Here is a 72,089-nt window from a genome sequence, read left to right as displayed (position 1 = left end):
TTGATCAAGACTTAATTTAGAATTAATTAAGTGATCAAATGAACTAATTAAATATGGACTCTTATATATATGGAATGGGCCAAGTTCATTTAGGTTGGGCTAAGCTTTCTTGGATAGTCCATGGAGTGTTTAACCCATGGATCATATGAAATGAAAGGTCATGGGTTGAACCCTAGTCTCCATACTATATAAAGATGTCCTTGGTTGGTGAAATTGGCACCAGTGTGGGTACACTAAGAGGGCTAGCCGATTTCACTAGAGAGAACCAAGTATCCATATTCTCTAAAGTCTTCCAAGGTGTTTTTGGTGATTTGTGATTCCACTTGAGGCTTCCACACTATTGGGGCTAAGCTCTTAAAGCTTGAAGAAATCAAGTTACATCAAAAGGTATGTGATCTAACTAGTACTTTGTAGTATAAGAGCTTCCTAATATGCTAGTTAGGATTAAAGCCTTGGGATGTTCTTATTTGCATGTATAATATAGAAAACATAGATCCAAGGTTTATAGGGTTGCATGTACACCATAGGAGTGTTAGAATGCTCAAAAGCCAACAACAACATGCTAGCGAGTTGTCCAATACCTAATCAAATGGTGCAACTATGCATCAAGTTACTCATTTCCAATCCCACGTGCTCCAAATCTCTTCCACGTGCTCCATACCCCCTGTTAGATGATTTGTTCCTTTGGCACTTGATCTGTTCCTTTTTCAGATGATTTGTTCCCTTCTAGATGATTTCTTCCTTTGTTACATGCTCCATGAACCCCAAGTGCTCTATTAAGTTCTAAGTGCTCCACTAAATACAAATGCTCCATGAGAATGCGATAAATGCTCAAGTCACATTTAAACATTTCCACCTTGACTTGAGAATCCTATGAACTCCAACTTAAACAAGAACTTCCTCTCCCTTTCTGCCATCAAGCCTCGAAGGGGCTTACCTCCTACGAATATCAGACAACTCCAAATAAAGCTTGAGCTTCTCTCTAGCAAGATTTCTATCACCATGTCTTCCAGATTCTCCATGGCACCAGACTTTTGAATACATAACCTATCGTAGAACATAACATGATATGTTTCTCCACATTTAAAATAAGACTTTGAACGAGACCAACCGTCAATGATCTTCTTATCTCCAGATCACTTTCAAGGTCCTAGTCTATCAATCCAACCAAGTCTGTATGTCGTGCATTGGCACCATACATCATAAAAACATCAAGCATTACCTTCAAGTGTCACAAGATCCCTTTAAGTGAAATGTCATGAAGAAACCTTTTAACTTCAGGTCTTTTTTTATTACATGTAAAGGTTGAGAAGAAATCTGTACATCCAAACCATTTACATAACTACATGGCATCCAATGTGACAACCGTCAATTTCCGGTCAAGTCAAAGTCAACTGAAGTCAACAAGTCAAACCATTCGACTCAATTTGCCTGTGAGTACTAGAGTTTACGTTATGTAATTTCTAAACAACTCGCTATTCTAATGAGAGATCATGAATCAAAAAGTGCGTACATCTAGATCTCCTTAACCTAAAAACTGTGGTAAGTGACGAGCCAAACCGATAAAACAATGTTGCATACTCATCGGGAGTGTGTAAGATCCTTAAACAAGACTTAACGGGGTTTACGGATGTGACAACCGTCAATTTTCGGTCAAGTCAAAGTCAACTAAAGTCAACAAGTCGAACCGGTCAACTCAACTAACCCTTGTGTAGGAGGGCTTACGTTATGTATTTACTAGACAACTCGCTATTCTAACGAGAGATCATAAATCGAAAAGTGCGTAAATCTAGATCTCCTTAACTTAAAACTGTGGTACGTGGCGAGCCAAACCGATAAAACAATGTTGCATACTCATTGGGAGTATGCAAGATCCTTAAACAAGGCTTAACGAGGTTTACAGACCTTGCATTGCGAAGCCAGACACTCAAAAAGGTCACAAATGAAACCTCTCTCAATCATTTTCACTCTATCCCTCTCTATGTGAAATCTCTCCCAAATCTCTCCAAGAATGCGAAATCTCTCCCAAATCTTTCTATGTATGTGAAATCTCTCCAAGAATGTCAAATCTCTCCCAAATCTCTCCAAGAATGTGAAATCTCTCCCAAATCTCTCTAAGTATGTGAAATCTCTCCCGAATATCTCTTTGTATGAGAAATCTCTCCAAGCATGTCAAATCTCTCCCAAATCTCCCTAAGTATGTGAAATCTCTCCCAAATATCTCTTTGTATGAGGAATCTCTCCAAGCATGTCAAATATCTCCCAAATCTCCCTAAGTATGTGAAATCTCTCCCAAATCTCTCTCAAAAGTTTCCGTAACTTTTTGAAGTCATTCGGGTCATTCCGACCCTTAACCGGGTCAAAAACGGCTTAAAACGGAAGTCTACGCGAAAAACGGACTTAAGGAGCCCAAACTCCTCTTAGGACCCGAAACCCCTCTTAGGACCCGAAACCCCTCTTAAGGAACTGAACCCTTCTGAGTCGAAGGCTGATGAACCGAACCCGAAAAGTCCTCTCGGGCCCGAACCTCGCCTACACACCCGAACCCGAACCTTCGGTCCATTTCGGATCCCGATGCCTTGACCGAACCCTCGCGTCTGAGCCTTTGATCGAGCCTTCGCCTTCGCTTCACACTTCTGGTTTGCCCATCTCGCCTCCGGCTCGACATCATTAGGGACCGAACCTCGGCCTAGAGACCGAACCTCGGCCTAGGACCGAGAGGTCTCGCTGGAAGTCCTTTTTTTCTCCCGGTTTTCGACTACGACTTCATTTTAGCTTCGTTGTTAATTGTTTTATTGTGGGATTTTCACCCAAAACTTTATTTTAATATATAAGGACCCATAATTATTAAATTTTCACGTTTTTTAAGGATAAAACATTATCCAAAAGAGTGGGTGAAGTACAAAGGTAGAGTATTGACTTTCCTTTATTTTATGACACAAGCAACCTCCCATACCCACTCCATGTCACTTTTCCCCATCAACCCTTACCTAGTCACTTCATTGTACTTTTCCCACCTTTTTCCAACCACACAATTGGTCAAAGGCTAGAAAAGTCTCCTCTCTCCTCAGTTCTCTCATTTTCTCTCCTTTCACCAAAGATCAAACATATTTACTCTCTCACTTCCTCTCTCTTAAAATTCGAGATTCAAGGCTATACTCCAAGCTTTTCTTCTACTTTTGATAAGTATTAACATCCTCCTTGTGATTATTACACTTCATTCTACTCAAATCATTGATTGCTTACACAAATATCGTCATATTTGTTGTTAGCTCCTCAAATCTTCAAGCACCTCCCAAGTGTTCTTGAGTTGAACACTTCTTTTCTCCATCATCCATCTTCTGAAATCACTCAAGGTGAGTTCATACCCCTACATTTTCATGATTTTTCATGTTTTTAGGGGGGGAATACAAGTTAAAACACCAAGGACATAACTAAAATTTTCTAACAGCTTTCATCAGAAAAGTTGGACTCCATTCACGGACTGTTTTGGACAACTTAAACATTTTTGTTTGAAAAACTGTTTTAGGTGTAAGTAGTTCAAGTTCTTATTTTTAAAATGACTACTTGCAAATCTCCATACGATTTTTCTACAATTTATGGTGATTTTTACAAAACTGCCTATCATTTCAAACACCAATCCGGACCGGTTTGTGATTATGGACTATTTCACCCAAGTTGGAGATCATTAAAAATCATGATAAAAATTATGAGTAAACTAGACACATTTTGGGAACTCTCAAAATTTACGGATTTAGTTTTCGACTTCGTATGATTTTTCTATGACTTTTCTAAAACAGCGTAGGAAGGTTAAATTTAGTTAACAGCATATAAATTTCATAATACTTTGTATTATGTTGAGCAAAGTGTATAACAATAAGTTCTAAATATTGAAAATGTTTCCTTGTTACTTTATCATCATAAACTGAAACTTAGTCATTCATGATAAGATTATTCATTCATTTAGAACACGTATATTAAGCTATAACAAGCATAGTTTATGGATTCATAACACTAATGCGTTTTCATAAAAGAGTTCTTATACATTAGAAACGTTTGGGATAAACTATAATAGGTATGGTTTATGTTTCCATTAACACAACAAACACATTTCGGAAGGTTTTATTCCCACATAAAAAGGTTTTACACTCATGCACACCACACGTAAACTTGTTAACCTAAATTGTGAGACAATCTCTTTCGTACGTCCGAGTGCGGAATCTAATTCCTGGTAGTTATAATTAGAGTCTCCTAGAGGGAGAACGTGATAGTTGTGTATAGATCTATATTGGGTTTGACACCCCACACCTTGCTGCTAGCTACAGTGGGACCTGCAGGTCTACGGGTGACAAATGTCATATCAGTTTTGCGGCGCCTGAGAAACGTCGAGGCAGGTTCATTAGTCATAGTATGATTATAGTGCTCACATAGGGATTTAACAACATAATTTACAGGGATTTGCATAAATAAAAAATGGGTTTTATGTCAAATTTAAAATCACTTTTTATATCAATAATTATAGATATCATGGTATATTTTCAGTCTTGGTATTTAAGACCACACATCATCCATTACGGGATTTTTCTCAAATCAGAAAGGGTTTTACGCCAATTTAAAACCACAAATATATCTTTAAGTATGACAAAATACTTGTTCATTTCAGTCCTGGCATTTAGGACTACAGAACTTTTATAAGGAAAATATTGGATTTTTCTTGGTAACATACATCTTCTTACAAAGATCAATTTTCAAACTCTTACTGTCAAAATCATTTATGAACTCACCAACCTTTGTGTTGACACTTTTTCAAAACTACTTGTATTCTCAGGAATTCAGTGAAACAGGAAATCAACCACGTTTTGAGGATGGGACGATAAATCGTCAAACAGTTCATTTTGTATCATAATGTAATTGATTCGAATCTTGTAAACATATAATTTGTTTAACATTTTCAATTATATTTATGATGGTTGTATTTACTTTGAGCACTATTATACTCGTTGTTGTGATACTCTACATGAAGTCCTCCACCCCCCAGACGTTTCTGCCATCCTTGGTTTGGGGGTGTGACAACGGACCTTGCATTGCGAAGCCGGACACTCAAAAAGGTCACAAATGAAACCTCTCTCAATCGTTTTCACTCTATCTCTCTATTTTGAAATCTCTCCCAAATCTCTCCAAGTATGTGAAATCTCTCCCAAAACTCTCTTTGTATGAGAAATCTCTCCAAGAATGTGAAATCTCTCCCAAAACTCTCTTTGTATGAGAAATCTCTCCAAAAATGTGAAATCTCTCCTAAAACTCTCTTTGTATGAGAAATCTCTCCAAGTATGTGAAATCTCTCCCAAAACTCTCTTTGTATGAGAAATCTCTCCAAGTATGTGAAATCTCTCCCAAAACTCTCTTTGTATGAGAAATCTCTCCAAGTATGTGAAATCTCTCCCAAAACTCTCTTTGTATGAGAAATCTCTCCAAGAATGTGAAATCTCTCCCAAATCTCTCTCAAAAGTTCCCGTAACTTTTGAAGTCATTCGGGTCATTCCGACCCTTAACCGGATCAAAAACGGCTTGAATCGGGGTAAAAACGAATAAAATAGGCTTAAGGACCCGAAGCCCTCTTAGGACCCGAAAGTCCTCTTAGGGACCAAGACCAAGAAGACCCGAACCCGAAGGCTCCAGGAAGAACCGAACCCGAAGGTCCTCTCAGGGCCGAACCTCACATACACCCACCCGAACCCGAGACTACTGTTCATTCGGTTCATTTCGGGTCTGACCACCTTCGCTTCTAAGACTTCGGACCGAACCTTCGCCTTCGCCTCTCACTTCTGGTTCGCCCCATTTCGCTTCCGGCTCAGCATCTGTAGGGACCGAACCTCGGCCTAGGACCGAGAGGTCTTGCTGGAAGTTCTTTTTCTCCCGGTTTTCATCTAGTTTTGCGTTTTAGGCCCGTTTTTAATTGTTTTAACACGAGATTTTCACCCAAAACTTTATTTTACCATATAAGACCCTTTAATTAATGATTAATCGCGTTTTTAAGGATAAAACCTTATCCAAGAAGAGTAGGTGAAGTACAAAGGTGGAGTGTTGACTTTCCTTTATTCTATGACACAAGCAACCACCCATACCCACTCATGTCACTATTCCCCACCAGCCCTTACTTAGTCACTTCATTGTACTTTTCCCACATTTTTTTCCAATCTCACAATTGGTCAAAGGCTAGAAAAGTCCCCTCTCTCCTCACACTTCATTAATTCTCTCATTTTTCCACCAATAATCACACTCGAAACTCTCTCATCTTTCTCTCTCAATTTCGATGACTTCAAGGCATACTCCAAGGATTTTCTCCTTCATTTAATAAGTATCATCCTCTTTCTTATGATTATTACACATCCTCCTACTCAAAATCATAGGTTGCTTACACAAACATCATCACATTCTTGTTAGATCATCGAATCTTCAAGTGATTCTTCAAGTGTTCTTGAGTTGGACACTTCTCTTCTTCAACACTCATCTACTGAAACTAATCAAGGTGAGTTCATACCCCTCTATTATCATGTTTCTTAAGTTTTTAGGGTGAGAATACAAGTTAAAACACCAAGAACATAACTAAAATTTTCTAACAGCTTTCATCAGAAAAATTGGACTCCATTCATGGACTGTTTTGGTCAACATAAACATTTTTTTTTTAAAACTGTTTTAGGTGCATGTAGTTCAAGTTTTTAGATTTAAAATGACTACTTGCACATCTCCATACGATTGTTTTACAATTTATGGTGATTTTTACAAAACTGTCTATCATTTCGAACATCAATCCGGACCAGTCTGTGATTATGGACTTGTTCACACAAGTTAAAGGTCACTAAAAATCATGGAAAAACTTTATGAATAAACTAGACTCATTTTCCAAACTCCCGGAATTTACGGATTCTGATTTGGACCTGTTAAGAAGTTTTTATAAATGTTCTAATAACAACGATCGAAACTAGTAATAACAGAAAAGAATGCTAACAATTTCTTATCACCTTGTAACATGTTGAGCAAGGTGTATATCTTTATATGAATGTGTGTTATTGCAAATAAATAACATTTTGCCTTAGTTTATAAACATGCATCAGTTAATAATTGGATTTGATATATCGAAATACACCTGAAATATAAAGGATAACACATTTGTTTTAAATCAAAGTACATCCATTTTATTAAAACAGTTGAATAAACTACATTGAATATAGTTTGCGTACATCACCATTTCAAACGTTTCGGATAAACTATAATAGGTATGGTTTACATTTCCATTAACACAACAAGTACATTTCGGAAGGTTAATTTCCATAGGAAAAAGGCTTTACACTCACGTACACCACACGTAAACTTGCTAACTTAAATTGTGAGTTATCCTTCTCAGTACTCCTAGAGTACGGGTTAGAATTCCTGGTAGTTATAATCAGAGTATCTTGTAGGGAGAACGTGATAGTTGTGTATAGATCTATATTGGGTTTGACACCCCACACCTTGCTGCTAGCTACAGTGGGACCTGCAGGTCTACGAGTGACAAATGTAATATTAGTTTCGCGACGCCTGAGAAACGTCGTGGCAGGTTCATTAGTCATAGTATGATTATAGCGCTCACATAGGGAGTTAACAATACATAAAGTTTAAGGGATCTTTTTTTTTGTATAAATCAAAAAGGGATTTTATGTCGATTTGAAATCACTTTTTATATCAATAATTACAGATATTATGGTATATTTTCAGTTTTGGTATTTAAGACCACACATTATTCATTTCGGGATTTTTCTCAAATCAGAAAGGGTTTTACGCCAATTTAAAACCACATTTATATCCTTAAGTAATACTTGTTCATTTTCGGACCTGGCATTTAGGACCACATAACGTTTATAAGGAAAATATTGGATTTTTCTTGGTAACATACATCTCTTTATAAAGATCGATTTTCAAACTCTTACTGTCAAAAGCTTATGAACTCACCAACCTTTGTGTTGACACTTTTCAAAATTACTTGTATTCTCAGGAATTCAGTGAAATAGGAAATCAACAACGTTTTGAGGATGGGACGATAAGTCGTCAAACAGTTCATTTTGTATCATAATGTAATTGATTTGAATCATGTAAACATATACTTTGGTGTAACTTTTCAAATATATTTATGATGGTTGTATTTACTTTGAGCACTATTATACTCGTTGTTGTGATACTCTACATGAAGTCCTCCACCCCCAGACGTTTCCGCCATCCTTGGTTTGGGGGTGTGACATCCAAATAGGTTAATTTAATACTTTAATTTAATACTTTTTTTGTTCATAATCTTTTAAGTATTTAAGTAATGAATATTATCTAAACAAACACTTAAAAATAATAATTTGTTTTCATCTAGAATATTTGTTTTATCAGTGTACATTCAAAGATAATTGACATATATAACTGTTAAATAAAGAAATATACAAAAAACCTAACAAACACACCATTTATGATTATATTAATAACCTTATATAAGAAACTAATTACAACTCTAAAAGATCCACAATATTAACATTATTAGACAACTTATATTAATAATAAAAAACACTAATTAATTTTCACTTTGAATTATATACTTTCGTGCACCGTTGCATATATTTTTCCTATAATGAAACATGGTTTCATATGTTGTCTAAAACCGACTTTCTTTGATAGATTGAGAAAAAGTCACATGTTGCACAAATGTCCATATAACCCATGTCAAGTTTTATGACCACACCAAAACAATAATTTGAAATGTTGTTAGGGAAACAGACAATACTTGTCAAGACTCAAAACAAATCAAATTTCACTTTCCAAATTCAAATGGCCCCTGTTAGGAAGTAATGCGGATAACACACTAAACAAAAAGCAAACAAAGAAACAATATTTATGTGGTTCGATCAACATGACCTATGTCAACAAGCAGGATGGGAGTATTCTTTATTCAAAGAGTTCTCAAAAAGAGATTACAAGTAAAACTCAACATAGATTAGTCCTGCTCACTAATGATACAAAAGACACATCAAATGACTTATCATGCATCCCTATTTATAGTCAAGGGATGAGACCTAAAACCCTATTAGGTCAGGCCCATTGGCTCATAGGTCCATGAATGGTGTAAACCAATCACAATCCACTACGCAGTAGCTTCTGGAACATTCATCCTTTTCGATTTCATGAGCATCAATAACACACATTATGGAGCATCATGATCCATAGTGGATCATCATGATGCAAGAGTGGCACATCAAGTTCACCATGGCTCATCAACCATCATGGTGGCACATCAAGCAATAATACTTGAGCATATTCAACATCTGAGCAACCTTGAAGAATCTTGAGCATCATAAAGGACTTCATAACATATATGGCTCATCAAGGGATACCATGGATCATTAGGAATATATATGGCACACCAGGAACATGTGTGGTACATCAAGCCACTTAAGGGCGCTTCATGATGCACAAGTGGTGCATCATGATCATCAGTAGCACATCCATGCTTCAACAATACATCAATACTTAAGAGTACTCCATGATACACTAGAGTGGCACACCTTGTGCATGAATGGTGCACCTTGTGCTCAATGTGACACATCTTCCTTAATCATGAAACATCTAGCTTCAAGGTGGCACATCCTCCTTTAAAAGTGGCACATATTCATCTCATGTGGCGCACCTTGCAACCCAAAGGCACACTATAGTACATAATGGAGTAGCATATCTTCTATGTGGCGTATTTATGCATGGTGTGGTGCATCTTGATTCTTGAGCATGGAAGGCACATCCATGCACCAAGGTGCTCCATTCCTTTATCAGGTGCTCTACACCCTTCTCATATGCTTCATTCCCCATTTATGATGATTCGTTCCTTTAAAATATGATACATTCCTTTGTTACATAATCCATTCCCTTGCCACATGATCCGTTCCTTTGTCATATGCTCCATGAACCTCAAGTGCTCCATTGATTTCCAAATGCTCCATTGAACTTGAATGCTCCATGCAAATGCTCCAAATGCTCAAGTCACATTTAAAAAACGCATATATAACCTTAATCTACATGAAAACTTAAAAAGGGAGATATGGTTTCAACATCACAAGCACTACACTCCTATACATAAATAGAAACATAATTGCTCATGAATGCTGAAAATGGCATCATACATTCTTTATTTTGAATTCCATTTTAACTTTATAAAAAATTCAATATTTTATGTTCATAAATTAGGGTTAAATGCAAGCATATCATATGAAACTATGCAAGGATTGCCATACTATCGACATTATTAAGAAATAGTCCATTTCACCCTCCATCTTACCCGTAAATAGAGGATTCCCACAAAGTTTAACAAAAGAGGAAGCTCTTTGATAACCTTAATCTAGAGTGGTGAATGAAGATAGTTAAAAAAAAAAATAAGAAAACCACAAGAAGAGAACCCTAAAGAGGAAAGTTATAAAGAAAGTTTATCTAATGATGGCCACCACAAATTAATAGGTTAGGTAATCAAATATAAAGGAAGATAAACATGATCATATAATTTGGATAAACAAATAATGGTGGATTAAATTGGTCAAAAGCTATGTTTCATACAATGTCAATTTTTTTGCCAAATGATAAACAAGAATGGTCATGTCATGTGTGGACTACCCTATGTTCTACTTCTGATATAACCAACTAACAGTTGCATATATACATGAAGTTGAGAGAAATAAGGTGAGCGGTGGTTAGTTGCGAGGTGTACAGTAGTGGCGATGAGTAAAGTAGGGACTATCGATAGAGAAAACATGGTCATATAATTTGGATAAACAAATAATAGTGAATTAAATGGATCAAAATCTAAGTTTCATATAATTCTAATTTTTTGCCAAACGATAAAAATTGATGATTTTGTCATGTGTGGACTACCTTATGTTCTACTTCTGATATATCTAACTAACGGTTTCATTTGTACATAAAGTTAAGAGAGAAATAGGGTGAGTAGTGGTTGGTTGTAAGGTGTAGAGTGGTGACGTTTAGTAAAGTAGGGATGACCGATTGAGAAAACATACATGAATATTGAACAAAATCAAACATTGTTTTAACGCATATATGTTACAACCTACCAGCAAATTGAACAAAAGCACACCATACGAAAAAGAACCACAACTCACCCATAACTCAAAGCAAAACCAAGATCAAATTTTTGATGAGTCACTATTTGAGAAGCTTAGTAACAGTGAAGAAAACTCATCCGAATCCCAATAGATTCAAGATGCAATGATATCATTAGTAGCCCTTAAAAAATGCAACGGTAAAATTAGTACATAGTTTACTAGAATTTGTTATCCATAATTTTGTAAGCTATACTAAAATACAAGTATGTTGTTATTTCTTCCCCGCCACTAAGAAAATAAACCCAATGGACATTAAGAACATTGAAACCATCAAGCCAACAACAATCGAATTAAAAAAAATAGTTTTTAAATGGTCAATAATAATTTTTCCGGTACGATATACACCCCACCCCAAATGTTATACTCTACTATTATTACAACAATCTTGGGAGAACATGGCCTTGTAGGCTAATATTAATATCTGTTAACATGACACACTATATTACCCTTCCAATAGTCAATACCATCATAAGTTCATTTATCAAACCAATAACCCAAAAAATAATGGTATATGAAATAAAGAAATGACTCACTTCCTAATAAAGCCTTGATGGATCAGTTGGTGAGTTTTTTTTCCGACGCCAACACAAACGCACACACACACAACACAAATACAAACATCACACGCAAAAATAGACACTAACACACACAAATATTAATTAAAAAAAATAAGTTGACCAATTTTTAAAAGCACCAAAATTTACCATTTTTGTTTGATTTTTGTTGCAGCCAAACAAAACGAAACCTATGTCTGTAAATGTTACAAACTGCAAGAAGAAAAAGATATAGGGTTCTGAGTTGAATATATGTTTATTAATCAAGAAATAAATAGGGGTTTATAAAGATTTATTTAGAAATTTTTTTTTACCTATTGAGATGTTGAGCAGATAAATCTTGTAGAGAAAGGGCCATGGTGGTGTTATGCTGATGGTGACAGCTAGGGTAACTGGTAGTGGTGGTGATGCAGTGGTAAGATGGGTGCAATATAAATATCAATAATACCTTTCAAAACCAAGATATTACAATATAAGAAATTTGTAGCCAACAAACATAGATCGATACCGCTAGTAGTGGTTGATTGTTAGTTTTTTGGTTAAAATTGTCAATCTGCAATTAAAATATGAAACCAGAAAAGGCAATTCTCAAGTATACTGAAGAGAGTCGAGTGATTACAATAAAAACATTAAGGGAAATAAATTAAATATATATATATATATATATATATATATATATATATATATATATATATGGTAAAGTGAATATACCTAACAACCTTATATAAGCTTAGGTACCTAACCACATCCTACTACGTAATTTTGTATCATATTTGCATTGTAATCACCCAAAGTTCTTAAAATTCAACCTCATAACTTGATTGCTTCCAAAATCTTTGGACTTTCACCATTATCTTCCTTCAAATGACGTCTTTCTATCGGAGACCCCGTGGTGGGCTTCATAAACTACCGTTACAAATCAAATGGTGTAGGAGAAATATAATGGTGAATGTCTGAAAATCTTGGAAGTAAATCAAGTTAAGGGTTTGAAGTTTAAGAACCGTAGACGATTGCAATGGAAATATAATGCAACACAATGTAGTATAATATGGTTAGGTACCTAAGCTTATATAAGGTTGTTAGGTATATTCACTTTACCCATATATATATATATATATATATATATATATATATATATATATAGAGAGAGAGAGAGAGAGAGAGAGAGAGAGCATCTGGAAAGTGGTTGAAGGTTGCACTATGTGATTCTGAATCCCTAATAACACATCAAACCTAATATGCCAAAAAAAAGAATCTGAAAATCCGAGATCCTATTATAAAAGCTATGAACTAAGAAGTACAAAAAACTACCATCGTTTGCATAACATTTCCTGGTGACCCTAAGACCTAAAAGCAAACATTAAGAATAAAGACCTATCAAATATGGTTGTGTTATAAGGCAGTTTTAAAGAGAGAGATACCATCGACAATGGTTTAGTGGTTATGGTGCAGTGGTTTCTAGAGATAGAAAAGGAGGAAGGATGATGGTCATGCAAAATTCAGTATTAGGCCTAAATTGATGCTAAAGAGTGAATTCAAAATTTTTATGTAATGAATTACTAGTTTGTAGGGATTTAAAGTCAGTGTTGCATGGTATAATATATACAAAAATTTAAATAAATGAAGGGTATAAATTGGGTTTCACTTTGATAGAAAATGGTTTTTGTAAATGTCACATGACAAAAATTGATTCATTCTTTAAGGCAGGGAGATTAAAGAAATACACCAATATGGCTTTTAAAAAAATAAAATAAAATAAGAAATAAAAACTGAAAGGCGGTATTGCAATCGAAAAATGTGTTTCTTGTCTTTGTTGGTAATTACATTGTACTTTTGATATTAGTAAATACTATAGTGCAATACCAACTATATTTTTTTTTTGGAAAGGGAACTTCCCTAACGAGGGTTTCCGGGCCAGCTTTCGCGCACCGACTAATCCCCCGCTGCAAACATAAAGCTTTGCTTCATGCCCTGGAGTCACTGCAGGCGAACCTCCATGGCCACAAGGGCTTAGTGGTGCCAGGATTTGAACAAGGGCTTAATGTCAATGCAAACTTCAATCAATATCAATATCAACTATGTTACATTAGGTGGAGAAAATACATTATCTGAAATGATTTCAATTATTGGAAATAATGTCCACATTCATAATAGTTGGTAATACTACTATTAATACCAAAATTCTTTTGGATTACAAGCAATGATAAATTTAAGCAATTATGGACATGAGAGTTTATCGTTGATGTCATTTGTTAATTTATTAGTGATTAATAAATTAATAGAAGTTCGTGACACATCTCCTTAATCCTCGTGACGGAATCCTAAACATTCTAGGGTTTTAGTATTTTGTGATACAAGGTTGCTGAGATAGGAAACCCCCTCTTTAACAGCTACAAGTTCATGTTCAAAATTAGGGGTAAGTTTGAAACAAACAAACAACTTATTTGCTGAAAGATGGTCAAAATCGACATACCAATGAACTATGGAAGATACGAAACATTTTTTGATGTTATTTTTTCTTGGAAGCGCAAATTCGAGTTGGGAGAAAGCAATCATAAAGAATCTCAGTGTCTGCTATGGAGATGGATGAAACTGAAGCCAATGACATCTTATTTTTGGAGAAAACTAGGCACCAACATTATTTAACCAATACGTGAATTAGGTTAGTGATATAAGTGAGGGATAAGCCACATATGATAACACCTTATTAATGATTGTCCCACGTAGGATGTTATATGAGCAAAACCTAAAGAAAACTATTCATAAGGACTAAATGTGTTAGAAACAATGATTTATTTTGCAACACAAAAAACATTAAGAACTAAATGTGTACAAACTTAGAACTTAAGCCGGAGGAGTAGCCGGTCATAAGAACTGAATATGTACAAAACAACAAGTTAAAAACTTATTTTACACAAAAAAAATGACTAAATGTATAGATAACAAAAAATATGTTACCCTATTAAAAACATTTTCGTTGTTGCAATTCAATTTGAAGGCTGCCATGATGTGCAGGCTATGATCCGCGTTACTTAAGAAGAACATTATTTTCCATATTCCACACAAAGATATACCGATAAATAGTTGTTATTATTGTTATAGTTAGTTTAATATTTATATTTTGTGTTTAGAGAAATGTAATATGTTTTATTTTAGGTTTATTTAAGAAAATGGTAAATGATTTAATAATATTTCAAGCTGAAGTTACCTACTTAAGTACTCCTGCCATATGATTTTATCTGTTCACTTTAATATCCTATTATTTATATTTTAAGAAACATCACGATCTAAATTACAAATACAAGAGTTAAAAACGGATTTCCTCTGATAAAAATGATCTAAACTGTAACTTGAATGTTCTTTTAAAGTATACATACCAAATAGAAAATGTCAAGATGATACAAACGATGATCATTGAACGCCACGTATCGGTTATGTAGGCAAAATAAAATGCGACATATTTAAGGAATTCTAAAACAAGCATATAACAACACGAAACGTTAGTGTTAAATGGATCTATATTATTAAATGGTTTGTGTTCTTATAAATGAAAGTAATTTGTATTCAACTAATACTTCCAAATACAAGTAACCAGAATACTATTGTCCGGATTCATCATTAAAGCTTGAATTGGTGTGTTCTTGTTAAAAAAAACACATTTTTCTATGGGAATTGAGTAATCTAACAACATTTTATTAGTATTTAAAAAAATAACCACAAAAAAAGTTAATTTGAAAAATGGACATTCGGTCCGGAATGATTCTGGAACCTTATTACGTAATTGGTAAATGGATAGAGTAACACAAAAGATACTCAGTTTGGATCAAAAATTCTAATTTAACACTGTGTTTTTTTTTTTTTTTTCAAATTGGACGCTGTGGTTTCCAATTTGTTACAATTCTAACCACTTGACCGGTCAACCAGGTTACATACTGACGTGGCATGATGACGTGTCAGTTTTGATGATGTGGCATGCTGACATGATATGTTGACGTGTCAAAATAGAATTTTATTTCCACAAAAAACACTAAGTTTTCACTTTTTTCGATTTTGACACTAAGTTTAATTTTTTTTTTCAATTTTGACACTATATTTTTTTGTTCCAAATCGAACATCATTTATCAAATTTTGTTCAATTTTGATCATTTTCCATTTGAAACCGTATAAATATATTTGTTTATTACATTTTAAAGGTATTAAAAAAAAATGTTTATACGGTTTCAAATAGAAAATTGTCAACATTGAACAAAATTGGAAAATATGATGTTTGATTTGGAAGAAAAAAAACATAGTGTTAAAATTGAAAGAAAAAATTAAACTTAGTGTCAAAATCGAAAAAAAGTGAAAACTTAGTGTTTTTTGTGGAAAAAAAATTAAATTTTTACACGTCAGCATATAATGTTAGCGTGTCATGTCATCAAATCTGACACATCATCATGCCACGTCAACATGTAACCTGGTTGACCGGTTAAGTGGTCAGAATTGTAACAAACTGAAAAACACAGTGTCAAATTTGAGACAAAAAAACACAATGTCAAATTAGAATTTTGGTGTAAACTGAGTGTCTTTTTAGGTATAGGGATCCGACCCGATAATGTGGTTCCCCTATAAATAACATTTTGAACCCATTTCAGACTTTATATTGAACTCACTCATTTTGGACTTCAGTTCGGCAACATTTCGGACACTAATCCAACTGAAAGAATGTCTTCTTCTAACAATGAAGCGACTCATTTTTTTATATGTATGTTTCGATTATCTTTATAATTATATGTCTTTATTTAAGATTATATGTTAAAAAGTAGATATTTTTTTTTATTATTTTGTATAAATTATGCGATTAGAAAGGTATTATTTGTTTTCCTTTGATTTTTAGTGGTTTTTAGGCTATTATAGGATTACATGTTAGTATATGTGTGCACTAAATGAACAAATCTTAAGAGTATCCTAATTCTTAAAAGTTCAGAACAACTGCGAAATACGAAAATCATGTCCGGAAGACGTAGAACAAGTACAGAGTGCGTAGAATTTATCCAGAATTGTATACTAGAATGTTGATTCATAATGTTTACCTGGAATTCTCTTATGGAGTGTCCTCCAGGACATATATATCTTGATCTGGAATTATTTTCCGAAATGGCCACCAGAACATATACTTATGTCCAGAACATGCAACAAATGCCTAATTAAAATTCTTGTGATTGTAGCATGACAAAACATGTAAAGTGATTGTGACTAGAACCTACAGGCCTACACTCGGGTGGTAAATCATGCCCCGTTTATAACACACAACACAATGTGCGACCATGTTTAGGGCATCATGTTTTGGTGCTTATGTTAACACCTAGATGGATGTCGAATGTCACCCTTTACTATGTCTTTGTCTTTTGTGCAAGGAATATACTACTTATCTTCGGGTTGACATGGAGGAGCTTTTATTTCCGGTACATGATTACCTAGTTTGCTTTGATAGGAAAGCTTTCTGCCTTATTACTGGCTTGCGGTTTGGGGAGTGATGATTTGAAAAACTCTTTAGATCAATTAGATCTTCAACAAGTTAATGAAAAACAAATAATCAAGCAATGTATACACAAGTTAAATCAAAATAAATCTTAATGATTCCAATATAGTCACACCTCAGCATAACTCAATAAAGAACTTTTGCTGTAGAGGTGAGTTAGGGTTTTACAATGCAATTAGTGAGAGTAATAATCAAAGCGTTAATGATAAGATTTCATGCATGGAAATTATATACTAAACCCTAAATCAAAACACACGGTTGGGCAGGCCCAAGACGGTGACAAAACTGGACTAACAAGCGAGCCCAAAACGCAACACTATAAGCCCAACAATCTCCCCCTTTGCGTCAATTAGGGAGGTTGAGGAGTTCGCTTCACAACCTTGAACAACCTTGGAATAATGGCAAGTATAGTTCATCTGAAAGCCATATACCACCGAATCATGTCAGTGAACTGCTTCTTGTCCACCTCACTGTTTTGATCACATTCCTAGATAATCTCGAGAATATGATTCAAGCAGGAATCAGAGGATAGATGTTTATCAGCAAGAGCAAACATACATATTTCACCTTCGCGCCTAATAAAAATAACAGTCTAAAACTATGAGTCTATTTTACCCTTCACCATCTGCTCAATATCCCCTGCCTTCCCGATTGGCTTGATTGAAGGCTTCTTTCGAATCACTAAGGCAACCTCTTGATCCATCTTAGCTACTTCGTGAATGTCGCATACCAGCATCTGCTTGATGTGACCTATTATTGGTTTATACTCCTTTGGTTTGGCAAGTAGAATGTTGTTCAGGAGAATCCAATCATGCGGATTCAGATTCGGTAAGTCAGCAAGTATGATTATATGGGCCGAACCATCTAATCCTCGAGTCACTTTGAGCTTGATGTTGAGGAACTTCCCTGCTGGAGTAGGCTTGAGTACTTTAACAGTTGTGATCTTCTTGTTACTCCAAGTTAGGTACTGGGGTTGAGAGAACTCATGATAATACTCAAGCAAGTCTTGATCAACCTTCGGATCTGGAGAAGGAATCGCCACTAGAGACTCAAAGCAGTGAAAGATGAAGGCCTTGCGAGTGATAGACATATCAAATTGAGAATCTTTAGAATTCTGAACATCGAACGAAAGGACGGGCTCTAGCGAATGAGATCTTGGTGCTTCAATAACCTCCTTTCTAAGCCTTTCTAATGACCAAAGAGGAAACTTCAATTTCCTTTGTGTAAGCAGATTTGCTTCTCTCTCTTCATTCTCTTGACTGATCGCTTCTTGAACCTTATCTTTAATCTGTTGAATAGAGGGCTTGGATTTGTAAGGACTTGATTTATGAACCGTTTCTTCATTATCATCAACATCGTCCTCATCATCATCATCATCAATTCATTTTCCTTTATTTTGAACACCAGAACCCGAAGCTTCTTTCCCTTTCAGTTCAGTAACCACCTTCGGTTGTTGTAGTTTCAGTTGTTGAGGTTTCGGTGCTTGAGACGAAGGCTTTTTTTTCTTCTCCCCTTTGTTGCAGAGGGACCACGGACTCCAGAACACCCTCAATGCGACGAAGAATATCAAGGGTTGGCTTCAACTTCTCAGCCAAATGACGTCTAATAGAGATTGTAAGAACTAAATCATGGACCTCGAGAAGATGAAGGAGAATTTAATGAAAATCTCCCACTGAGGTTTTAACCACACACCGCTCTGAACTCAATGCTTCAAGCTCCTTGTTCACTTGATTGAGCTTTAGAGTCTGGGTTTTGAGTTGAGTGGTTTTCAGAGCAAGTTCATCCATTACTCTGCTTTCCAAAGCAAGATCTACCTAAAGTCTATCCAAATGCTCAGAGACAGATACTTGAAGCTTGACTTGATCAGAGGTTAAGTTCTTTCGAATCGCCTCAAAATGCTCTTTCTCTTGTTGAAGAGATTGAGTTAGGGACTGAATTGAGGCATTAACTTTGCTAGTGTTTTTCTCTGCAGCACCCTGTAAAGACTCAAGGAAAAGATTGGCGTTAGAGATTAGTTTATCAACTCTTTTGGTCGCCTCGGTGCAGACTTTGGTTGAAGCATCAATAGCATAGGTGGCTTTGGTGATTGAAGCTTCATGTTCTTTGACCCAGGTGGACATCATGCTTTTGACAGCAGATTAAGAACAAGAATCCAGAGTAGATGAGGAGGCCATAAGCTTGTCAAGCTTTTCATTTAGCTCCTTGAGATGACGCTTGGTGATAGGTGCATCATCATCATCATCGCTTTGCACTCTATAGGGACTATAATAGAATGTGTCAAAGTTGACAACCTCTCCTCCAAGAACTAGGGCGGTTTCGGTTGATGGCGCAGGTGAGAGAGTGTTAGACGTAACTGTTGGGTTTTGAGCATTCTAATACTCCTTGGTGTACATGCAACCCTAAATACCTTAGATCTATGTTTTCTCTATTATACATATAAATATGAATATCCAAGGTATTATCCTAACTAGCATACGAAAACATGGATACTAGGGTAATAAAATAGATAGAATACATACCTTGTTGTTGTCGCTTGACTCCATGAAGCTTGAGAGCCTAGTGCCCCAAGTGTGACACCTCAAATGTTTCACACAACATCATGAACACTTGGAATAAACATGAGAAGAAGACACTCTAAGATCAAATTGACTAGCCCTCATATGTGTATTACTTGTGTCAATTTCTTGAGCTAAAGGGGTCCTTATATAGTGTGCACATTAGGGTTACACCATGTAACCCATGACTTTACCCATTCCTTATGCTCCATGGGTTTTAACCTCCATGGAGTATCCATGGACCACCACATGGGTTAAACCCAACACAAGGAATCTTGGATCATATGCCCACATATATAAGAATTAATACTAATTAAATAACATAATTTTATATTAATATATTAGAACTTATAATATATTAATATGTCACAAATGTCCTCTTCTCACAAACGATCTATCTAAACGTCTCGATGCCATGGCACCCAAATGGACCATGCCGAGTCGGGTCAAGTCTTACCAATTATAGTTATGGACTTAGAAACTAATCCAAAAGTCTCCCACTTGGATAAGTCCAAATCTATTATTGCGTATGACTTCAAACCTAACTGGCAATCGTAGCTCTCAAAAGCTGTTGTTGAACTCTGACCTTGTCGATGAACTCTGACCTTTGTCAATGACTTGTCCATTAGATAAGGGATCATATATTCCTCCATTCTAGATATCATATGGACTGAGACATGGATTATTAATCATTCTCTCTGTCCATTTGTTGTTTCCTGATTTCCGATTTATGACGACTGACTGATTGAATAAATCAAATCAGTCCTGGCTTGGGCAAGCACTCACATGTATCATCATTAAATCATCGAGAGGCCCAAAGATATCACTTTTATCCCGAAGGTAAAAGTAATGGATAAACTTCGACTCATATGGCTTGTTCTATTACTTGTTGAATCATACACAAAGGCACGTTTTATAACATCGAGTTACCAATGCGTTTTCGTGAAATCAATGTACCGCCAACTCATAGTAACAACTCATATCTCTGGGTTTGAAGAATATAAGATATTATCGTCTCATGATCACTCATGATAAAATCCATGAAGTGATTCAAATGAGCGCGGGTTGAATCCAATACTTAGAACTTATGAGCACTCATGAGTTTTGTAGCACAACTTTGTCCACCAACTTGGACCTCTACAAGCCAATCCATGACAGTCTTGATTCATATCTACTTCCAACATATGACCGACTGTGGATGGTTTGAATAACTTAGTCATTCCGGAAGAATAACCTAGTTATTATGGAAGTCAAAACATGGAAAGTGAAACACAAGAATAAATGAATCAAATATGGTATCAAACCCTATGAATATAAATAAAACACTTTCTATTTATCACCATGCTGATTACCTATTATTCATTGTTTCGGTTTTATCAACTTTCTACTTGAATTAAAACACTAGGTGTCCCATGCTCCAAGCATGTACACTATGTTTTCTAAACAATAGTTTTGCCGTACACCAAGTATGAACTCTATGTTTGTCTATGATCCTTTCCTTTTGTGAAATAAACCAATTGACCAAACTTTCAATGATTCTAATTTCACACTCCCAAATCGAAATCTGTTAGATTATAAACTTAAATGCACTACCCTCTTGCAATGAATGTGTACAAAGTCACAAAGACTTGTCAACAACCATTACAGGGTATTCCAATGAAAGCCTTATGTTCAAAGTATGCATTGCTTTGAACATGCTTCTGGCACTAAGTTTTTTTTTTCTAATCTTACACATATTGCTTCTATGTATGGAGACAACTCTATATTCCCATTTTGACTACCACTTCTGAACAAGAGTTGCCTCTTTTCAGAATATGTCAATATGGTCTTTCCAATATTAACAGTATACTTCCAACTGTCCTTGAGCAACCAATCTTTGGTAAACCTTAGATCGTCCATGACAATTGCTTAATCACTTTAGTCATTTCCAATTCTGTACATTGTTCCCCTTAATGCACCAAGGCATTTGGAAAATTCAGAAAGGATAAATATTATAGCACATGTAGTCGATCTTATACCCAAAGTAAATGGGACACGATTCATGATGTTTCACATAAAGACATGGTTCTAGACCAATCTTTTGCCATAATAATTTTTTGTTTGCCATATTCTCAAAATTTGACTATGAAAAGGGATGTCATAATCATAATTGAATTTTGAGAACCCAATATATAGAATTTTCTTAAGTTGAACCAATCCAACATGAAATTCATATATATATATATATATATATATATATATATATATATATATATATATATATGTATATATATATATATATATATATGTATATATATATATATATATATATATATATATATATTCTTGACGAAAGGTGATTAAAATCTCAATATAAGCTCTTTAGAATGATTATAAACTCAATCTAAGCTTTTTAGAATTGAAATGAAGTATAATTTCCTCTCCCTTAATTATATCTAAACAACCTTTTCAACCTATGCAACCTCACGAATTGAAACTTTTGTTTTCTATAATTAACATTGGTAACTTGCAATACTTATCATAATTATCATGCTCCCACTAACTTGATGATTATTAGCATAACACTTATGCTCCCACTAGCTTTGACATGTATCCAGAAAACAGTTGGACCTCTAGAAGTCAATACTTTATTGACATTCTTACCAAAGTTCCAATTTCTGATACTAAATTGCTTTGATAAGACTTTATCAAAATCATACACCTTATCTTAGATAGATCACAGGTGTGTCTAAACCATTTCAGAACTATGAAAAGGGATGTTGTAATCATAGTCTCAATTGTTTAGACCTTTGCCATTTCTCATAAGTCCATGTTAGTGTGCCGGTTAACCACGCACGCTCCACTAACGATTTTGAGAACTGCAAATATCACAATTGTTATCTACTTAAAATCTATTTACTAAAAGAATTTCCTCACCATCATTTCCATGAATTGGATAGAAACCTTATGACACTTAGATTTTATGGTGTATGTGTTCTTATCCATGTGAATTTGTCAAACCATAATCACAAGACTAGGTTAGTGACAAATACTAATTCATATAAATTGAACTTGTGCAATCTTAACCTCTTGCCACTTGGCAGCACAAGGGCCTGCCATTGCTTCCAAGTAGTTATGCAAACAACTGAGAACATGTAGAACTCAAATATATATAGCCAACTTAACTAGAATGGGAACAAAAATGTCAACACGATAGGTTATAAACCTCTAGTTGTGTGCTGGTGATGAAATACATGTTTTATTCTTGATTACTTCTTGAAACCCTTTCAGGATCTTTTAGACTCCCACTGTCTCCTTGACCTATAATACTTTCTTGCCAAATATTCAAGAGATAGTGTGGATTCTAATTAAGACAAACACTTAACAAAATTGGCCTAAGTTGGTCTTTGTTTTATCCAAAACATCACAACTTACCAAATTCAAATGTACAAGAGTAGAAACCTTTTACTCTTACATTTCACTATTGTTAATAAACCTTCTTTAAGACTTTGACACCCAACTTTCCCGGCTTGTCAATGTGTGACTTCATCTCCAAGATGTGATTACACCTAGACCTTTCCATTCCAATAGGGCTTTAGTGACCTTGAACTTGTGGGTTAGGGAGAATAACTGGAGGAGGTGGAGGAAGTGTAGTTCCATGAGATTTGGGAAGATCATAGATGTCTGAACTAGACATCTTTTGGGAGATATTCAAGATAGTTGATTTAAAGTCCTTAATATAACACCCAATATGAAATATTAAGGCTAGGACCCAACAAACTAGTTTATAACTTGAAAGAGGGACGCCGTAATCCAAGCTAAAGAATATTTGAAGGTAGGTGAACGACGATTCACCAATTTCCACCATGAAAAACGAAATAAATTATTAGGTTTTTAAATGGATTTGAAACTCCTAGATCTTTTGAGATTCATTGAACTTTTCAAAGGCATGTTTCAATCTCAAGTGTTCCCTTCAGGTTTTGTGACTGGGATGCCGAGGATCACAAAACAAGGTGTGAAGTAACCATGCAAATTACTTAGTACCCTTAAATGTTTACCCCTCAATCGATGTGCCGGTTAACCACACACGCTCCATCGATACAATGATAAACATTAAGTTACCCTTTGCCACCCTTGTTAAATACGAGATAGTGTGTCGGTTAACCACACACGCTCCACTAACCGACTTAAACAAAGTTCAAAGTGTAATTTCATGGATTAGCACCTTATTCACATTTTCCTAAGTAACTAAGATTGGGTATTTATAAAAGGTTTAGTCACTTAGTATTTATCATTAATACTTTTAATGAAGGGAGAAATTAATAGTCTTTGTCCTACCCGTTCGGCTAACGACCCTCCACCAGTCAAGGAAGCGGTGGATGAGAGTGGACACCCATTAAACTGCCATTTTATAGACAGTAACCTTATACCCCTTATAGACCGGATTCGTGAATGAGGCCTACTAACGGTAAGACTGACTTGCTCTTATATATATATATATATATATATATATATATATATATATATATATATATATATATATATTAACTTATAATATTATAAGGGTTGAATTTTAACTTTTAAAATTCTAAGGGATAAACTTTGAATTAAAGTATTCATAAGAGAAAAACTTTATAAATTCCAAAACTTGAGGGCAAGTTTTGAAACTATTCAAATCTTTTCATTTCATAACTTATGAGTTTAATGGTTCATTAAAATGAAGACTCTTCATTTTTTATGTAACCTCTTATTCTTTAATAACAATTTTAAAGAAGTGACTCTTAAACATCCATAACTTGAGGACAAGTTATGGAGTCATAATACTATTTAATGAAAAAGACACTTCATTTTTTTTATGTAACCTATGGCACTTTTATGAGTTTTAAGATTTATAAATATGACCTTTTATGTAACATGAGGACAAGTTACAAAAACACATTTTATGAACTACCTCTCGATTAATTAGGATTGAAAACAACTAAAACACATTTTTTTTTCATTAATCTAAACTAACTCATAAATCAAGGAAACATAAAACTTTTGGTAATCCATAACTTATGGAGTTAAATGCTTGTTTTTGATGAAACTTTTCATGTTCCATAACTTAAGAATAAGTTATGGAATTCTTTAAAACATTAACACCAAATTTTGTAACTCCATAAAAACTTTGAATCAATTTTTTTTAAAACCTTTTCATATCCATAACTTATGGAGTTTCAAAACACTTAAGATCACAACTTTAAAAAAAGCTTTTTGAGCTCCAAAATTTTATGACAAAATTTGTAACTCCTTAAAACATTTAGATCAAACTTTTAATACTAATAAAATAATCATATCATTTTATCTTTTACTAAATTTGACCTAATTCAACTCATATAGAAAATGATTCAAATTTCACAAATAATTAGTTTTTCACAAAAACAAGTAATTATCTTAAAATTTGACAAACGTCATTTATTTTCTTTTTTTTCAACTTTGAAAATCAAACATTTGCTTGGATATAACAGAAAACAACCCATGGCTCTGATACCACTGTTGGGTTTTGAGAATTCTAACACTCCTAGGTATACATGCAACCCTAAATACCTTGGATTTATGTTTTCTCTATTATACATACAAATATGAATATCCAAGGTATTATCCTAACTAGCATACCAGAACATGGATACTAGGGTAATAAAATAGATAGAATACATACCTTGTTGTTGTCGCTTAACTCCATGAAGCTTGAGAGCCTAGTGTCCCAAGTGTGACACCTCAAATGGTTCACACAACATCATGAACACTTGGAATAACCATGAGAAAAAGACACTCAAAGCTTAAATTGACTAGCCCTCATATGTGTATTACTTGTGTCAATCTTTTAAGCTAAAGGGGTCCTTATATAGTGTGCACATTAGGGTTACACCATGTAACCCATGACTTTACCCATTCCTTATGCTCCATGGGTTTTAACCTCCATAGAGTATCCATGGACCACCACATGGGTTAAACCCAACATAAGGAATCTTGGATCATAAGCCCACATATATAAGAATGAATGATTTACACAATCAATCCCCATATATTTAATTAGTCTCTTTTGATCAATAAATTAAGTCCATATTTATTCTTGATCAATACTAATTAAATAACTTAATTTTATATTAATATATTAGAACTTATAATATATTAGTATGTCACAAATGTGCTCTTCTCACAAACGGTCTATCCAAATGTCCTGATGCCATGCAACCCAAATGGACCATGCCGAGTTGGGTCAAGTCTTACCAATTATAGTTATGGACTTAGACACTAATCCAACGGTAACAGGGGTGTCGGCCACTGAGTTACAAACTCCGATATCAGATACGTTGGCACGAACATCAGGTTCGGTAGTATGGGTAGCTGTGACAGTGGTTGTTGCAATCAATATTGGGGTACGAATGGGAATAGTTGGTGTGGGTTCGGAGGTGATAATAGGTGAGATTGGATTTATGGAAATTGGGATTGAGATAGATGGAGTTGAAGATGGATTGGAGCGAACCGGTACCTCATGTGCAGGAGAAAGTGGAGGTGTATTACCATGGGCCGAAACCTCATCGTCCAAATCGGAACTTGAGCTTCAGCTTTCGCTTGGTGGAGAGTTTGGTTGTTGATCTGAGGGACTGTAATCTGAATCACTGGATGAAACACAACATGGTTTCCTGGCAATTTCTTAACCTTTTTCTTCTGTGGTTGTGAGGGAGCTGCCTTCTCAAACTTTTGCCTCTTAGAAGTAGTCACTTTGGTCACTTGATCCTCCTTCTCCTTCTTTTTCAAATTAGGCTTTTTGCCCCTCTGTGGTGGTTTATCAGCTTCCTCTAAGGACTTGATCATCTCCAGAGTTAATTCCCTTGGCCCAGAAGATGGAAGGCTCTTGAATGCTTGGAACAATTTGCTTGCATCAGGCACACAAGCATACATAGAGGCTGGAATAGAGCCGTTGAAGGGAAACTTGGAAGGATCGGTGACTATAATCTTAGTCGTATGAAAGGTAGAGATCGAAGAAAGTAATGAGTCTGCCATAATTGGTACGTGAAACCTTTCCATAGCCAAGTGAGTAACAAGAGTCCAAAACCTTCCATAGGAGATTTATGAATGACGTGAAGTTGAGGAGAGACTTTGCACCAACTAAATCCAAAGAACAGATCCATAATCCAGGTTGATCCCAATGTAAAGACCATAGAGAAGGGTCATGAAAAGCTTGCTAGCCCCATCTGAACTAGCAACCCTCTCAGAAACACCTTTGAAGAGCAGGGTGAAGAGGCCATTCCACTGAGGAGGAAGGCAAGACTTGTTGACTTTAGTTACTGTTGTGTGGATTTATATATACCCCATATTGTAGAACATGGAGAAGTGCTGAGAAGTGGTGATGGAGTCAGGGTTGACCATGGAGACGTCGTAAGGAAGTCGTAGCAGCGAGCAAAATCAATCCTTGGAAATCGACGTTTTTTAATCAATTACTTCAAATAAAACCCTCTTTTGTCTTGTCATACGTTGCTGTGGAGTACACATGTGAGAGAAAGGACATTGGTACAGATTCGACCATCGTCAAAGCAATGACGAGTGGAGAGTAGTTGAGACATTCCACCAAATTGAGCATATAAGGATCGTAGGAAAACGGTGTGAGATCGATCAGAAGATTATGATTCGCCTTGATGGAGAGAAGAGTTGATCGAGCAGAGGTTTCATAGACTGAAGAGGATCTTGTCATTGTTGAAGCTTGATGTAGAAGAAGATGAATAGTGGGGAAAGAATTGTCGGTATTCGCTTTGAAAATATGTGAGCAGTAAAAGAGTAAAGGCAATTTTAGAGAACACTTTATAATGTCAAGCAAGAGAGAAAGAAATCGTTATCATATCGCAGGCAAAAAAATCTCAATCGACCCCTAGAAAATCGGGATTGTACACCTGTTACACCGAGATAGGCGGTGACATCAGCGGTCATTTCAAATTCACATGCCTTTCCATGCTTATCTCATCCTTATCAATTCAAATGTCGGACTCTTCATATTCATTCTGACTCATCCTTTCTCTTTTAATAGGCTGCATTCCATCATAATAAACCGAAGCTATATATATATATATATATATATATATATATATATATATATATATATATATATATATATATATATATATATATATATATATATATATAGCTTATGAGAAACTGAACCAGAGTTTGGAAAATCAAAGATCTTCGTGCAACATAGAGTCAAACATAAAGAAATAAAGCAAATATTTTGTGGGATAAATGTGAATTCTCAGAAGATATAAAATAGTGGATACCGGGCACGAATCTCTACCTTGAAAGTCAATAGAGACTTCAAAGTGCTTGTTTGGTTTCCCGTTGATTTACGATCAAATGCATGTAAAGAGACATTGAAAGGCATCTTATATATATATATATATATATATATATATATATATATATATATATATATATATATATATATAGGTATTAGGGTGGCTTTCGCTTTGGTCCATACTTTGGTACTTAATATAAGTCTGAAAGTGGACGAAGTACTTGTGAGACCAGTGTAGCCTCTTAAACAAGTAGGTTTTGACCATTTTCAGTGACTAGGTGACAAAGGAAATCTAAAAAAACAATGGATCTTATAGGAAGAAACGTCTTGGTGTTAGACAATTTCATAAAGATCACGCAAAAATTAAAAGATATTTCTTAAGATAACAAGTAATAGCTTGAACGTGTACGCGATCACCGTCATTTCATTTAAGGTGTTGGATTTTGGGTTTCACATAGCACGTGGTGAACGTATCTAAGATTATCAACACAAATGTTGTGTAACCATAAACCTCAATGGTAATTGATGAGAATCTCAAGGGTTACAATTGTGGAGTGAAACGAGATGGAGAAATAAGATAAGGTGGTTAAGAAATCATAAGTACCCCTGTTATTTGTGAGTGAAAAAGCATAAAACTCTTAACTCAAGAAAGAAGAGTAAGGTAGCTCATGACTTGAGTAAATTTAGCAGCCTAATTAGGAAGAAAAGATTGGTGTCGATCAAATCATCAAGGCTTCACTCACAATCTTGGAGGCTTCGATCTACATACAACATCTTGCTTCTAGGGACACTTAACTAGTACAAAGATAGATGTGGTATACCTGCTTTAGCTCCAATCATTACTGCTCCTGTGATCGTCAAGCTTAAGAAAAGAAACAAACAAGAATTGAAATAGAAAAGAAAAAATATTTTTGAAGTTTTGGAATTTTCTGAAAAGAATAAACAAAAAACAAAGAGAACAAAAAATAAAATATTTTTGGATTTTATGAAAAGTAAGAGAAAATCATAAAATAAATAAAGTGTACAAAAGGTACAACCGAAAATTCACCATTATATATGAGGTGAAAAGGACCGAGCGTTCGGTGCATTTCGGTTCCTGAAAAATCAGGACCCGAAATAGACCGAGCGTTCTCTTTATTTCGCTTCCAACTTTTAATGAGGCGAAAGCGATTTCGGTAGAGATTTAGTTTCCGTCATTCCTAAGCCTTGTAACATTTTATTAAAACTTGCTTCAGGCAAAGCTTTTGTAAAGATGTCAGCTAATTGATCAGTGGTTCTTACAAAATGTATTTCGACATTATCGTCTTCCACGTGATCCTTAATAAAATGATACCTCAGTGCTATGTGTTTCGTTTTGGAGTGTTGCACTGGGTTGTGACATATCCTAATTTCACTTTTAGAGTCACAATATAATGGAATTTTCTTCCTGTTCAGGCCATAGTCTCGAAGCTGACTTTGTATCCAAATGACCTGTGATGTACACGATGTTGCAGCTATATACTCTGCTTTGGTTGTAGAAAGAGACACATAAGTTTGTTTCTTCGATTGCCAGCTGACAAGTTTGCCATTAAGGAACTGGAATCCTCCAGTAGTACTCTTTGGGTCCAGTCGACATCCTCCTAGAATAGCATCAGAGAATGCCTGAACAAAGAATCCTGATTTTGCTGGGTACCATAGACCGAGAGAAGAGGCTCGATTTAAATAACAAAAGATATTATTCACAGCCAACATGTGAGGTTCGCATGGATTAGCTTGAAAACATTATGTCTGGTCGACTAGATGTTAGATACATCAAGGACCCTATCCTTTGTCGATAGAGGGTCATGTCAGCAGCTGGTTTGTCCATAGAAGGTGATAACTTCGTTCCAAACGCCATAGGAACCTTTACTTTTGAGTCTCCCATCATTCCAAACTTGGAAAGCAAGGTATTCGTGTAAGCCTCTTGATTAATAAAAATGGCTTCGGGTCCCTGTCTAATATTTAAGCCAAGGAAGAAGTTAATTGGACCCATTGATCTCATTTCAAATTTAGTCTCCATTAACTTCCTAAATTCTGCTGTTAAGCCAGGATTTGTTGAGCCGAAGATGATATCATCGATGTAAATTTGTACAATCATAAGGTGGTCACCCTCTTTCTTACGAAAGAAGGTTGGGTCAAACGAGCCTTGTTTAAACTTTGACATTTTTAGAAATTGATTTAATATTTCATACCATGCTCTTGGCACTTGCTTCAGACGATACACTGCCTTGTCTAGAATGTTGCAATGATCTAGATACTTCTCGTTCACAAAACCTGGAGGTTGCTCTACATACACCGTTTCTTCTAATTATCCATTTATAAATGCACACTTGACGTCTATTTGATATACTTCAAAGTTCTTGTGAGCCTCGTAGGCCAGAAAGATTCTCACTGATTTTAACCTGGCTAGTGGAGCGAAGGTCTCTTCTTAGTCTATTCCTTCTTCTTGACAGTATCCCTTCACAACTAGTGTAACAACATAAATTTTCAAAACAATTTTTCATTTTTAAAATCATACTTTTAATTATCAAAAACAATATCAAAATATAATGTATCCAATGTTATCATAACAAAACAATCCCCAGAATCTCAAACGTAATCTCTATGAGTGTGTACGGATGATGCTGGCGCCTTCCCGCGATCCTCGCTAGTACCTGAAACACATTGCACAACAACTGTAAGCATAAATACTTAGTGAGTTCCCCAAAATATCACATACCGCACATACGCCTTTCCAGGCCATAACATTATAGGATCTTCCGATCCATGTGTCTCAAGGACCTACGTCCTAAATACCGGTAGACCTTCCGGTCCTACCCGCATCGACCTTCCGGTCCGTAACCTCTTGACCTTCTGGTCTATAATCTCTTGACCTTCCAGTCCATAGCACACATAACATATATAGCACATACATATCACATAACAACATACAACTCATACCTCTCATAGCATATAAGACCTTCCGGTCACACATAGGTACCCTTCGAGGTATAGTATAGTGAGAAGACTCACCTCAACGAATTCGTATAAACTCTCGTGCTCAACGTCCCAACTTAGCCTCCTCCTATTATTCAAATAACATCCTGATCAGAATTCTCTCATGATCTTATCTTACAAATCGGGTAGAAGGCCATTCTACCCTTCCCTGAACCCTCCTGAATCAGCCTTGACCAGAACCCTAAGTTAATGAAAGTCAACGATCAAACTTTGACCTGACTCGTCGAGTGCACATGGGCGACTCGGCGAGTCCATGCGGTTTTATGAAACTTTCAGCCTCTCTTGACTCGTCGAGTCATCATTCCACTCGACGGGTTACACCTATCACGAATCGCGGGGCAACCCCGACTGGACTCGTCGAGTCCACTTATGAACTCGGCGAGTTACCACCATGCTCAAACTCAAATGGCCTTCTGAGGTCAGATCTGTTCCTCTAATCCCTAGACCTGACCTTCCCAAGCTCAATAAACACGTAAAGGTTCGATCTTGATACCCATGCAATTTCCAAATAACTCTACTTGAAGAAATAGACCGAAATACAACATCCTAAGTCCATTTCTTCCATAAGTCAACATAAAGCAAGATGGATAACATCCTCTGGACCACTATGGGTCCAGATCTGAAGTCTAAACATGATAAGGGTCCATATTCCCAACAAATCGACCCAATAAAGGGTATAGGAAACCCTAGATCCATGGATTCTTTAACAAAACAGAAAGAGGATCGATATGCTACCTCTTAGATGATTCCCTCTGCTTGAAATCCACAAATATGCAACCTCCTTAGCCACCTCTAAGTTGTAATCAAGTTCTTCTTGCAAAACCAACCCACAAAGGTCAAATAGTGGCTTCTTCTCTCTCACAAACGCTCAAACACTATTAGGGTCTCTCTCAAGGGTCTGGTAGCCGCAAATGGTGGCTATAAGGGTCCTTAAATAGGTCCCAAACCCATGAAATTAGGGTTCCATAAACAGCATGGACTCGTCGAGTCCCTCATTAAATTAGACCAAAAGATGCGCGATCCGACTCGACAAGTCTGAGCGCCTACTCGCCGAGTCCTTCTCAAAAATTCAATATAAATACTTAACATAGGGTACCTGGGAATCCGGATGTTACAATTTTCCCCCACTAGAATCAGACTTCGCCCTCGAAGTCCTGCTTGACAAACAACTCTGGATGCTGCTCCCGAATCTCCAACTCTGGCTCCCAGGTCAGCTCGGACCCCTTTCGGTATTGCCACTGGACCTGCACCAGTGACACCTCCTTGTTCCTCAGAACTTTGATCTTCCGATCCCGAATCGCGATTGGCCTTTTCACATAATTCAGGCTCGCATCCACCTGAATATCCTCCAGCGGTACTACCGCTGACTCGTCGGCTATACACACTACTAGAAAAACAGCCTTTTATGACGCTCATTGCGCGTCGTAAAAGGCTCAGACGACGCGCAAATGCGCGTCAAGGAAAGCCCTGTCATAAAGAGAGACGACGCGCATTTACGACGCTCATTTACAACGCGCAATTACGACGCACGTTTACAACATGCAATGCGTATCAAGGAAAGCACTGTCATAAAGAAAGACGACACACATTCGTGTGTCGTGACCTTACGACGCACGTGTTAATGACATGCAATGCGTATCAAGAAAGCCCCTGTCAAGAAAGGCCATGTCATAAATGAAGATGACACACATTTTTGCATATCGTAAATTTAAATGTTTAAAAAAAATATTTATATATTTATTAGTTTTTAAATTAAATTTTCATTTAATGTCTCATAATAAAAATAAAATACCATATACAAAAAATACAATACATTGCATAAAATTTAATGTTATACAATTCTATTTCTTACAATATATAAATTAAATTTACATTGTTATTAAGAGGTTTTCCCTAACAATATAACCTAATACTACATTGCTATAAAGGGGCACCTTCTTGTTTCAGTAACTTTTCATTAAGGTGTCTGAAGAAGCTCTAAAACCCTTCATCATGTCTCTTAGCTTCAATATCAATCCCAACTCTTTATCAAGAATAACACGGAAATCCTACACAATAATCATGTCAGTTGTACAATATCAATATCAACTAATTAATAATACACATGGTATGTATGAGAGTGGAATCAACCATATTCAAATCAATATCAACTAATCAATAATCATGTCAGTTGTAGAATATCAACTAATCAATAATCAATATCAACTACACCACAACACAACTAACACAAAGATATTAGCCACTTTTTTTGCATCAGAAAACAAAATGAACTTAACAAACCTGCAAATCAAGAGAAGTCATGAATGACCCTGTATAAACTCTAAAAAAAGAAAGCAAGTAAAGTTAACAGATTAGATAAAGTACTAGACAAAAAAATACAAGAGTGAATTATTATAAATAAGAATAGAACAAAGTAGTATGTAACAGTTAGTTGTTGAAACTAACTTATTATATACTGTTTGTAGATTTTTTGAAAATTAAGGCACAAGTTTCAGCCATAGCAGAGGAGATTGGTAGCATGTTTGTAGATTTGTATATTTTCAATAAGTAAAGGCTCCTTCTTCATAGGATATGGGAGTAAAGTTTTGATGACCTATAACATTTCATATAGCAATATCAAGTAAATCAGCTGGCAGTTATAAAAAGTTAAAAGTATACAAACTAATCGAATATTCATTTACCATTATTCATATATATATATATATATATATATATATATATATATATATATATATATATATATATATATATATATATATATGGACGAAACTCATGTCCCCAATGACTACAACAATGTGCTTCCTGAAAATTCAAAAAGATATGAAATTTAAATTTTCAAAATTATATTTCTTTATAAAAACTAAGAAAAAAAGAGTGAGTGTACATCAATTGAGATCAAGGAAAGACGTCCAGCATGGTGGCATTTTTCAAGTTTTGTATATAAACTTCACTAGTTGGTATATAAACTTCACTAGTTTAAGATCCCCTTCTCCCTTTTCAAGAGCTTTGTATATAAACTTCACTAGTTGGTGAGGTAAGCATAGATGCTAGGATCCCTAATGCAGTTAACCCCATGACCTAAAGCAAAAAAAATCTTAATTAGAGTTTATAATCAGGTAATCAATAGTAAAGGATATAGAATATTAACAAAAACTAAAATAAGCTCCTGATCCTAAATAAGAGAAAGTAAAGGACTAACAACAAGAGCAATTCCATGATGTAAACCAGATGGAAGTTGATAGCATAGACTTTTGCCTCCACCAGCAACCATGATCACAAGAACATCTCTCCCACTCATGATTGCATTAATGATCTGATACATGAGTATCAACCTCACGCTGGTTAGCACAATAAGTGGGAATGCCAAAAATATTGAATCTGATATCATCAACTCTATGATCCATGAGAACTTTAATCTTGCCCAACTGAAAATCACCAGCACCCAATACATGAACCTAATGAAAAATAGGTTAGCCACTTAATCAAATTTATCAAGCCACAAAATGACAAAAAAAAAACTAAAAAATATTTAAAAGAACTGTTTCTTTCTGAAAAATTAATCAAATATATATCCTCTCTACATACAAAAAACCTTCTTTCTTTTTATACAATTTCAATATCAGCAATCATGCTGATTGAAATCTTTGGTTGGTGCTTTCTTCAATCCCAAAGAATTCAATGTGATTCTTCCTGGCAGCCTTTTGAGGTGGCACCTGTACAGAATGATTTGCAGCCTCCATGACCTCACTATACTCATGATAATCCTTTCTGATTCTCCACAAGATCTCTGCACATCTCTTCATGGAGGGTCTTAACTGTTAGCTGGGGGCCAGACACTGTCTGGCTAGTTTCAGCACCTTCTCCACCACCATCAGAGCTGCCTGATTCCTCCTTAGCTTTGGATCCATCGCCAAGACCACCTCCCCTCCTTTTTGTCTCTGCAACGCCTGCATTGCATTGCAACCAAACATATTTTGCCTTTTAAGCTCTTTTTAATCAATGAACACATATATTTGTAATATCAGAAACACTAACCCATTTTGTTGTCAATTTCTCATTGGGAGCTTTATTTATCTCAATCGGTAGTCTTCCAGTCACCATCTCCACAAGCAAAACCCCAAAAGAGTAAACATCACTCCTATCAGTAAGCTGATAAGTACTCAGATATTCAGGATCCAAATACCTTGCAGTTCCTTTCACTTGAGTTGATATATGAGTGGCTCCTGGATCTTCAACACTTATTCGTGCAAATCCAAAATCAGCCACTTTTGCACGTAGTTTATCCATAATCAGTATATTAGATGATTTTATATCTCTGTGGATTATTGGTAGATCTGAAAAAGAAAAACCGGTTGTTAAAGACTTCTTGATATTTCAATCTTTCAAGAATGTTAACTGAAGGATACCTATATACGTATGCAAATATGTAATTGCATGAGCTACATCGATCATGATATCCAGACGCTATTCAATTTCAAGCCCACTTCCACATTTACCTGAAAAGGTTCAATTCTATGCATATAAACTTCATGCACAAAGTGAAAATACGAAATTGCCCTTTTGAGGAAAGTAATGGCTTTACCATCTAAATGTTCACGAAGTGTACCATTGGCGACGTATTCTACCAAAATCATACGATCTTCTCCATGCTCTATATATCCAAAGAATCTGACAAGATTTAGATGTTCAATCTTTGATAATGTTTATATTTCATTTCTGAACTCCAATGGTGTCCCTCTTTCAAAATTGTCCTGCCATAAGAAGTAAGCAGCAGAAACATCTTAATATTGAGACTAGATTTACAAGAAGCATAAGTAAATGCATTGATCAATTTAGTCACAAATTGATATAAATCTTTGTTTACAAGGGTATTTGGCATTTATGCTACCAACAAAAAGGTCTAAATGTATCTTATTTCTGTTATGGAGGCAGTGTTAGTTTTCTATGTAATAGAAAATCCAACCTTTTTTGCACGCTTTACAGCAACGATGGATCCATTTTTCAAGGTTGCTTTATACACAATACCAAATCCTCCTTGTCCGATTATATTTGAGGCAGAGAAATTTCCAGTTGCCTTAGAAATATCTTCAAAGGATAACTCAGAAAGAAACACCAATATTTAGGAAGTTCAGAAGCTAGGTCAGAATGGAATTGTCAAAAACACAAATTTTATGATAGTTTATAGTTGGAGATCGTGATTTATATCAATTGTTTCTCCTATAGTAATCTATAATAAATCTATGAAACAATCAATAACCAATTTCACCAACACAAGCATGAAATCGAACTTTTCTTTTTGACAACATAATAATCGAGATCAGCTTCAAGTGAGAAAGATTTTCAACTCCAATCAAGTAGATAACCCCAAAATAAACCCAGATTTAACAAAAACAACTGACCTGCTGTCCCCGAGGATGATGACTTTTGGAAGCGTTCGGCATCGTAATTTAAAATAAGAGACGTTAACCAAAACTCTTAAATCTGTAGAGCGACAACTGATTGCGACTTTTTAGGGTTTGTTGAAAGACCTGTGGTGGTGTAGTGGTGGTTCTGGGCTGTTGCAAAGGTAGTGTGGTGGTGGCTTAGGGCTGGTGTTGTGGTGCGATGTTGTAACGGTGGAGTTTGAAAGAAAACACAAATTGTGATGGAAGCTATTGTTGTTGGTGATGTCCGATTCATCAAAAGAAAATCATTCTTCGATCAATCTTCTATTTTGTGAAAGAAGATATTACTATTTGAAATGTGTTATGTTTGATTAGGGTTTGCACATAGAAGGAAGTGAAAGTCAATTGGAGAGGAAGGGGTTTGCAGAGAGAAAGAAGGGAGAGAATGAAGTCGATTTGGCGGGTGTAGAGAGTAGAGAGGAAGAGGAAGCGGGTGTTCAAAATTTTGGGGGATTTAGTTTCCCCCCTTACCTATCAAGGAGTCCCAGAAACGCGCGTTTAATAAAATTATAAAGCGACATTTGTAGAGGACGCCCTTTTTATTATAGGTGCCCTCCGTGTTTTTAATATTTTTACATGAGACACTAATTTAAGGGCACTCAGTAATGCGTGACTTAAATCCTTAAAATTTTTGAAGAGATGACACTTTTTTAATGTCGCTCTCTAATGCGTAACATAAATCAAAGAGAGTTGTGTTTTGCACGTCGTAAAAGGGTCTTTTTCTTGTAGTGACACTTTCTCAGCTGCGACACGTGGAAGGTATCATGAATCTGGCTCAATTCTGCAGGTAGCTCTAACCGATATGCCACCATGCCCACCATTGCGGTCACCCTGAATGGACCGATGTACCGGGGCCCCAGCTTGCTCCTCTTCCTGAATCGGATCACTCCTTTCCAAGGAGACACTTTCAGGAGTACGAAGTCCCCCACCTGGAACTCCAGCTTGGATCGTCGCCAATCCGCAAAACTCTTCTGACGACTCTGAGCCATCAGTAACCTCTGTCTAACCCGTTGTATCTGTTGTGTCGTCTGAAGTACTATCTCAGTGCTACCCATCACACGCTGCCCTACCACTCTCCAGCAAATGGGATTCCGACACCTCCTCTCATACAACAACTCGAAGGGAGGCATACCAATACTAGAATGGTGGCTGTTGTTATACGAAAACTCACCCAATGGCAGATACGTGTCCCAACTTCCTCCGAAGTCTCACACACATGCTCGGAGCATGCCCTCGAGCGTCTGAATCATCCACTCACTCTGTCCATCCGTCTGGGGTGGTAAGTAGTACTAAAATGCAATCTTGTACCCAACTCCTCGTGGAACTTCTTCCAGATCCTGGAAATGAAACATACATCTCGATCTGACACAATCGAGATCGGTACTCCATGACGCGATACCACCTCCTTCACATACAACTTTACCAACCTCTCGGTAGAAGAGCTCTCACTGATAGCAAGAAAATGCGCACTCTTTGTCAGCTGGTCGACGATCACCCAAATTGCATCGACGCCCCTTGCGGTTCTTGGCATTTTGGTGATGAAGTCCATGGAAATCTATTCCCACTTCCACTGGGGAACCTCAAGCGGCTGCAACTTGCCATGCGGACGCTGGTGCTCGGCCTTAACCTTCCGACAGGTCAAGCACCTCTTGACAAACCACGCGACATCCCTCTTCATACACAACCACCAATAATCTTTCTTCAGGTCCAAATACATCTTTGTGGCCCCGAGATGGATCGAGAATCTCGATCTATGCACCTGCTCCATCAAAATGGTACGTGCCCTGCCTGCATACGACACCCAAATCCGACCTTGAAAGGTCATCAGCCCTCGACTATTGGTAACAAACCCAGGTACCTGTCCAATCACCTGCTCCCTCTTGCGGTTCTCCGGTCTCACGGCCTCAGCCTGGGCCTCCCAAATGGTATCCAACACCATAGTCATCACTGTCAATCTCATACAATTGCCTCAAATCGGGGCACTCTCCGCCCTTCGGCTCAGCGCATCAGCTACAACATTAGCTTTGCTCGGGTGGTACAGGATCTCACAATCCTAATCCTTTACAACGTCCAACTATCTCCTCTGACGCATATTCAGATTGGGCTGATCCATCAAATACTCCAGGCTCTTGCAGTCCTTGTATATGGTACACCGAACCCCATATAAATAATGACGCCAAATCTTGAGGGCAAACACCACTGCCCCCAACTCCAGTTCATGGGTGGGGTATCTCACCTTATGAGGCTTCAGCTGCCTTGATGCATACGCTATCACATGTCCCTTGTGCATAAGCAGCGCACCCAACCCTGATATTGATGCGTCACAATATACCACAAAATCCTCCATCCCTTCCAGGAGGGTTAATAAAGGGGATTTGCATAATTTCTGGCGAAGTGTATCAAACGAGGTCTGTTGCTCCGGACCCCATGAAAAAGCAACACCCTTCCAGGTCAACCTGGTGAGTGGCATGGCGATCTTGGAGAAATCCCTAATAAATCTCCGATAATAGCCGGCCAATCCTAGAAATCTCCTGATCTCGGTGGGCGATCTCGGCACCTCCCACCTCATGACCGCCTCAATCTTGGCCGGATCGACCAAAATCCCATTCTGGTTGACGACGTGCCCCAAGAACTGGACCTCTCGTAACCAGAACTCACACTTAGAGAATTTGGCATAGAGCCTCTCTGATCTCAGAACTCCGAGGGTCTCCCTCAAATGCTCCTCATGCTACTCTCTAGATCTCGAATACACCAATATATCATCAATGAACACAATCACCGAACGATCTAACATCGACCTACACACCCTGTTCATGAGATCCATGAACGCCGTCGGTGCATTGGTGAGCCCGATGGCATCACCACAAACTCGTAATGCCCATAACGAGTCCCGAACGCCGTCTTCTGGATATCGCCATCACACACCCTCATCTAATGATATCCCGACCTCAGATCAATCTTGGAAAACCAAGATGCTCCCTGCAGCTGATCGAACAAGTCATTGATCCTCCGTAAGGGATAACGATTCTTGGCCGTTAGCTTGATCAACTCCTGGTAATCAATACACATCCAGTGTGAACCATCTTTTTTTCTTAACAAAAAGGATCGGCGCTCCCCAAGGGGAACTACTTTGTCTAATAAACCCCTTCCCCAGCAGCTCCTGAAGCTATGAGGATAACTCCTACATCTTTGGCGGTGCAAGATGATAAGGCGCCTTGGTGATAGGTGCTGCCCCTGGGACCAAATCAATGTGGAACTCTACCTGCCTCTTGGGAGGCACACCCGACAACTCCTCGGAAAAAAACATCGGGAACTCACGCACTATCGCAACATCATCAATCGAACTAGGCCTCCCAGCAGCGTCTCGTGTGTCTATCACATAGGCTACAAAACCACTGCAGCCCTACTGTTAACTCTGTCTCACTCTGGCAACCAAACAGAACGTCGACCCACATCGGGTATCCTAACCGTACATCGTAAGTACTCCCCCACTAGGGTCTCGTATTGTCACACCCCAAAACCAAGAACAGCGGAAACGTTCTTGGATGGAGGACGTCATGTACAGTATCACAACAGTGTAAAATAGTAAGCAAGCAACAACATCATCCATTGCATTATAAGTAAAGTTTTTATACATGTGTGTTCTTTCATTGTAGTAAGAAACCAAAAATATTTAATCAAAATTAAATACGAGACTTGTCTGCTCCGTCTTCTCAAAACCTGGCCACCGTACCTTTCTACTGATCACCTGAGAATACAAGTTATTTTGAAAGAGAGTATCAGCTTTAAAGCTGGTGAATTCATAAGTATTAAAGTGTCATTATATTGCTTTGGAAAGCTGTTATGAATGTCATGTAAAACCTTTAAGTAAGACAGTTGATGTAAGTATGAAAAACCCTAACAAATCCCTTATTTCCTACTAGTATGAAATGTAGTCTTCTACCAAGACCCGAATGTTTTGTTATGATAATGTAGTCTTCTACCAAGACCCGAATGTTTTGTTATGACAATGTAGTCTTCTACCAAGACCCAAATGTTTTGTAAGTAAAATGATAGTTTTTCCTTTCTATTGGGTAGTATTAAAAGTATTTAGTCTAACTCATCGTTTATGTGAATATATCACAAAATAAAGTAAATAGGAAAAATATAACCATGTAAGTGTTATCCCTGGATACCAGGACTGACACGCCATCGCAGTAAGCGATATGTATAACCTAATGAACATCCAAAGATTGCCCAATTAACCTCTGTAGCGAACAGTAGGTTCCAGGAATGGTTAGTCCCATAACTGACTCTACATCGCTGTAAGCGAAATAGATAACCTAATGAACATCCGAAGATTGTCCAATTAACCTCTGTAGCGAATAGTAGGTTCCAGGAATGGTTAATCCCGTAACTGACTCCTAATATAAGTAATAACCTTGCGCATCCGTAGATGTCCATTAACCTCTTTAGCGAACAGTGGTTCCAGGAATGGTTAGTCCTATGACTAACTCCCGTTGAACTGGGATGGGCTGGATGATTTACTGGAGGTACTAATAAATCATCTTTACGAATCGAGTTTCAAGTATTCATGTAAGTATACACAGGTAGATGTATCTACGTAAAGGTATTCATGTAATGTGTTCATGTAAGCGTATTCATGTATCATGTAAGCATATGTAAGGGTACTCATGTATCAGGTAATGTACTCGTAAAGACTCATGAATGAACTGACTCTTGTGTGATTCTTGTAATAGGAATAATGTTTTGTTTCTTCTAATTATCCCTATCATAATTAACTAGAAGGTAATTAGTTGTTTCAAGAAGGTAAAGGTAATGGTTTTGCAAGATATCTAAGAGTTTTGAATAATAATTAAGAGTGACTTGATGTCACGTTAATAAACATTTCAAAACTAATACTTTTGTTATCAAGGTATTTTAAGATAGGAAACCATTTCATGCATCACATTTTTTAGTATCTGAAATCTGCTGGATGAAAACACAGTTATAAAATACATATGAGTGATTTAATAACATGTTGTTTTCTACTTGTATCCCCCCCCCCCCATTAAGGCATTTAAAAACATTTAAAATATTCATTTAGGGGTATGAACTCACCTGTTGTGAGTGGTTCTAGAGGGTACGTGTGTAGAGATGAGAAGTTCCACGAATGAAGTCCCGAGACACAATAAGTCCTAAATGACATATAAGGACACATATTGACATGAATATAGTGTTTATAACATCTATATGAAAGGAAACACCTTCCGGGACTAGGTAACACCTTCACCAAGTGTTGGAATCACATGTGATTCAACATAGGAAGGTATAAAGGCACTCAAATGAGTTTACTTCCATGAGTTCATGGCCCAAGGGAGTTTATGGCCGTAAACTCATGGCTACTCATTTGGGAATGCAAGTTTGAAGGCTAGGGAATGATTTAGGGACATTAGCTCTAACCTAGGATGAAGAAAACCCACTTTCTTTGAAGTTCCAAGGAGTTCACGGACCAAATGAGTTTACTACCATAAACTCATGGCCAATTATGTTTATGAGGGTCCTAAAGGTCATAAGGAAGCATTCTAATTTCAAGCCTAAGCCTTTGGAAGTGTTTGTTGCATCAAAACACCCCTAACTTGAGTTTACGTCCCATGGACCATTTGGTCATGTGTTTGTGGCCGTAAACACTCATGGGTGTTGATATTTTCATTGTTTTGGGTCCTAGAAACAACAAGGTAAAGTGCTATGTTTATCTCCTTGCTTAGAGAAGGTATTTTGGGCACTTTGGCAACCTAATATGGAGTTCACGGCCCAAGAACTTCCTTGGCCGTGAACACCATTTCCTTGGTGTTTTGAGGTTGTTTTCTATCCCTAAACTCATTTAGGTACATGTCCCATTTAGTCTCTTGGCTTAAGGAGGGGTTTTAAGGCATTTTGGCACTTAAACATGGAGTTCACGGCCCAAGAACTTCCTTGGCCGTGAACTCACTTCTAGCCATGAATCTTAATTGTTTTGTGGTCTAAAACATGTAATGGAAGCTTCTAGTTTGAGTTCTAAGGCTTTGAGCATCTTTGGGACACTTTTGGCCCTTAAAATGGAGTTTACTCCTCATGTGTTCTTGGGCGGTAAACTCACAGATCTTGTTGTTCTGTCGTGATTTTGATGTAATTAAGCACAATCTAAGCTATATAATACAACTAGATTGATGTACTCACGATTTGGGAAGAAAACCCGAAGATCCGTGAGAGAGAAAATGGATTTTCTCTAGTTGGAAATGTAACTAATGAGAAAATATGGTTCAGAATTCTATTTATAGTCCTAAGATATTTTTGGCAGAAAATATTTTTATTCCCGAAATGATTTCTAATATAACAGAGTGTTGGAATAACAGTGTTGCACAAAACACTAGTGCATCCACTCTCCTGATATTTCCTGAAGTGTAAACCCTAAAGTACTCTAACTTATACGAAAAGTCTGAAAATTAACTAAGACTGTTATAACTTCTATTAAAGTGATATTGTTTCTACAGAATGGAAATTTCGGGTTGTCACATCATTCCCCCGTTAGAAGGAATTTCATCCCGAAATTAGAATTTAAGCAAATAAGAAATTACACATAACTAAGCGAAAAGATGAGGGTATTTAAGTTTCATCTGATCCTCTCGTTCCCAAGTGAATTCAGGTCCATGCTTTGCGTTCCAGCGAACCTTCACTATCGGGATACGACTCTGCTTTGTTTTTGCTTGACCTCTCAGTCCATGATCTCTACTGGTTCCTCCACGAAGTTGAGGCTCTCGTTGATCTCGATCTCGTCGAGTGGAATAACAAGAGTCTCGTCGGAGATACAGTTTTTCAAGTTCGAGACGTGGAAGGTAGGATGTACATTACTGAGTTCGTGCGCTAGGTTGAGTTTGTAAGCTACAGGGCCGATTCTCGCAAGAATCTCGAAAGGCCCTATGTATCTTGGATTGACCTTCCCACGCTTTCCAAAGCGTATTAAGCCCTTCCAGGGTGAGACCTTCAGTAGGACTCGGTCGCCTACCTGGAATTCCAATGGTTTCCTTGGCTTGTCAGCGTAGCTTTTCTGTCGGTCTCTAGAGGCTTTCAATTGTTCATGAATTTGAACGATCTTCTCTGTCGTTTCCCGAATGATATCCGGACCTGTGAGAGTTCTTTCAGGAACTCGTCCCTTAGCTAACTGGGTATCACCCACCTCAACCCAGCACAGAAGGGATCTGCACTTTCGGCCATAGAGGGCCTCGAATGGAGCTGCCTTTATGCTCGTGTGGTAACTGTTGTTGTAGGAAAATCCGACGAGGGGTAAATGGGTATCCCAAGCTTTTCCAATGTCAATTACACAGGCATGCAACATATCTTCTAAGGTCTGGATAGTCCTCTCACTTTGCCCGTTGGTCTGTGGATGGTAGGCCGTACTCATGTCCAGCCTAGTTCCTAGGGAACTTTGTAACGACTGCCAGAACTTCGAAGTGAATCTATTATCTCTATCTGAGATAATGGATATAGGAACACCATGCAGTCTTACAATCTCCCTTATGTATGTTCATGTGAGTTTCTCCATCTTGTCTGTTTCTTTGATTGGCAAGAAGTGAGCAGACTTGGTCAGTCTATCGACGATGACCCATATGGAATCAAGTCCACCCGTCGTCTTGGGCAACTTGGTTATGAAGTCCATAGTGATCCGCTCCCACTTCCATTCTGGTATCTCCGGTTTTTGTAGAAGACCGGAGGGTTTCTGGTATTCGACCTTCACTTTCACGCAAGTAAGGCACTTACTTACGAAGGTAGCAATATCTGCTTTCATGTTAGGCAACCAGTATAACTTTTTAAGATCCAGATACATCTTATCTGAACCTAGGTGGATGGAATAACGAGTGTTGTGAGCTTCGGTCATGACCAAGTCTCTGAAGCCACCGTGTCTCGGTGTCCAGATCCGATCCATGAGGTATAAGGCTCCGCCACCCTTGACTACCAAGTTCTTATCCATCCCTATAAGGGATTCACCAGCCATGTTTTCAGGTTTCAAAGCATCGAGCTGGGCCTCCATAATTTGCGTGGACAAGTGTGAATGGATAGCTAGAGTCAAAGATTTGACTCTATGACCAATATATTCTTTTCAACTCAAGGCATCGGCTACTACATTGGCTTTACCCGGATGATAACGAATTTCGCACTCGTAATCACTGAGTAGCTCTACCCACCATCATTGTCTCATGTTGAGCTCTTTCTGGTCAAAGAGGTGTTGTAGACTCTTGTGGTCTGTAAAGATCGTGCTTTTTGTACCATACAGGTAGTGTCTCCAGATCTTCAGAGCAAATACAACTACTCCCAGTTCAAGATCATGGGTGGTGTAGTTAACCTCATGTGTCTTCAGCTGTCTCGAGGCATAGGCTATGACTTTACCTCGCTGCATCAGAACACATCCGAGTCCTTGATTTGATGCATCGCAATAGACCACGAAGTCTTCTATCCCTTCGGGGAGGGATAGTATCGGTGTGGTGCACAAAGCTTGTTTGAGCGTTTGGAACGCTCTTTCTTGTTTCTCTTCCCAGTCAAAGGCTACACACTTCTGGGTCAGGGTTGTAAGAGGTTTTGCTATGCGGGAGAAGTTCTGAATGAACCTGCGATAGTAGCCAGCCAGACCTAGAAATTGACGAATTTCTGTAGGTGTCTTCGGTGCTGACCAGTTCTCGATGGCTTTAATTTTGGAAGGGTCCACGTGTATTCCCTCTTCGCTAACAACATGGCCCAAAAATTCGACTCGTCGAATCCAAAATTCACACTTGGAGAACTTCGCATAGAGCTTCTCCGCTCGCAATGTTTCTAAGACTCTACGGAGATGTTGACTATGCTCCTCCTTACTTCGAGAGTAGATGAGTATGTCATCAATGAAGACGATGACGAACTGATCCAAGTAAGGACGACACACCCTATTCATCAGATCCATGAATACTACGGGTGCATTAGTTAATCCGAACGGCGTCAGTACAAACTCGTAGTGTCCATAACGAGTTCGGAAGGCTGTCTTGGGAACATCCTCCTCTAACACTCGTAGTTGGTGATATCCGGATCGTAGATCTATCTTCGAGAAGTAGTTGGCTCCTTGAAGTTGATCAAACAAATCGTCAATGCAATGCAAGGGATAACAATTTTGAATGGTAAGTTTGTTGAGTTCTCTATAGTCGATGCACATGCGAAACGATCCGTCCTTCTTCTTGACGAACAAGACCGGTGCTCCCCATGGTGAGAAGCTTGGTCGAATGAATCCCTTCTTGAGAAGTTCGTTAAGTTGACTGGAAAGTTCCTGCATCTCGGCCGGTGCCAGACGATAAGGAGATTTGGCTACTAGGGTAGCTCCTGGCACTAAGTCGATTCTGAACTCGACTTGGCGTTGCGGTAGTAAACCGGGAAGTTCTTCTGGGAAGATGTTGGGAAAGTCGTGTACTTCTGGGATGTTCTGAATGTCTTTCATTTCTTGACTTGTATCGACGACGTGTGCGAGGAATGCATGATATTCCTTTCGCAAACACTTCTGGGCTTGAATGCATGAAATGATGTGAAGGCTTGTACTAGGTTTGTCTCCATAGATAACTAAGGTTTCGTTTTTAGGAAGGTTAAGACGAACTGCTTTTTCAAAGCACATGATGTCTGTGCGAAGAAGACTCAACCAATCCATGCCGATGATAACGTCGAAACATTTAATTTGGACTGGCATGAGATCTATCTTGAAAGTATGGCCATCTAAAGTTAAAGTACATCCTACGTATATGTAGTTAGTACTCTCCGTTTTCCCGTTAGCCATTTCTACCGTGAATGAATTATTTCATGCACAGGGTTTTTGTTTAAGCAAGTGTGCAAATTTGTGACTTACGAAACTTTTCTCTGCTCCACTATCGAAAAGTATGCAAGTATATGAGTTATCGAGGAGAAACGTACCAGTAACTATCGTAGGATCAACTACCGCTTCCTCGTGGCCTAGGGCCATAACTCTTCCAACTCCTCCAGCCATCCCCGCTTTAGGGAAGTTCCTCTTATAGTGGCCCACTTCGCCACAACCGTAGCAAGTTTGGCCCATACCGGCGTTAGGAACCTGGGCGGCCTGAGTTGTTGGCGTCCTGTAGACACGGGCTGTATGCCCCTTTCTGTTGCAGTTAGAGAACTGCATCTCCTTGCAAGGTCCGTGGTGGTGGAAGTTGCACTTGGGGCACTTCGGAAGGGTTCCAGCATATGTTTTTACTGGTAAGCGGTTCGCAAGGACAACATGAGTTACTATGGCAGCATTGATTGCCACAAGTTGTTGTCTCTTGGAAGATTCTTACGAAGCCCATCTTTTCCTCTTAGACCACCCTTTCTTGTTGTTGTTGGCCTTTGGTGGTACAGGTGCAGGGATTGTTGGGTTCTAAGGTTTCCTGTGATCTATGAGAGATTGTGCCAGTTCCTTGGCGCTATTGAAAGTAATAGGCCTGGAAGCTAACACACTTGACTGGATATGGGGCGACAGTCCCCAAATATATCTCTCTATCTTCTTGCTCTCTAGAGCAACCATATCAGGGCATAGGTTTGCCAGATCACAGAACCTATTTGTGTAGGTCGTGATGTCGGATCCAACCATTTAAAGACCCCAAAATTCCTACTCGAGTTTTTGTACTTCACCTCGAGGACAGTACTCTTTCATCAGCATGTCTCTCAACTTTTCCCAGCTGATGGAATACGCCACCACCAAATTCAGATACTTAACATGGCCGTTCCACCATGTTAGTGCTCTGCCAGAGAAGGTACAAGCTGCAAACTTGACCTTGTTGCCCTCCTGACAAGCGCAGATTTCAAAGACGGATTCCATCTTTTCAATCCATTGTCTCAACACCATAACACCCCCAGTTCCATTGAACCTGCGGGGTTTAGCGTTCGTGAAGTCCTTATAGGTGCATTCCCGAGGGTGTCCATGGCTTTCGCGTGGTTCGAGGGAGGTGCACCTGTTCCCGATCCACTAGGGACAGGAGCGTTGATTGCTGACACAGCAGCTGCAACTGCTGCTGTGAAAGCTGCCTGGAACATAGTGGCATCGAAGGGAGGAGGTGGTTGAGGAGGTTGAGGTGGTGGTGGAGGTGGTGGTATTGGTGTTTTGTTGATTGGGTTACGCCTGGGATTTCTGCGAGGCGGCATCTTTAACTATACGTTTAAAAGATGGCGACATGGATAAGAATAAATGAATAATGACTGTGTCTCATGGACTAACTCCCCATAGCCCAACAACAAAATGAATAGAATGATTAAATGAAGATGACAGCATTTGGGTAATAATTTCCATAAGATTAGACATCTGTCAATAATACTGGGATTACAGATGTAAACAAGTTCGGGAAAAATGGCCTAGGGGTAGGCCTTACATCAACCAAGATATGAAAACTTTGACAAAACAATAACTAGATTAAGACGTAACAGGTCTAAGATTTATAAAGATAGGAAATTAGACCATAGTTTTACATAAACTTGGTTATATCCAAAAGATGAGTCGTCGAGATTCTATCGGCGACGAGAACTGTTAGCATGAGTTCTTGATCCAGATAGTAGACGTTCCATGTCCCTCATACGCCTGTCAGCTCTCACTTGCTGAGCTCGAAGTTCCCTAACTTCAGCTTGAGTTTCAGCAAGTTCTCTCTGCAGAGCTGCATTATGGACCAGAGTCCTTTCATGAGCCGACTCTAGTTGGCGAATGCGGACTGTGTTGATGCCAGAGTTGGCATCAATCTCCAAGACTCGATTGATAGCTGATTGACCCAATATCATGTTCCAAGAAATCCTACGAACCATGATGGGTAGGACTCTATCAGCAGAACCTCCTTCAGTGAGGTTGTAGAAACTTCGGTCTCCGTTGTTGGGGATGGGTTGACCATGTTCATGACTCCATGTATTCAAGTTAGTGGCCCACAAAGGTGTGGGCCCTTGAAATGCGGGACGGGGGTTCAGGTTTGGGTTTTGAGCGGCTAGGGATAGGTTGTTGACTTCAGGCTCCGAGTCAGAACTATTGGAAAAACCCTCAGCATGGTGATCATCCAAAGGGATTGGGTGATTATCTTCTGGTTCTTCCTCTAGCCATCCAGCGTTGCCTTGGTTTGGGAAGTACGGATCGCCATGGTGAAATCCAGCCAACTTAATCTACGCTAGAAAAGGGATATAAGAAATAGCTAACTAGACGAACTAACTAAGATAATTACAGTAATACCAAATACCCCTATGGTATTTCTTTATGGTTGTGTTGGTAAGTTTTTAGACTTGTTGACTCATCACAACCATTCTTGGGCATATGCTAATCACTCCTTGGACCTGCATAGTTGATCAGGCTATGCCATTCCCAAGACTGACTATATATCCCCAGGCTTACTTGTGATATTCAACAATCGTAATACTTTTGTTCTTGTCATTGCGACACTAATTTTAGTATGAATGCATGCACGTATACTTACTTAAATATTTTATTATTTAAAAGTATAACACTTAGACAGAGTGTTTTAATCCCAATGTATTTATAGTTAGTATATCTTTTATGGGTTGATATACTATATTCACTATAAACAATGCTCTGACACCAATCTGTTACACCCCAAAACCAAGAACGACGGAAGCATTCGGGGGTGGAGGACGTCATGTACAGTATCACAACAGTGTAAAATAGTAAGCAAGCAACAACATCGTCCATTGCATTATAAGTAAAGTTTTTATACATGTGTGTTCTTTCATTGTAATAAGACACCAAAAATATTTAATCAAAATTAAAGAAGAGACTTGTCTGCTCCGTCTTCTTAAAACCTGGCCACCGTACCTGTCTACTGATGACCTGAGAATACAAGTTATTTTGAAAGAGAGTATCAACTTTAAAGCTGGTGGATTCATAAGTATTTAAGTGTCATTGTCTTGCCTTGAAAAGCTGTTATGAATGTCATGTAAAACCTTTAAGTAAGACAGTTGATATAAGTATGAAAAACCCTAAGAAATCCCTTATTTCCTACTAGTATGAAATGTAGTCTTCTACCAAGACCCGAATGTTTTGTTATGACAATGTAGTCTTCTACCAAGACCCAAATGTTTTGTAAGTAAAATGATAGTTTTTCCTTTCTATTGGCTAGTACTAAAAGTACTTAGTCTAACTCATCGTTTATGTGAATATATCACAAAATAAAGTAAATAGGAAAAATATAACCATGTAAGTGTTATCCCTGGATACCAGGACTGACACGCCATCGCAGTAAGTGATATGTATAACCTAATGAACATCCAAAGATTGTCTAATTAACCTCTGTAGCGAATAGTAGGTTCCAGGAATGGTTAGTCCCGTAACTGACTCTACAATCCTGTAAGTGAAATAGATAACCTAATGAACATCCGAAGATTGTCCAATTAACCTCTGTAGCAAACAGTAGGTTCCAGGAATGGTTAATCCCGTATCTGAATCCTAATATAAGTAATAACCTTGCGCATCCGTAGATGTCCATTAACCTCTTTAGCGAACAGTGGTTCCAGGAATGGTTAGTCCCGTGACTGACTCCTGTTGAACTGGGATGGGTTGGATGATTTACTGGAGGTACTAATAAATCATCTTTACGAATCGAGTTTCAAGTATTCATGTAAGTATACACAGGTAGATGTATCTACGTAAAGGTATTCATGTAATCTGTTCATGTAAGAGTATTTATGTATCATGTAAGCATATGTAAAGGTACTCATGTATCAGGTAATGTACTCGTAAAGGCTCATGAATGAACTAACTCTTGTGTGATTCTTGTAATAGGAATAATGTTTTGTTTCTTCTAATTATCCCTATGATAAATAACTACAAGGTAATTAGTTGTTTCAAGAAGGTAAAGGTAATGGTTTTGCAAGATATCTAAGAGTTTTGAATAACAATTAAGAGTGACTTGATGTCATGTTAATAAACATTTTAAAACTAATACTTTTTTTATCAAGGTATTTTAAGATAGGAAACCATTTCATGCATCACATTTTGTAGTATGTGAAATCTGCTGGATTAAAACACAGTTAAAAAATATATATGAGTGATTTAATGACATGTTGTTTTCTACTTGTATTCCCCCCATTAACGCATTTAAAAACATTTAAAATATTCATTTAGGGGTATGAACTCACCTGTTGTGAGTGGTTCTAGCGGGTACGCGTGTAGGGATGAGAAGTTCCACGAATGAAGTCCCGAGACACAATAAGTCCTAAATGATATATAAGGACACATATTGACAAGAATAGAGTGTTTATAACATATATATGAAAGGAAACACCTTCCGGGACTAGGTAACACCTTCACCAAGTGTTGGAATCACATGTGATTCAAGATAGGAAGGTATAAAGGCACTCACATGATTTTACTACCATGAGTGCACGGCCCAAGGGAGTTTACAGCCGTAAACTCATGGCTACTCATGTGGGAATGCAAGTTTGAAGGCTAGGGAATGATTTAGGGACATTAGCTCTAACCTAGGATGAAGAAAACCCACTTTCTTTGAAGTTCTAAGGAGTTCACGGCCCAAATGAGTTTACTACCGTAAACTCATGGGCAATTATGTTTATGAGGGTCCTAGAGGTCATAAGGAAGCATTCTAATTTCAAGACTAAGCCTTTGGAAGTGTTTGTGGCATCAAAACATCCCTAACTTGAGTTTACGGCCCAAGGACCATTTGGTCATGTGTTTGCGGCCGTAAACATGCATGGGTGTTGATATTTTCATTGTTTTGGGTCCTAGACACAACAAGGTAAAGTGTTATGTTTATCTCTTGGCCTAGAGAAGGTATTTAGGGCACTTTGGCACCCTAATATGGAGTTCACGGCCCAAGAACTTCCTTGGCCGTGAACACCATTTCCTTGGTGTTTTGAGGTTGTTTTCTATCCCTAAATTCATTTAGGTACATGTCCCATTTAGTCTCTTGTATTAAGGAGGGTTTTTAAGGCATTTTGGCACTTAAACATGGAGTTCACGGCCTAAGAACTTCCTTGGCCGTGAACTCACTTCTAGCCATGAATCTTAATTGTTTTGTGGTCTAAAACATGTAATGGAAGCTTCTAGTTTGAGTTCTAAGGATTTGAGGGTGTTTGGGACACTTTTGGCCCTTAAAATGGAGTTTACTCCCCAAGTGTTCTTGGGCGGTAAACTCACAGATCTTGTTGTTCTGTCGTGATTTTGATGTAATTAAGAACAATCTAAGATATATAATACAACTAGATTGAAGTACTCATGATTTGGGATAAAAACCCGAAGATCTGTGAGAGAGAAAATGGCTTTTCTCTAGTTGCAAACGTAACTAATGTGTAAATATGGTTCAGAATTCTATTTATAGTCATGAGATATTTTTGGCAGAAAATATTTTTATTCCCGAAATGATTTCTAATATAACAGAGTGTTGGAATAACAGTGTTGCACAAAACACTAGTGCATCCACTCTCCTGATATTTCCTGAAGTGTAAACCCTGAAGTACTCTAACTTATACGAAAAGTCTGAAAATTAACTGTGACTGTTAAAACTTCTATTGAAGTGATATTGCTTGTACATAATGGAAATTTTGGGTTGTCACACGTATCGTCACCAACTGCCGCTCGCAGTCTATCACAGCGCCTAATCGGCTCAACCAATCCAAGCCCACTATGACACACACGTCCCCCATTGCTATCGGGACCAGATCTACTGGGAACTCAACACCGCAGATCTCGAGTACACATCCTCGTATCACCTCTGTCACAAACACCACTCGCTCGTCAGCTATGGAAACTCGCAGAGGTCGAATCAACGCCTCTCGTCTGCTGTTGATGTGCCGAATAAACGCTATCGACAAAAACGATCGACTCGCCCCCGAGTCAAATAAAACTAAGGCAGGTACAGAACTCACAAGAAAAGTACCTATGCGTACCATCATATAAGCACAATATCTTAACTCAACATAAATAAATAAAGAATGCATACCAGCCACAACATCGGGCACCGCGCGGACCTCCTCCGCTGTCAACTGGAAAGCTCTCCCGCGAGCTTTTGGTGCCTTGGCCTTCCGATGACCAGTCTAGTTGCATTGAAAGAAAACCATAAATCCCTTGGGGCAATCCTTGGCGATATGCCCCTCTTTGCCACATTTGTAGCAAGCACCCGATCGACAGATCCCATCATGACCCTTACCGCACTTTCCGCAAGTGTGGCTCTTCTGGCCTCCAGATCTCGTATCAGCGGACTTGGCCCACTTGGCTGCCAGCTGAGACTGTGCCGGCCGCCGATCTATCCTCTGAGACTCGGCCTCCTCCTTGGCATGAGTCTCCAACTCAATCTCCCTCTTCCGAGCATTTTCCTGGAGCTCAGCAAATGTCCTGTAAGTCGAGTTTGACACGAACTCCTGAATGTCTCTCCTCAAAACGCCCAAATACTGGCTCATATGTGCCTGCTCAGAAGACACCTGCTTAGGGCAGAACATCTCCCTCTCATGAAACTTCCTGGTAACCACAGTAACAGAATCAGTACCCTGCTTGAGGGTCAAGAACTCCTGAACCAACTGTTCCCTCTCCACCGAGGGAGCATACTCATCTCTGAACATGGTGGTGAACCTCTCCCAAGTCACCTCTAAAATCTCTGAAATAGTGAGGCTTGCCGTCATGAACTTCCACTAGTCCTTCGCTCCAAAGCGAAGCTGTTTCAACGCGAACCGTACCCTCAGATGCTCCGGACATGAACACGTGTAGAAGCATCCGTCAATATCAGCAATCCATCTCATCGCATCGATCGGATCTTGCGTCCCATCAAACTCGGGTGGCTTCGTGTTGCTGAACTCCCGAAAGGTGAGCCGAGCTAATCGTGAGCTACTCGGGATCGACTCGTTAAAAGCTCGACTCGAGATCGAATTAAACGAGCCCGAGCCGAGCTCGAGCCTAGATATGAGGCTCGTTTACTAAACGAGCTCGGGCCGAGCTTCAATTAATGGGGCTCGTGAGCCTAAACGAGCTTAAACGAGCCTCTATATATATATATATATATATATATATATATATACACACACATACACACACACACACATATATATATATATATATATACATATATATATATATATATATATATATATATATATATGTATATATATATATATATATGTGTGTGTGTGTGTGTGTATATATGTATATATATATATATATAGATATATATATATATATATATATATATATATATATATATATATACATAGAGGCTCGTTTAGGCTCGATTAGGCTCGCGAGCCCACTAAATTGTTCATGAGTTGAGCTCGAGCTTCATTTTAAGGCTCGAATCGAGCTCGGGCTTCCTCAAATTAAACGAGCCGAGCTCGAGCTTGGTCAGGCTCGGGCTCGGCTCGGCTCGTTTACCCCCCTACTCCTTGGGGCCTGGCAGCAGCCACAGCTGCGGTAGCTATAGCACCCGCGGCCTCAGTCACCGCTGCATATCGCTCATCAAAAGTCTCAATCAATGTGGTCTTGATAGACCCAAACATCTCTGGAATCTTGGCTCGAATCGCCGCTGCCACCTCATCGTGGATCATTTGACAAAGCTCTTCGTCACTCATACCGCTCGCCTCTGGTCTGTGGCATGTCCCAACCATGATTTCTCTGAAATACAACATAATAATATCAGAGACTCGCTTGAGCATGCTCTCACTCGATAACTCGACCCTACATGTTCCTTAGTACCCAAAGGATTCTTACTTAGAGTGTGCACTACTCCAGTGTCTTCAGTAGTACGGGCCCTATATTACCATCTACACCGCATCAGTATTCACCCTAAGTCCACTTCCTTGGATCCCATATCACAATTACTCTATATCTCACTGGCATAGGCTACCCTTCGGTAGACCTCTTATCAGTTCCTCACTGCTACCTACTCCCTCTTAAGCATCACATAGTAACAAAATCCTTCCTAGGGTAAGGCATCAAAAAATCAGGCCACTCTAGTGCTAATATGAATACCTAGCCAACTCTAGCATGCATATCATATCATAACATATCTCATAAAACATAATGTAAGGGTATTTTGGGAAATCACCGTTCAAGCGTTGGTTGATCGTACACACTACTTCTTTCTGCTTTTCTCAAAATCTTTTACTCCCTTAGAAAAATTGTTTATTTTATGAAAAACTTTCTCATATCCTCAATTTGAGTTCAGTTTCATCCAATGATGCACCCAAATCCCTCAAACCAAGGCTTTGATACCAACTTGTAACAACGTAAATTTTCAAAACAATTTTTCATTTTTAAAATCATACTTTTAATCATCAAAAACAATATCAAAACATAATGTAGCCAATGTCATCATAACAAAACAATTCCCAGAATCTCAAACATAATCTCTATGAGTGTGTACGGATCATGTCGGCGCCTTCCCGCGATCCTCGCTAGTACGTGAAACACATAGCACAACAACTGTAAGCGTAAATGCTTAGTGATTTCCCCAAAATACCACATACTGCACATACGCCTTTCCAAGACATAACATTGTAGGATCTTCCGATCCATGTGCCTCAGAGACCTCCGTCCCAAATTCCGGTAGACCTTCCGGTCCTACCCGCATCGACCTTCCGGTCCATAACCTCTTGACCTTCCGGTCCATAATCTCTTGACCTTCCGGTCGATAACACACATAACATACATAACACATACATATCACATAACAACATACAACTCATAATTCTCATAGAATATAAGACCTTCCGGTCACATATAGGTACCCTTCCAGGTACAGTATAGTGACAAGACTCACCTCAACGAAGTCGGATAAGCTCTCGTGCTCAACGTCCCGACTTAGCCTCCTCCTATTATTCAAATAACATCCTGATCAGAATTATATCATGATCTCATCTTACAAATTGGGTAAAAGAACATTCTACCCTTCCCTGAACCCTCCTGAATCAGCCTTGACCAGAACCCTAAAGTCAACCAAAGTCAATGGTCCAACTTTTACCCGACTCGTCGAGTGCACATGGGCGACTCGGCGAGTCCATGCGGTTTTCTGAATCCTTTCAGCCTCTATTGACTCGTCGAGTCATCATTCCACTCGATGGGTTACACCTGTCACAAATCGCGGGGCAACCCTGTCACAACTGTAAATTTTGAGCCATGTAATCTATACATTCAAGTTAATGTGAATCAAAAACTTCAAGTAAATACAACATGCTAGAACTACAAATAGTCATCAAACAATTGGAGACCCTAGAAGTTCTTGTTAAGTCTAATTTAGGCTAGAACTTCCTTATTGGATCCAAATGGGCCAATAAGCTTCCAATTAGACTATCATGGGCTTAGAACCCTAATTGGGCTCTAATTGGACCCACTCTTATTTATTTTAACATTTTAGGCCATGTTGGGCCTATAATGAAATGAATTGGAAGCTTTGGACCAAGGATAACCTAAACTAGCCCAACAAAATGTAAAAATCATATTATATTTTTTTTTTGGGCCAAAAATCATTCAACTTAACTCCTATGTGGGCTTAGGGGCAATAGAGCCCAAAAATCTTTCTTCCTTCCCAAATTTCGGCCCAAGAAAAGCCCAAGAGGAGAAGTTGACTATTACCATGCCACCTCATTTTTATCTCTTGGTTTTCCATGCAACATGTCTCATATCTCTATGCATGTATCACTTCATGTCTATTTCTCTCTCTTTCTTCTTGCTCTCGGCCAAACACAACACACACACACACAAATCTCTCACAAACACTCTTTAGATTACTCAAGAAACCATCCTCCCTCTTCATTTAAAATCTCGAAACTTTGCTTGTGCATCAAGAGGATTTCAAGAAAATATCATCACTTCTTGGTAAGTTACACATATCTAAGGAATTTATAACTCTTTTTCTCATTATTAGATCCTTTCTCTTAAACAATTTTGGTAATCATGCTCCTAGAAAACTCCTTAAACTCGAGATCTACATCAAGGGGAGCTAGGGCCGAAAATCACTTCATTTTCCTTCCATTTTCTTTGCAAAACCGAGCCCCCACACCCAAGGTGAGCTTCATACCCCCTATTTTCTGTTTTTATGAGTTTTGTGGGGGGGGGGGAATACAAGTGAAAGTGTAGATCTATATGTGTTTTGTATGCCTTGTATGATTTCCATGCTTATATGTATGCTTTTATATGTTTTTATGTTGGATCTAGCCTTAAAACTCATCAAAACCGAGATATATCGTGTGTTAAATGATTTTAGCTTCAAATATATTTCTAAACACAAAGTGCTTCAAGAAAAATGGCTAAGTGGTTTAGTAATAATTTTCTTTGGGTTAAAAACACAAATTTTGGGCCTAAAATGTGAAAAATGCAAAAATAAGGGCCCAAATTGACATTTCACAGATTCTGATGGATGAAGTGTGCCAAAACAGTTTCTATAAATAAATTTCTGGAAATATACTCATTTAGGGGATTAAAAACATAAATTCCAAGCTTAATGGGCTAAAAATGAAAATTTCGGCCCAATAAGGCCCATTATGCGAATTTTTCTGTTTTGGAGGGCCAAAACTGTAACTTTCTGTAAAACAGTGGACTATAAGTGTTCCAAATCCTTTTCAAAGGTTTAGAATGCTTTTTAAATTTAAAAAGGACCAAAGTTGCAAAAATTTTCCAACTTGGGCCAAAATTGTCAAAGTTGCGAAAAGAAGGGATTAAAACCGAGAAAATTGCATTTTCAGGGACTTAAACTGTTTTCTATGAAAAATATGCTGAAAAAATATTAATTTCAATAAATTTTGGTGTTAAAATGTCAAGAAAAATAGTTTAAGGACCAAACCGGGAAGTATTTAATAAAAAGGGTTGAAAATGTAAATTTTACAAATAATGAGGGGCTGAAAACAGGAATATTTCAAGGCTAGTTCAATATACACAATTTGATCAAATAATGGCACCGCGACTATCGACGAAATACAATACATTACAATACCAAAAGTCGTTGTTAAACGAATTGGCTCGGTCTCGAGCCAATAGAAATCTACAACTACTAACACTATGACACTACGATTCATACAAGTAACGTTTGGTAATACATATACATGCGAGTGTGCACAGACGTCTACGCACCATCTTTGGGCCCCACAAGTGTAAAATCTTGTTCGTTGAGCCTAGCTAGCCCAATGACCTGATCTTAAGGCCCGAAGACATTTTTTTTACGGAGTGTTGGGTTTTACCGATCCGACACAACGTAAAGGGACTTTCAATGGCTTGTATACTACTGGTCCCCAAGGGTCCTTTGGTATTGCTAGTAAAGTCTACATTTCATGCGAGGCGGGTCGGGGACCCCTCGTACATTTTATCCCCAACCGGCTAATGGAGTTACCGGGGTCTTCGTGATCTCTTTCTCTTCGGATGTGGGACTACACCTAGTCAGGGCGATTGGATAACGCGATTAGTACTGACGACGCCTTCGGAGTCGTTAGTATAACTATAAACTGGGCGTTTGTGTAACGCGGGTTTGTAGTAAATAATCCTGCTCGAGAACCTTCCAACGTCGCCTGGGACTGACACTATACGCTATGCAATGGTTTCAATGTAACATCACGTAATTCAAGGAACTAGGAGAACATCGGGTTTTCCTAGGGTTTTCAATACTTACAAATTTGAAATGCATACATTTTCAATGAACATTTTTTTTTTTACAAGTATAGAATCAAACAAGCATACCTATGGATCTTCACAAATGTTTTCAAAAGCTTATCTTTTCAGAAAATATCGGATTTTCTGGTGGTTCTTCAAACAATACAAACATTCAATTTCAAACACTACTTATGAACTCACCAACATTTCATATGTTGACGTTTTTCAAAATACTTGTATTCTCAGGGAACCAGTGAATCAAGGGAAATCATATTCAGTGACGGTTGCAGTTTATTTTTGTATGAATTGAACAAATTAATTTTTTGGGAAATGTAATGTTTAAACAATGTATGATATGTAAACACTACTAGTTGTACTATGTTAATGAATGGTGACGAATGTTGTTATGTTTCATATATATTCAATGTTATGGTATTCAATTGAGTCACGACAGCCCCCGGACGTTTCCGCCGTCTGGTTCGGGGGTGTGACAGGTTGGTATCAGAGCTTTGTTTATAGTGAACTAGCATGTCGAGCCATACATTGATATGCAACTATAAACCAAAAAGAAGGACTAACATAACTCTGAACAAAACAAATAAATAAAATACACTTGCTTGCATTAGGAATAAGGACCTAACGCTGAATCAAACACCATAATGCTGGTATCTCGGTTAACTCGGGAGTGTTCTTAGTGATACCAAGGAGTGAATGTAGCCTGATCAACTACATTCTCTCCAAGGTAAAACTAACACATGTCTTGATGAGATCGGAATAGCCAGGGAACCTAAAAATTATACCCTCTATCACTCAAAAAGAGAATATTTGCTTAGTCTGTGTAATAGTCATAGTACCCTAGGAATAATGTAGCATAATTACGTACTCGCGCAGACAGCATGGCTGGCTTTCATCACCCGGGAGACCCCTACTTCCCCAATCAGGGAAACAACGGGTGGCTAGAGGAGGAGGAGGAGCCCGAGGAGGAGCAGCAGGGTATCCAGTTTCATCAGGCATTAGTAGCTCACGGGATGCTTGTGGATGAGCCAGGAGGGAATCCAGGCGAAGCACACGATGTCGGACCCGACGAATACGTAGACACTGACTACGAATTTGGAGAGCTCGACGATGACGATGAAGACGGCCGGGTCGGGGACCAGGACCCCATCCCGCCATGCGAGGACGAGGCACAACCAGATCACCCTGCCCCACCAGTGAACCCCCCAAGAGAGAACCGTTCCCTCGAAGCTGAGATCGCTGCACTGCGACAACAGCTGTATGCTATGGAGGCTCGGGCAGTGCAAGCAGAGCATGAGAGGGATGAGGTTATAGGAGACATGGCAGAGATGGCGCAGCTACTGGTGCAACATTTCGGCATATGACTTCAGCACCACCTCCTGACGCAGCTCATCGCGGTTAGGGATAGACCTATCGTAGTAGGATATTAGTAACTATGTTATGTACTCCGGCTCTATGTTTAAGTGACTACACTACTCATGGAGCCGTTATGCTGTCGGATTAGCGTTACTTATGTATGCTCCTACGAGCAAATTTTCTTGTACTAAATGCGGATAATATTAATAAACTTTTGCGTGATTTGCTAAATTATTCTCAGTTGCTATGTGTTGAGACATTATGATTGCATGCTTGATGATAGTAATGTTTAGGTTCGCACCATACACCTAGTTAGTAGAGTCGCCACCTCACAGAAACCACGTACACTCAACATCTTTCCGTTTCATGACAGAAAGATGCCTCGCCCAGCTACTCGCGGAAATCCCGAACCAACCCCGCCGGAAGTTGACTCCACTACTTTCCAGGCAGCCGTGTCTGCTGCAGTCACAGCGGCTATGGCACAACTTCACCGAGGGAACAACGGAGGAGGTAACGGGCAAGGATCCGGAAGTTCGAACAACGGGACGAACCAAGGACTCACTAAAACGTGCACCTACAAGGATTTTGCGAACGCTAAACCCCGAACTTTCAACGGTACCGGAGGAGTGATCGCCCTAAAGCGATGGATCGAGAAGGTAGAGTCGGTATTCGAGATATGCGAGTGCCCCGAGCAGATGAAAGTGAAGTTCGCGGCCTGCACTTTTGTGGACCAAGCACTCACTTGGTGGAATGGTCATGTGGAAGCTATGACACTCCCTGTCGCCAACTCTATTCCCTGGGCAGAGATGAAAGAGATGTTGACGGCTGAGTACTGCCCCCGAGGCGAAATACAGAAGATGGAGCAGGAACTATGGAATCTCACGGTGTAGAATGGGAACATCGATGCTTACATATCGAGATTCAGCGAACTATCTCTGTTGTGCCCGGGTATGATCACATCAGAGGGGAAGAAGATTGAACGATTCATTTGGGGACTGACATCCCCCATTCAAGGGAATGTGATAGCTGCGAACCCTGAAACTTTTGACAGTGCGAAGAGATTGGCAAAGAGGCTATATGATCATAACCACAAAAGGGGCGAGAAACCGGTAGAGACTGAGAAGAAGAAGGAGAGTGATGGTAAGAAAGGATGGAACAACAAGAGGAAGGGGCGCCAGGGTCCCGAGACCTCTAAAAAGCAGCAAACAGTGGCAGTTCACGCTGTCACTGCGCCGGTACCAGTCACATCACATGCCCCAGCCTCAGCTGCTTCAAATACTTCAAGACCCTATTCCGGCAATCATCCCAAATGCAACAAGTGCGGTTTCCATCACCAAGGAGAATGTAGGGAGTTCCATTGCACCAGTTGCAACCGAAGGGGACACACTGCAAGGTTCTGCAGGACTTATCCTTCTCAGAACCAGAGTCAGGGAAACAACCAGAACAACAACAACAACCACCGCAATACCAACAACACCAATGCCGGCAGCAACAACGCAGGGCCTAGCCACACCTGTTTCGGGTGTGGAAGGACGGGACACTTCCGTCGAGACTGCCCTAACAACAACAACAACTCAGGAAACAGAGGAGCAGGAAGAATGCTGACTATGGGTCAGAGTGATGCAGTTCAGGACCCCGCAGTTGTGACCAGTACGTTCCTCCTAAACCACACTCATGCATGCATCTTATTCGATACCGGAGCGGAGCGAAGTTTCGTAAGCGAGAAGTTTAAACATTTATTAAAACAACAACCCCAAAAGCTAAATGAAACCTATACGGTGGAAATGGCCAATGGGAAGACCGAATCCACTAGGGAAATCTACGCTGGATGTACCCTAACCCTTAACCAACACGTCTTACGAATAGATCTGATGCCAGTGTCAATTAGGAGTTTCGATGTATTATCGGCATGGATTGGTTAAGCCCCCACCATGCTGAGATTTTGTGCCACGAGAAGGCCGTTCGCCTTCGTCTCCCGAATCACGAAACCCTAGTAATTTACGGAGACAAACCTAGCACGAATCTTCGTCTTATCTCGTGCATCAAAGCACAAAAACATCTGCGAAAGAACAACTTAGCGTTCTTGGCCCACATAGTGGACAAGGCCAAATAAGAAATTAACATCCAAGACATTCCAGTAGCGTGTGAATTCCCGGACGTGTTTCCTGAAGATCTTCCAGGAGTACCCCCAGAGAGACAGGTTGAGTTCCGAATCGACCTCGTTCCAGGAGCAACTCCTCTCGCTAAATCACCATATCGATTGGCACCTGCTGAAATGCAGGAATTGTCCAGCCAACTCAGTGAGCTTCTGGACAAGGGATTTATCCGACCTAGCTACTTGCCATGGGGAGCTCCGGTGCTCTTTGTCAAGAAGAAGGACGGATCTTTCAGAATGTGCATCGATTACAGAGAGTTGAATAAACTCACTGTTAAAAACCGCTACCCACTCCCGCGAATCGATGATCTATTCGACCAGCTCCAAGGAGCTAGCTACTTTTCTAAAATAGACTTACGGTCCGGATACCACCAACTCAAAGTCCGAGAAGAGGATATTCCAAAAACCGCTTTTCGAACCCGCTATGGACATTATGAATTCGTCGTAATGCCCTTCGGTCTAACAAATGCACCTGCCGCATTTATGGACCTAATGAACCGAATCTGTCGACCGTTCTTGGACAACTTCGTCATTGTGTTTATCGATGACATCCTCGTCTATTCTCGAAGCAAAGAGGAGCATGGCCGTCATCTCCGACAAATTTTAGAGACTCTGCGCACGGAAAAGCTTTACGCCAAACTCTCCAAGTGCGAGTTCTGGCTTCGGAGTGTGAATTTCTTAGGCCACGTAGTTAGCCAAGATGGAATTCATGTGGATCCCTCTAAGGTCAAAGCTGTGGAAGGATGGGCAACTCCGACTACGCCCACAGAAATTCGTCAGTTCTTAGGCCTAGCAGGCTACTATAGGAGATTCATCCAAAACTTCTCTAAAATCGCCAAGCCACTTACCTTGCTTACGCAAAAGAGTGTGCCATTCAAGTGGACAGACCGACAAGAGATTGCGTTTCGAACCTTGAAGCAAGCTCTTTGCAGCGCTCCTGTACTATCTCTACCTGAAGGAACGGAAGATTTTATAGTTTACTGTGACGCGTCAAATCAAGGCTTAGGTTGCGTTCTCATGCAACGTGGAAGAGTGATAGCATATGCGTCCCGTCAACTAAAGACGCACGAAGTAAATTACACGACCCATGACCTAGAACTGGGAGCCGTGGTCTTCGCTCTAAAAATTTGGAGGCACTACCTGTACGGTACAAAGTGCACCATCTTTACGGACCACAAGAGCCTCCAGCACATCTTGAATCAGAAGGAGCTGAACATGAGACAACGAAGATGGGTGGAATTGTTAAACGACTACGAATGCGAGATCAAGTACCATCCAGGCAAGGCCAACGTGGTAGCTGACGCATTAAGTCGGAAGGAATACACAAATCGCCGTACGAAAACGCACTCGATAACCATTCAGTCTCATCTGACCACTCAAATTGCATCAGCCCAGGCAGAGGCTATGAAAGCGGAAAATAGAACTAGCGAGGCATTGCGCGGAATGGAGAAGAACCTGGAAGTCAAAGAGAATGGGGTACACTACTTCATGAATCGTATTTGGGTTCCAAAAACCGGAGGATTCAGGGAGACCGTTATGAAGGAAGCCCACAAGACACGATACTCCATTCATCCTGGTTCGGACAAGATGTATTTGGACATTAAGCAGCACTATTGGTGGCCTAACATGAAGGCGGAAATCGCAACTTATGTTAGTAAGTGCCTTACGTGTGCCAAAGTAAAAGTGGAATACCAGAAACCTTCCGGATTGTTACAGCAACCGGCAATCCCTGAGTGGAAATGGGAGGGGATTTCTATGGACTTCGTGACCAAGCTGCCCAAGACGTCGGACGGATTGGACACCATATGGGTAATAATCGACCGACTGACGAAATCTGCCCATTTCCTGCCCATCAAAGAGTCCTACAAGATGGAGAGGCTGACGCGTTTGTACCTACGAGAGATTGTAAGACTTCATGGACTGCCAAAATCTATCATCTCGGATAGGGACAGTAGGTTCACGTCACGCTTTTGGCAGTCGCTCCACAAGGCCATGGGAACTCATCTTGATATGAGCACCGCGTATCACCCACAAACGGACGGTCAAAGCGAACGAACCATTCAGACGCTTGAAGACATGCTTCGTGCATGTGTGATAGACTTCGGAAAGTCTTGGGATACCCACCTACCGTTGATCGAGTTTTCATATAACAATAGTTATCATTCGAGCATTAAGGTGGCCCCTTTCGAAGCACTGTACGGGCGTAAATGTAGATCACCGTTATGTTGGGCTGAAGTAGGTGACACCCAGCTAGCAAGAACACATACGTCGGATAGGGCAATGACAGGACCGGAAATCATTCGCGAGACCACAGAAAAGATTGTCCAGATCAAAGCTCGATTACAGGCATCGCGTGACCGGCAAAAGAGCTACGCTGATAAACGGCAAAAGCCCTTAGAGTTCCAGGTCGGTGATCGAGTATTGTTGAAGGTCTCACCCTGGAAAGGGGTTATACGTTTCGGAAAACGAGGAAAGCTAAACCCACGGTACATTGGACCTTTCGAAATCGTCGCCCGAATAGGTCCGGTAGCCTACAGACTACAACTACCCGCGGAGCTAAACGGTGTACACCCCATGTTTCATGTTTCTAATCTGAAAAAGTGCCTATCAGATGAAACTCTCGTCATTCCTCTTGACGAAATCGAAATCAATGAGAATCTCCTGTTCGTCGAAGAACCAATCGAAATCATGGACAGGGAGGTGAAGCGTACTAAACAAAGTCGCATCCCGATCGTGAAGGTACGGTGGAACGCAAAGCGTGGGCCAGAATTCACGTGGGAACGCGAAGATCAAATGAAGCAGAAGTACCCTCACCTATTCTAGCAATTCTCAAATCTAGCTTTCAAACAGAATTTCGGGACGAAATTCCCTCTAACGGGGGGATGATGTCACAACTGTAAATTTTGAGCCATGTAATCTATACATTCAAGTTAATGTGAATCAAAAACTTCAAGTAAATACAACATGCTAGAACTACAAATAGTCATCAAACAATTGGAGACCCTAGAAGTTCTTGTTAAGTCTAATTTAGGCTAGAACTTCCTTATTGGATCCAAATGGGCCAATAAGCTTCCAATTAGACTATCATGGGCTTAGAACCCTAATTGGGCTCTAATTGGACCCACTCTTATTTATTTTAACATTTTAGGCCATGTTGGGCCTATAATGAAATGAATTGGAAGCTTTGAACCAAGGATAACCTAAACTAGCCCAACAAAATGTAAAAATCATATTATATTTTTTTTTTGGGCCAAAAATCATTCAACTTAACTCCTATGTGGGCTTAGGGGCAATAGAGCCCAAAAATCTTTCTTCCTTCCCAAATTTCGGCCCAAGAAAAGCCCAAGAGGAGAAGTTGACTATTACCATGCCACCTCATTTTTATCTCTTGGTTTTCCATGCAACATGTCTCATATCTCTATGCATGTATCACTTCATGTCTATTTCTCTCTCTTTCTTCTTGCTCTCGGCCAAACACAACACACACACACACACAAATCTCTCACAAACACTCTTTAGATTACTCAAGAAACCATCCTCCCTCTTCATTTAAAATCTCGAAACTTTGCTTGTGCATCAAGCGGATTTCAAGAAAATATCATCACTTCTTGGTAAGTTACACATATCTAAGGAATTTATAACTCTTTTTCTCATTATTAGATCCTTTCTCTTAAACAATTTTGGTAATCATGCTCCTAGAAAACTCCTTAAACTCGAGATCTACATCAAGGGGAGCTAGGGCCGAAAATCACTTCATTTTCCTTCCATTTTCTTTGCAAAACCGAGCCCCCACACCCAAGGTGAGCTTCATACCCCCTATTTTCTGTTTTTATGAGTTTTGTGGGGGGGGGAATACAAGTGAAAGTGTAGATCTATATGTGTTTTGTATGCCTTGTATGATTTCCATGCTTATATGTATGCTTTTATGTGTTTTTATGTTGGATCTAGCCTTAAAACTCATCAAAACCGAGATATATCTTGTGTTAAATGATTTTAGCTTCAAATATATTTCTAAACACAAAGTGCTTCAAGAAAAATGGCTAAGTGGTTTAGTAATAATTTTCTTTGGGTTAAAAACACAAATTTTGGGCCTAAAATGTGAAAAATGCAAAAATAAGGGCCCAAATTGACATTTCACAGATTCTGATGGATGAAGTGTGCCAAAACAGTTTCTATAAATAAATTTCTGGAAATATACTCATTTAGGGGATTAAAAACATAAATTCCAAGCTTAATGGGCTAAAAATGAAAATTTCGGCCCAATAAGGCCCATTATGCGAATTTTTCTGTTTTGGAGGGCCAAAACTGTAACTTTCTGTAAAACAGTGGACTATAAGTGTTCCAAATCCTTTTCAAAGGTTTAGAATGCTTTTTAAATTTAAAAAGGACCAAAGTTGCAAAAATTTTCCAACTTGGGCCAAAATTGTCAAAGTTGCGAAAAGAAGGGATTAAAACCGAGAAAATTGCATTTTCAGGGACTTAAACTGTTTTCTATGAAAAATATGCTGAAAAAATATTAATTTCAATAATTTTTGGTGTTAAAATGTCAAGAAAAATAGTTTAAGGACCAAACCGGGAAGTATTTAATAAAAAGGGTTGAAAATGTAAATTTTACAAATAATGAGGGGCTGAAAACAGGAATATTTCAAGGCTAGTTCAATATACACAATTTGATCAAATAATGGCACCGCGAACATCGACGAAATACAATACATTACAATACCAAAAGTCGTTGTTAAACGAATTGGCTCGGTCTCGAGCCAATAGAAATCTACAACTACTAACACTACGACACTACGATTCATACAAGTAACGTTTGGTAATACATATACATGCGAGTGTGCACAGACGTCTACGCACCATCTTTGGGCCCCACAAGTGTAAAATCTTGTTCGTTGAGCCTAGCTAGCCCAATGACCTGATCTTAAGGCCCGAAGACATTTTTTTTACGGAGTGTTGGGTTTTACCGATCCGACACAACGTAAAGGGACTTTCAATGGCTTGTATACTGCTGGTCCCCAAGGGTCCTTTGGTATTGCTAGTAAAGTCTACATTTCATGCGAGGCGGGTCGGGGACCCCTCGTACATTTTATCCCCAACCGGCTAATGGAGTTACCGGGGTCTTCGTGATCTCTTTCTCTTCGGATGTGGGACTACACCTAGTCAGGGCGATTGGATAACGCGATTAGTACTGACGACGCCTTCGGAGTCGTTAGTATAACTATAAACTGGGCGTTTGTGTAACGCGGGTTTGTAGTAAATAATCCTGCTCGAGAACCTTCCAACGTCGCCTGGGACTGACACTATACGCTATGCAATGGTTTCAATGTAACATCACGTAATTCAAGGAACTAGGAGAACATCGGGTTTTCCTAGGGTTTTCAATACTTACAAATTTGAAATGCATACATTTTCAATGAACATTTTTTTTTTTACAAGTATAGAATCAAACAAGCATACCTATGGATCTTCACAAATGTTTTCAAAAGCTTATCTTTTCAGAAAATATCGGATTTTCTGGTGGTTCTTCAAACAATACAAACATTCGATTTCAAACACTACTTATGAACTCACCAACATTTCATATGTTGACGTTTTTCAAAATACTTGTATTCTCAGGGAACCAGTGAATCAAGGGAAATCATATTCAGTGACGGTTGCAGTTTATTTTTGTATGAATTGAACAAATTAATTTTTTGGGAAATGTAATGTTTAAACAATGTATGATATGTAAACACTACTGGTTGTACTATGTTAATGAATGGTGACGAATGTTGTTATGTTTCATATATATTCAATGTTATGGTATTCAATTGAGTCACGACAGCCCCCGGACGTTTCCGCCGTCTGGTTCGGGGGTGTGACAAACCCCGACTCGACTCGTCAAGTCCACTTATGAACTCGGTGAGTTGCCGCCATGCTCAAACTCAAATGGCCTTCTGAGGTCATATTTGTTCCTCTAATCCATAGACCTGACCTTCCCAAGCTCAATAAACACGTAAAAGTTCGATCTTGATACCCATGCAATGTCCAAATAACTCTACTTGAATAAATAGCCCCAAATACAACATCCTAAGTCCATTTCTTCCATAACACAACATAAAGCAAGATGGATAACATCCTCTGGACCACTATGGGTCCAGATATGAAATCTAAAGATGATAAGGGACCATATTCCCAACAAATCGACCCAATAAAGGGTATAGGAAACCCTAGATCCATGGATTCTTTATCAAAACAGAAAGAGGATCGATATGCTACCTCAAAGACGATGCCCTCTGCTTGAAATCCACAAATATGCAACCTCCTTAGCCTCCTCTAAGCTGGAATCAACTTCTTCTTGTAAAACCAACCAACAAAGGTCAAATAATGGCTTCTTCTCTCTCACAAACGCTCAGACACTATTACGGTTTCTCTCAAGGGTCTGGTAGCCGCAAATGGTGGCTATAAGGGTCCTTAAATAGGTCCCAAACCCAAGAAATTAGGGTTACATTAAACAGCGTGGACTCGCCGAGTCCACTCATGGACTCGTCGAGTCCCTCATTAAATCAAACCAAAAGATACGCGATCCCACTCAGCGAGTCTGAGCGCCTACTCGCTGAGTCCCTCTCACAAATTCAATATAAATACTTAACATAGGGTACTTGGGAATCCGGATGTTACAACTAGCCTTTCTTTGTTATGAATTACACTCCCTTCTTTGTCCATTTTGTTTCAAAATACCCATTTCAGTCCAACTACAGATGCATCCTTTGGTGTAGGAATCAGTCTCCATACCTTGTTTCGCTCAAACTCGTTGAGTTCATCTTCCATTGCCTGTACCCAATCAGAATGATCGAGTGCAGTGTTGATAGTCTTTAGTTCAATTTTGGTGACAAACGAATTAAACATGCAAAATTCCACTTGAGAGAATAATGCAGTTTGCTTCGCTTTCAGTTGAGAACGAGTAAGAACTCTTTCTGGTGAATCACCAATGATTTGGTTTTTTGGATGATCTTTTTTCCATTTGGTGAGAGGAGAGTAATTTGGATCATTGGAGGGATCCAACTCAACATTTACTTCTTCTTCGAAATCTGACTGAGTATCAGCATCATTTGTATTTGCATTCTCCCCCTCAAATGATGAGACAGTTTCGGCTTCAAGCATTGAATTCTCCCCGTCAATTGGACGTTCGATTGATATGTTGGTTGATGGGTTCTCCCCCTGGAATGGTATTCAGGGTCATCTGATGAAGATGAACCTTCCCCCTGAAATGTAGAACTTTCTTCTGGAGATTCGCTTCAAGGTATCAATCTTATTGTCATCTTCCTTTGCTTCAGAGTGAATGGCTTTCTCTGGTTCTTCAAATAATGACATGTATTACTCAAATAGATTCAAACTGGAAACAGTGACTTTACTAGACGCTGGAAAGATTTCCTCCATTGAACCTTCGGTTGTTTGAAGCTTATTGACGTAGTTATCATCAAAGGTGACATAATAGGTTTCTTCAATTTTCTTGGAACGCTTGTTCAGAACCCTATATTCCATGGACTTTAATGAGTAGCCAACAAAAATTCCTACATCAGCTTTGCCATCAAACTTGTTTCGGTGCTCCTTTGAATTGAAAATAAAGCATCTACAACCGAACACATGGAAGAACTTGACATTTGGTTTACAATTGTTCAAGATCTCATAGGGAGTAATAGAAAAACGCTTGTTGAGAAGAGATCTGTTCTGTGTGTAGCAAGCAACAGCAATAGCGTCAACCCATAAATATAAAGGTAACGAGGCGAAACTGAGCATGGATCGGGCTGCTTCACACAATGAGCGGTTTCGCCTTTCAACGACACCATTTTGTTGTTGAGTGTTGAGAGTAGAAAAGTTATGAGATACTCCTTTTTCAGTAAGAAAGTCTTCAAATTCATTATTCTTGAACTCCAACCCATTGTCACTTCGAATATTTCGAACCAGCTTACGCAGTTGAAGCTCTATTTGCTTCATGAAAACCTTGAGCTTTAGTGTAGCCTCTGATTTCTGTTTAAGAAAGAACAACCAGGTGAAATGAGAAAAATCATCTACAATTACGAGTATATATTTGTTACCACCAATGCTTTCAATAGCCGAAGGTCCACATAAATCAATATGCAGAAGCTCAAGTGATTCGATGATCTTTGTGTTGACACGAGTTGGATGACTTTTTCTGTTTTGCTTTCCCATTTCACATGCAGCACACAAATGTTCTTTATCAAACTTGAGTATGTGAAGTCCGCGCACATGATTTCCAAGAACTAGCTTGTTGATTTCTTTGAAGTTGAGGTGAGAGAGCCTTCGGTGCCATAACAAACTTTTGCATGAGTGTGCTTTCGTTAGCAGACACACAACTGGCTTTCCTCGAATGGGATTTAGGTTTAGTGGGTACATTTCGCCTTTTCTTTTGGATTTTAACGAAACTGTTTTGGATTTCTTCTCTACTATTTCAGATCTTTCATCATCGAACGAAACCTTCAGTCCTGTTCCCACTATTAGTTGTGAAACACTGATGAGATTGTGTTGTAAGCCCCCTACATATGCTACTTTTCTGATCGAGAATTCGCCATTTGTGATCATTCCATATCCTTTTATTGTGCCAAATGAGTTATTGCCATACTTAACACATCCACCATTCGTAAGAGCTCGAAACTCCCGAAGCTCTTCGTTTCTCCCAGTCATGTGACATGAGCAACCACTTTCAATGTACCATTCATCATCAAACTGCTCGTCATGCATAACCGGAAATAATTAAGCAGATTTAGGAATCCAAAATTTCTTGGGTCCTTGTGAGCCTTTTACAGAACAAGGTATTACAATAGAAGAATTAACCAAGTAAGTTCGTTTTATCAGGGTTGTTTCATCTTTTCGTTTGATTGTAAAAACTTTGATTTTATTTTGTTTTGACGCTTCAACCTTAGGTTTATTGTTTTCTAACTTTTGGTTTTGTTTCCCTAGGTCAGTAGTCATCTACTTTCGTCTCCTGAGACAATCTTCCCTGTCCCCTTCACATCATCTTTAGGATTGTGCCTTGAGTGAGAGGAGTGTGTTTTAAAAGCAAAACATTGCTTTTGGGTCCTTTCGCTTGAGGTTGAGGAGCCAAAACTACCCTTTCGGTTGATGGGTTGAGGACCGAAACCACTCTTTCGGTTTCTTTTGCTTCTATTTCGGGGACCAAAATTTCCTTTTTGGTTTGTTTGGCTACATGAATGACATTGAGCATAAGAAGTAGATTGATTCATTGACACTCATTTATCCTTAGCATTTAAAGTCTTGTATGATCGAACATAATTTGGGTTTTGGGACTTCCAAAACTGTTTCCTTTTAGTGGGATTTTTCTTGTATCTCCATTTACGTTGATTTTTCTTTTCAGACACCTGTTTAGGAGTTTTGTGGATGTTTACCTTCGGTTTCGATCTTTCATTAGGACTTTCGCTCTTCAACGAGGAGGTTTTGCTTGTCACCTTAACTGATTCACTTGGAATCCTTTTGGTACCACTGGTTGATGGCACATCAAAACCTGTGGGCTTGTTAAGTAGTTCTGCCACATATCTACCTTTAACCCTCCATGAAGTTCTCTCAGAAAGACCGACTGTGTCATCAACCTTGTCTATTGGTGTTGACCAAAAAAATTCATCACATCCTCCAGCATTATCTTCGTCAACTAATGTTGTGAGTTCGATTGTTTGCTTCTGTGTAACACTGGTATCTCTATAGACTTGATTTTGCTTGGTTTGAACCTTCTGATACACCATAACTTTTTCTTTCATGACTTTGGACTTGTTTTGGGACGAACGAGCGAACTCAATAGAATTTTCAGAAATAAGATTTTTGGTAGGTTCGGGTTCGCTCTTGACAAATTCAGAACAGTCCACCTCATATTCTATAGATATTTCACTCATATCATCATCCTCGTCAAATTCAAAAGTATTTTATATATTAATTTTTGTTTCTGAACTCAACTTGGCATTCAAAGAGTCAAATTTATGTATAGTTTCGGTTCTACTATTTAATTTATCATTTTCATCCAATAAATTCTTAAGCATGTCCTTATGGTCTTTGGACTGGATAAAAGATTCAATTTTGTCAAAACCAATTTTATAGCCAGGAGAAACTTCATCAGACGAGACAATAACTTCACAATCATCAACATCAACATCAATTTTGTCCTCCTTTAATTCAAGGAAGGGAAGAATCATTATGTGGATTTTCCTGCCTATTTCACAATCTAGATGCAACTGAGTAATATTGGAATATGAACGTTTAACAATTAACCAAAAAACGTCTCTCTGTTCTAAAAGCTTCAAATTATCCCTTTGCAACTAAATTGTCTCATCCTTAATTCTATTTATCTCTTTCTCCTTTTGCTCAATCCATATTCGCCTCTCCTAACTCAT

At 38.7% G+C, this 72,089-nt stretch overlaps 1 pseudogene; it reads right to left on the bottom strand.

The window, feature by feature from the left end:
• Positions 1-34,756: 34,756 nt before the first annotated feature.
• LOC111907299 (calmodulin-binding receptor-like cytoplasmic kinase 2) lies at positions 34,757-70,431 on the bottom strand (annotated as a pseudogene).
• Positions 70,432-72,089: the final 1,658 nt, after the last annotated feature.

Source organism: Lactuca sativa, chromosome 8 (genome assembly GCF_002870075.4).
Source record: "Lactuca sativa cultivar Salinas chromosome 8, Lsat_Salinas_v11, whole genome shotgun sequence".
NCBI classification, from domain to species: domain Eukaryota; kingdom Viridiplantae; phylum Streptophyta; class Magnoliopsida; order Asterales; family Asteraceae; genus Lactuca; species Lactuca sativa.
The sequence above is the reverse complement of the archived record's forward strand: the minus strand, read 5'-3'. Positions and strand labels throughout refer to the sequence as shown.